Source organism: Sorex fumeus, unplaced genomic scaffold (genome assembly GCF_029834395.1).
Source record: "Sorex fumeus unplaced genomic scaffold, SorFum_2.1 ptg000037l, whole genome shotgun sequence".
In the NCBI taxonomy this organism is placed as follows: domain Eukaryota; kingdom Metazoa; phylum Chordata; class Mammalia; order Eulipotyphla; family Soricidae; genus Sorex; species Sorex fumeus.
The window spans coordinates 25,272,933-25,345,021 of record NW_026606094.1 but is presented as its reverse complement, the minus strand read 5'-3'; positions in this window follow the sequence as shown (position 1 = coordinate 25,345,021).

The window sequence follows — 72,089 nt, the reverse complement described above, 5'->3', positions numbered from 1 at the left end:
CCAGCTCAGCTTGGGGGACAAAGAGGAAGAGCCAAATTCAACATTTTCAGAAGATCAGATGTTATGGCCAAGTAGGAATTATACCAGTGATGCAAGGGTTATTAGCATATGCATTTCAATTAATAATATGCAGCATAAACAAAAAGATAAACCATATTTTTAGAAAAAGCTTTTAGTGATATTCAGTATCTATTTCTGATAAAAGCTCTCAATATAAAAGGGATAGAAGGAACATAGCTGAACATAGTAATACCTTATAGAACAAAGCCAATGTTAACTTTGTACTTTTTATATTTTTTAGCAATGCATATTTTTAATACAAAAAGTTTTCTGTAGGGTTTTATAAAAAAATTCCAGTAGTGTCTACTTCCTTTCACCATCATCCCAGTGTCCCTCCATCCCATCTCCCTAGGTTCTCCTCTATGGGGAGCTTTCAGCCTGAAACCAGTCCTCAGTTTCTGTTTCCTTTGTGCACCTATTCTTCCCCTTTCATGTTTCCTTATAGAACACTTATGAGTGAGACTATTTTGTATATGTTCCTCCCCCTCTGACCAACTTCAATTAGCATAATACTCCCCAGATTCATCCAAGTAGCTGAAAATTGCATGATTTCATCATTTCTCTCTTTTTAAAATTATTTTTTATTTTTATCATATCACGTTTCACTCAAATGAGAGAACGAATCCGGAGTTCTGACATCCGTCGACGATCAAGGATCAGGGACGCTGTCTCATTTGCCAAGGTGTCGAAAATCAGATGGGCTGGTCACGTAATGAGATTTCAAGACGACCGTTGGACTAGAGCTGTTACTGATTGGATTCCACGGGATGTCAAAAGACCGCGTGGCCGCCCACCTACCAGATGGTCAGACTTCTTCGTCAAGATCATGAATGATCAGTTTGAGGCCCTTCATGTTCCCAGAGCGAAGAGATGCCATTGGGCTACACTAGCACGCGACAGGGACAAATGGAGACGTTACTGGCGCCCGCTCGAGCAAATCGACGACTAATGGGAAGTTAAGTGATTAAGTGATCCCTTTTTTATTTAATAAATCACCATGGAGTACAGTTACAGACTTATAAACTTTCCTACTTACATTTCAGTCATACAATGATCAAGTACCCATCCCTTCACCAGTGCCCATTCTTTACCATCAATGATCCCGGTAACCCTCCCACCACTCCCACCCCATCCCCACCCGATTTCATCATTTCTTTATCCTAGTAACACTCCATTATATATACAGCATTGTTTCTTTTTTATTTTTTCATTTTTATTTTTTTATTGACTCTCCAAAAACTCAGTGCTACAGTGCTATTGAATCACCATGAGATACAGTTACAAAGTTTTCCTGTTTTAGTAATACAATGATCAAACACCCACCATCCATCAGTGTACATCTTCCACCACCAATGTTCCCAGTATCACCCCCATACCACCACTTCCTCTGCCTCTGTGGCAGAGAATCTCCCCCATACTCTTTTTTGTATTGCTTGTTATGAATAGCATAAGATGTGTGGCCTCTCATGGCTGCACGCTCCTGGAATTCTAAGATTTTAGATAATTAGGGTCTGAAGAAATTTCAGCAGCGAGCTGCTCAGTTCAGAGATTCTTTTGTGGGTCTCTGGATCATGGCCATTAAGGAGTTTAAGTAACAGCTGGAGGCAGTTTGTGGGCATGACTTCCATGGTCCCATGGGGACAGGTGGATGGAGGGGGGTTGAAAGGGACTGGCCCATACTATCCCTCAAGGCCTGGAATTTTCCGTCACTGAACCTGTGTACCTGCACTTCTCATTGGGTTCTGGAAGTTGACGACTGTAGGGTTTTTAGGGGGTAGGTGGAGGGATGATGCCTGCATATCCCTGTAGGAGGCAACCCAGTGAAGTTGACCTGGCTTAAAGTCCAGAGGCATCTTTGCAGCCAGATGCTAGGTTCAGAGATTATGTTGTGTGTCTCTGGATCAGCACCATTGTTTCTTTATCCAGTAATCTATTCTTGGATATTTACAGCAAATTTCATTCTTAATAGCAGAAAACTAAAAGCTTTTCCTCTAAGGTCAGGTAATAACACAAAGATGTCCACTCTCACCACTGCTATTCAACATATTGTTGAAAGACAGCCAGAGAAAATATACAAGAAAAGTAAACAAAAAGGGTTCAAGTTGAAAAAGGAATAAAACTAACACTGCTTTAAGATATGATTTACACGTTAAAAAATTCAACACTCCGACTCACAAATAAATCTCTCAGAAGAGAGCAAACCAGAGCAACACACCTCAGAGATGACTCCAAATCCCAGCAGCAGGCTTTCTTGTCCGTGGCAACCTGGAGGGTGGCAGGTGAGTTTCTTTTTCCCACACCAACAGAGTCCGGCAACCACCAGAACTCAGTTGTTGCCTTGCTCATGACTGATCTCCACAGGCTCGGACAAGCCTCACCCATGAGAGAATCTGCTAAAAAAATCAGGTAAGTGGGTTTTGTAACTGAAATCTCAAGGCTCGAATGGAATCCGGAATGGGCAACCTTCCCCTATCTCCCTGTGCTTCCAGTAGCCTGGCAGACATGCCAGGAACTGCCTCTGGTACTATGTAAGCTCATGAAAGACCATGATCCAGAGAGTCATAAATAAATCTCTCTGAAGAGAGCAACTGAGAGTGACACACCAAATAGATGCCTCCAGATCCCAAATTCATCATCCAGTTAAAAATATTAATTAACCTCAGCTGAATAACTGTATTTAAAATTTTATAATTTCTGGAGCAGATGGCTGCATTAATGGCCACATGACATCTCATACTCTACACCACTAATGTACCAAGAGTAGCACACCACATTTGATGGGGTGTGAAGTAGAAGGCAACCAATCTTGAGGAGAAAAAAATATATACGTATATGTATATATGTGTATATATATGTATATACACACACACACACACACAAGGCTCAATATTTAACATGATAGCGATCTCTTATGGAAGGGATTAATGTTCTCCAGGGTGAAATACAACAATCTTCACACATTTTCCTTTAAGGAAACTTTTAAAGATAATTTTTAGCAGATTATTCATACAATGAATGCAAAATAAATTATTTAGGTACTGTTTGGGGACAAGGCTTGGGGGTCTGGGTGGAAACATTCAAATTATGGTGGGAAGGTGTAATGGTGGTTTGATTGGTATTGGAATATTAAATGTAATAAATTATTGTGAACAACTTTATAAAATAAAAATAAAATATTTTAGGTATAAATTTCTCCCTGCCACAGAGGCAGGGTGGGATGAGGGCTTGGGGGATGGGAGAGATACTGGGATCTGTGGTGATGGACGTGCTCTGGTGGAGGAGTGGGTATTTGATCATCATAAAATTGAAACCCAAGCACAAAATATGTAAGTCTACAACTGTACCTCATGGTGTCTCACTAATAAAAATTAAAAAATAAATAAATAAAATGTTTTAAGTTAAAAAATCAAATAATCTGCTAAGAATTGTAAAATGAGTGTAAAGTGACAGACTACAAAACAGATAACCCAACAAAGCTGAACGTCTCCGGGTACTCTCTCCTCATTCAACAAGGTACAGCCTGCCTCGAAGGCTTGGGACTCTCTCTGGGCATGCGCAGCTAGCTCAATCCCCTAGAACAGTCAGTTTTCTCCCTTGATCTGCACGGGACGGGAACTGAGGCCCACCTCTCAGCAACAAAGCTGAACGTCTCCGGGTACTCTCTCCTCATTCAACCAGGTATAGCCCACCTCCAGGGCTTGGGACTCTCTCTGGGAATGTGCAGCTAGCTCGATCCCCTAGAACAGCCAGTTTTCTCCCATGATCTGTGCGGGACGGGAAGTGAGGCCCACCTCTCAGCAACAAAGCTGAAAGTCTCTGAGTACTCTCTCCTCATTCAACCAGGTACAGCCCGGCACCCAGCGCCAGGGACCCTTTCCGGAGCCACGGCCACTAATGCGGCCGCAAAATATTCTCCCACTACATATGCCATAGGAACCATAAGCTACCCGATTAGATGGAACCTTCTCTAGGTTAGCTCAGCCACTAGAAACACATAGCCAATAACTCATAAGCCTATCTCAACAAACACTGCATATCAAGCAGAATAGTAACAGTGAACGTGAAGGACTAAACCACACTTGTCACAATGGTAAAGCAATGCAAAAGCCCACCAAACTTTCTTATTGAAGAGTCTAGCGCAGAAGACTCCAACACCACTGTAGTGTCAGACAACCTCTCTGACAAGGAATTCAGAAGGGAGCTACTTAGGATGCTTAGGGAACTAAAAGAAACAATGGAAAGCAATGCCAATAAAAGACAAGAGGATTTGAAGGCAGAAATGAGGAAAATGCAATCGGAAATGTCAGACCTGAAAAACCTGGTAGGCGAATTGAAAAACTCAGTGGAAAGCCTCAGCAGCAGAGTAACAGCTGCTGAGAACAGAATCAGTGAGCTCGAAGATGAAGTTCAGAGACTCTCCAGAAAAGAGCAGAAAATGGAAAAGAGACTCACAATTCGGGAACAGATGGCAAGAGAAGATCGTGATGAAGCCAAGAGGGGTAACATAAGAATTATTGGAGTCCCAGAGGGACAGGAAGAAAACCTTGATGAAGAAGAAACTGTCAAAGACATCATTGCTACAATGTTTCCAGAGCTGAAGAAAACTTGTGACCATATTCAGGAGGCCCGAAGGGTACCAGCAAGAAGAAATCCGAATAAAAATACCCCAAGACACATCCTGATCAAAATGACCAAAACCTTAGACAGAGACAAAATTCTGAAAGCAGCAAGATCGAAGAAAGAAATCTCTTACAAAGGAGCATCCTTAAAATTCACAGCTGATTTTTCTGATGAAACCCTTATGGCCCGAAAACAGTGGTGGGACATAGTGAAAAAACTCAATGAAGTAAATGCCTCTCCAAAAATACTTTACCCAGCAAGACTCTCATTAATAATAGAAGGAACAACACACAGTTTCACAGACAGAAAACAGCTCAGGAACTTCATAGACTCAAAACCATGGTTACAAGAACAACTAAATGGGCTAATTTAAGGCAAGACAGACCCCTCAAATACACCAAATTTCAACAGAACAATGGGACAAAATCCCATAACAATAATCTCTCTCAATGTCAATGGGCTAAACACACCAATTAAAAGACATAGAGTGGCAGGATGGATTAGAAAATTGAACCCAACATTCTGCTGCCTGCAAGAAACACATCTCAATAGTCAAAGCAAACACAGACTCAGAGTCAAAGGCTGGAAAACAATCCTACAGGCAAACAGCTCCTATAAAAAAGCTGGGGTAGCCATCCTAATATCAGATCACATCGATTTCAGAGTGAATAAGGTCATAAGAGACAGTGAAGGCCATTTCTTATTGATCAAAGGATCTGTACAACAGGAAGAATTTACAATAGTAAATGTATATGCACCTAATGAAAGACCAGCAAAGTACTTAAAACAACTACTCATAGATTTGGAGAAAGACATCAATAGCAACACAATACTAGTGGGAGACTTCAACACCGCTTAATCACCTCTTGATAGATCAACCAGATTCAAGCTTAGCAAGGACATACTTCTGAGGGAAACAATTGAAGAAAGGGACTTAGTAGATATATACAGGATGCTTCATCCTCAAAAAGCTGAATACACACTCTTCTCAAACATACATGGAACATTCTCCAAGATAGACCACATGCTGAGCCACAAAACATGCCTCCATAAAATTAAGAAGATAGAGATTGTATCAACAATCTTCTCAGACCATAATGCGCTGAAATTAGAAGTAAATCACACACAAAAACAGAAAGCTTAATCAAACACTTGGAAATTAAACAGTGCGCTATTGAACAACGAGTGCCTTAGAAAGGAAATCAAAGAGGAAATCAAAAGATTCCTAGAAATGAATGAAAATGAGGACACGAGTTACCAAAACTTATGGGACACAGCAAAAGCTGTGTTAAGAGGAAAGTTTATAGCTCTACAATCATTCCTCAGGAAGGAGGAGCAAGCACACATAAATAACCTAACCTCGCAACTTAAGAGCTTGGAGAAGGACCAACAAAAGGAGCACAACCTGAACAGGAGAAAGGAAATAATAAAACTCAGAGCAGAGATTAACGAGATGGAAACCCAAAAAACAATCTGAAAGATCAATGAAGCCAAGAGCTGGTTCTTCGAGAAAATTAACAAGATCGATAAGCCTCTAGCAAAACTCACAAAGAAAGGGAGAGAGAAAACCCTAATAAACCGAATCAGAAATGAAAAGGGGGTCATTACAACAGAAACTACAGAAATTCAAAGGATCCGCAGGGAGTACTTTGAGAAGCTTTATGCCACGGAACATCAAAACCTCGAGGAAATGGATAAATTCCTAGTCTCCGACAGACTCCCAAGGCTGAACCAAGAAGACCTGGAATACCTGAACAGAACTATCACCATCAAGGAAATTGAACTGGTAATAAAACGTCTCCCCAAGCACAAAGTCCTGGCCCGGATGGATTCACTAGTGAATTCTTTCAAATCTTTAAAGAGAACTTACTCCCAATACTCTTTAAGCTTTTCCATGAAATTGAAATAACAAAAACACTTCCGAACAGTTTCTACAAAGCAAATATCACACTGATAACAAAAGCAGACAGAGATACCACAAAGAAAGAGAATTACAGGCCGATATCCCTGATGAAAACAGATGCAAAGATCCTCAACAAACTACTAGCAAATAGAATCCAACTACTCATCAAAAAGATCATACACCATGACGAAGTAGGATTCATCCCAGGGATACAAGGATGGTTTAACCTTTGGAAATCAATCAACAGAATCCATCATATCAACAAAAGAAAAGATATAAAGCATATGATCATATCAATAGATGCAGAGAGATTCAGCCAAAGAGAAGGACAACATGGAGGGCGGGACCCGCAGATCCCGAAGGAAAAAAAAAAAAAACAGGTTCCAAAAAGAGCCGAGATCATCGGGAAGCCCCAGATGGGGTAGGTTTCGCATCCCGCCTCCCCCAGATGGAACCCCGGTGACCAGAAGCCTCTACAACCACAGCTCGAGTATGCAGGAACTAGGACTTTTCCTCAAATCTCCCGGGACTACACATCCCAGGTAACCTCTGATTCCGGAAGTCACACCCACAGCCCGCCCCCCAGCGCCATATTTACAGCATTCAGCCAAAGAGAAGGACAACATGGAGGGCGGGACCCGCAGATCCCGAAGGAAAAAAAAAAACAGGTTCCAAAAAGAGCCGAGATCATCGGGAAGCCCCAGATGGGGTAGGTTTCGCATCCCGCCTCCCCCAGATGGAACCCCGGTGACATCTCTCTACATACAAAGTGATCCATATATACAAAGTAAACCACCCAACATTTCTCTCTGAAAATCATAGTTAAGTTTGGAGCACGGCCACAGCCCCAGATACACAAGGACTTAATGCATAACCCAGCAGCTTGGAGCAGAAAAGTGAACGGACTATGCGTTAATCCAGGCCATCATGTCTGCCCGGAGGGGAAAGGGTGTTGCCCCATTCGCCCTCTCCTCTCTGGAAAGAAAGATGGCGGCCACATGGGAGCCTTGTGGACAGCAGGCATGAGCCGGGGGAGTGGGGGCGACTAAAACCTCATGGGAAGGGGGGCGTTCCGGTCCGTCCTTCACACCCTACCGAGGTCACCAGTTGCCCCCCACGAGCGGCTCTCCAGCACGGCCACAGCCCCAGAAGCACAAGGACTTAATGCAGAACCCAGCAGCTTGGAGCAGAAAAGTGAAAGGACTATGCGTTAATCCAGGCCATCAAGTCTGCCAGAGGGGAAAGGGGGTTGCCCCATTCGCCCTCTCTTCTCTGGAAAGAAGGATGGCAGCCGCATGGGAGCCTTGTGGACAGCAGGTATGAAGCGGGGGTATGGGGGCGACTAAAACCTCATGGGAAGGGGGGCGTTCCGGTCCGTCCTTCACGCCCTACCGAGGTCACCAGTTGCCCCCCGCGAGCGGTTCTTCAGCACGGCCACGGCCCCAGAAGCAGAAGGACTTAATGCAGAACCCAGCAGCTTGGAGCAGAAAAGTGAATGGACTATGCGTTAATCCAGGCCATCTTGGCTGCCCGGAGGGGAAAGGGTGTTCGTCCCTTCCACCTTCCTCCCTCTGGAAAGAAAGATGGCGGCCACATGGGAGCCTTGTGGACAGCAGGTATGAGCCGGGGCTGTGGGGGCAACTAAAACCTCATGGGAAGGGGGGCGTTCCGGTCCGTCCTTCACGCCCTACCGAGGTCACCAGTTGCCCCCCACAAGCGGTTCTCCAGCACGGCCACAGCCCCAGAAGCACAAGGACTTAATGCAGAACCCGGCAGCTTGGAGCAGAAAAGTGAACGGACTATGCGTTAATCCAGGCCATCAAGTCTGTCGGAGGGGAAAGGGTGTTGCCCCATTCGCCCTCTCCTCTCTGGAAAGAAAGATGGCGGCTGCATGGGAGCCTTGTGGACAGCAGGTATGAGCCGGGGTAGTGGGGGCGACTAAAACCTCATGGGAAGGGGGGCGTTCCGGTCCGTCCTTCACGTCCTACTGAGGTCACCAGTTGCCCCCCGCGAGCGGCACTCCAGCACGGCCAAGGCCCCAGAAACACAAGGACTTAATGCAGAACCCGACAGCTTGGAGCAGAAAAGTGAACGGACTATGCGTTGATCCAGGCCATCAGGTCTGTCCGGAGGGGAAAGGGTGTTGCCCCATTCGCCGTCTCCTCTCTGGAAAGAAAGATGACGGCCACATGGGAGCCTTGTAGACAGCAGGCATGAGCCGGGGGAGTGGGGGCGACTAAAACCTCATGGGAAGGGGGACGTTCCGGTTCGTCCTTCACGTCCTACTGAGGTCACCAGTTGCCCCCCGCGAGCAGCTCTCCAGCATGGCCACAGCCCCATAAGCACAAGGACTTAATGCAGAACCCGGCAGCTTGGAGCAGAAAAGTGAACGGACTATGCGTTGATCCAGGCCATCAGGTCTGTCCGGAGGGGAAAGGGTGTTGCCCCAGTCGCCTTCTCCTCTCTGGAAAGAAAGATGGCGGCCGCATGGGAGCCTTGTGGACAGCAGGTATGAGCCGGGGGTGTGGGGGCGACTAAAACCTCATGGGAAGGGGGGCGTTTTGGTCCGCCCTTCACGCCCTACCGAGGTCACCAGTTGCCCCCCTATGAGCGGCTCTCCAGCACGGCCACAGCCCCAGAAGCACAAGGACTTAATGCAGAACCCAGCAGCTTGGAGCAGAAAAGTGAAAGGACTATGCGTTAATCCAGGCCATCATGTCTGCCCAGAGGGGAAAGGGTGTTGGTCCCTTCCGCCCTCCTCCCTCTGGAAAGAAAGATGGCGGCCACATGGGAGCCTTGTGGACAGCAGGTATGAGCCGGGGATGTGGGGGCGACTAAAACCTCATGGGAAGGGGGGCGTTCCGGTCCGTCCTTCACGCCCTACCGAGGTCACCAGTTGCCCCCCGTGAGCGGCTCTCCAGCACGGCCACGGCCCCAGAAGCACAAGGACTTAATGCAGAACCCGGCAGCTTGGAGCAGAAAAGTGAATGGACTATGCGTTAATCCAGGCCATCAGGTCTGTCCAGAGGGGAAAGGGTGTTGCCCCAGTCGCCTTCTCCTCTCTGGAAAGAAAGATGGCGGCCGCATGGGAGCCTTGTGGACAGCAGGTATGAGCCGGGGTAGTGGGGGCGACTAAAACCTCATGGGAAGGGGGGCGTTTCGGTCCGCCCTTCACGCCCTACCGAGGTCACCAGTTGCCCCCCGCGAGTGGCTCTCCAGCATGGCCACAGCCCCAGAAGCACAAGGACTTAATGCAGAACCCGGCAGCTTGGAGCAGAAAAGTGAATGGACTATGCATTAATCCAGGCCATCAGGTGTCCAGAGGGGAAAGGGTGTTGCCCCAGTCGCCTTCTCCTCTCTGGAAAGAAAGATGCCGGCCGCATGGGAGCCTTGTGGACAGCAGGTATGAGCCGGGGTAGTGGGGGCGACTAAAACCTCATGGGAAGGGGGGCGTTTCGGTCCGCCCTTCACGCCCTACTGAGGCCACCAGTTGCCCCCCACTAGCGGCTCTGCAGCACGGCCACGTCTCCAGTGCACAGAAACCAATTTCTTAACTATCTGACTTTCAGTAGAAATACTTCCAGGTTCAATAAGTAAAATAGCAGAAATCCAAAACCAACATTTAATTCTTGAACCCAGCTGTAGAAAGCAAATCACTTCACAATGCTTTTTCAGCATGTCTGATTTGAGGGGGGGGGTAAACTCTAAATAATAGTGGTGAATCTTTTATTGAAACAATGAATCTAATCAAAGCAGATAGAGTGTTAACTAGAATTCATCTGCCCCACAGGGACTGGGAGGGGTGGGGGGTGGGGTTTTATTGGGGTTCTTCATGGTAAAAAATAAGTTTTGGTAAAGGGAAATGCGTTTGATATTTGCATGACTGAGACCTAAACCTGAAAGCTTTGTAACCTTTCCCACGGTGATTCAATAAAGAAAAAAAAAATTTAAAAAAATAGATGCAGAGAAAGCATTTTACAAGATCCAGCACCCCTTTTTGATGAAAACCCTAGCCAAAATGGGTATAGAGGGGACTTTTCTCAACATAGTTAGAGCCATCTATCACAAGCCCACAGCAAGCATCATCCTCAATGCGGAAAAACTGAGAGCCTTCCCTCTAAGATCAGGGACGATACAAGGATGCCCACTCTCTCCACTGCTGTTCAATATAGTACTGGAAGTACTTGCAATAGCGATTAGGCAAGAAAAAGATATTAAGGGCATTCAGTTAGGAAAGGAAGAAATCAAGCTCTCACTATTCGCAGATGATATGATACTCTACTTAGAGAACCCAATAACCTCGACCAAAAAACTCCTAGAAACAATATACTAGTTTAGTAAAGTTGCAGGCTATAAAATCAATACCCAAAAGTCCATGGCTTTTCTATATGCAAACAGTGAGAGAGAGGAAAGCTACATGAAAAAACAATCCCGTTCACAATTGTGCCCCAGAAAATCAAGTACCTAGGAATCAGCTTATCTAAGGAAGTAAAGGACCTGTACAAAGAAAACTACAAAACACTACTTCAGGAAATAAAAGAGGACATGAGGAAATGGAAAGATATCCCCTCTCATGGGTCGGGAGACTTAACATTGTTAAAATGGCAATACTTCCCAAAGCATTGTATAAATTCAATGCAATCCCTATAAGAATACCCACGACATTCTTCAAAGAAATGGAGCAAACACTCCTGAAATTTATATGGAACAATAAGCCCCCACGAATAGCTAAAGCAATTCTTGGGAAAAAGACAATGGGAGGAATCAACCTCCCGAACTTCAAACTGTACTACAAAGCAGTAATAATTAAAACAGCATGGTACTGGAACAAAGGCAGAACTGCAGACCAATGGAACAGGGTTGAATACACTGACATCTCCCCTCAATCATATGATCATCTAATCTTTGATAAAGATGCAAGAAATGTGAAGTGGAGTAAGGAAATCCTCTTTAACAAATTGTGCTGGCATCATTGGATGGCTACATGCAAAAAAAATGGGCTCAGAACTCTGCCTAACCCCATGTACAAAGTAAAATCAAAATGGATTAAATACCTCAACATCAGAACAGAAACCATAAGGTACATTGAAGACAAAGTTGGCAAAACCCTCCATGACATTGAAGCTAATGGTATCTTCAAAGATGCCACGCCACTGGCCGAGCAAGTGAAAACAGAGATAGATAAATGGGACTATCTTAAACTAAGAAGCTTCTGCACCTCCAAAGAAACAGTGACCAAAATACAAAGACAGTCTACAGAATGGGAAAGGATATTCGCCGAATACACATCTGACAGGGGGTTGATATCAAGGATATACAAAGTACTGGTTGAACTCCACAAGAAGAGAACATCCAACCCCATCAAAAAATGGGGCAATTAAATGAACAGAAACTTTCTCAAAGAAGAAATCCGAATGGCAAAAAAACACACGAGAAAATGCTCTACATCATTAATCATCAGGGAGATGCAGATCAAAACCACAATGAGATACTATCTCACATCTCAGAGACTGGCCCACATTCAAAAGAACAAAAGCAACCAATGCTGGCACGGATGTGGTAAGGGAAACTCCTTCACTGTTGGTGGTTATGCCAACTGGTTCAGCTCTTCTGGAAAACAGTATGGACGATTCTCAAAAAATTAGAAATTGAGCTCCCATTTGACCCAGCAATACCACTTCTGGGAATATATCCCAGAGAGGAAAAATGTATAGTCGAATTGACATCTGCACTTATTTGTTCATTGCAGCACTTTTTGCAATAGCCAGAAACTGGAAGAAACCTGAGTGCCCAAGAATAGATAACTGGTTAAAGAAACTTGGTACATCTACACAATGGAGTACTATGTAGCTGTTAGAAAAGATGAAGTCATGAAATTTACATACAAGTGGTACAACATGGAAAGTATCATGCTAAGCGAAATGAGTCAGAAAGAGAGGGATAGACATAGAAAGATTGCATTCATCTGGGGGATATAAAGTAACAAAATATGAGATTAATACCCAAGAATAGCTGAAATCAACACCAGGAGGATTACTCCATAGCTTAGAGGCCAGCCGGGCATTCTAGGGGAAAGGGCAGCTCAGATGGAGAAGGGAGCACCAAATAAAAGATGTTTGGAGGATTCTCCCAGGAGGGGAGATGCATGTTGAAAGTAGACTCTGGACTGAACATGTTTGCCACTCAAAGCCTCTTTTGCAGACCACAATACCCGAAAGGAGAGAGAGAATAAAAGGGAATGCCCTGCCACAGAGGCAGGGTGAGATGGGGGGGGGGATGGGGTGGGAGGGATATTATCCATGGTGGTGGAAAGTAGACACTGGTGGAAGGATGGGTATTTGATCATTGTATAATCGAAACCCAAGCACAAAAAATTTGTAAATCTACAACTGTACCTCATGGTGTTTCACTAATAAAAAAAAAAAACAGATAACCCCATTTTTTTGTATGTCTGTCTGCAAACAACAAACTTGGAAAAGAAGAAAATCAGGCAAATATTACCATACCACCAAATAGAATTTAGTTGGGAACCATTAAAAACTGTTAAAATGATCAACTTAAAATCATTATACAGATTCAATGTAATCCCTGTCAAAATTCCAATGGAATTTCCAAAGAATTTCTTGGAATTTCCTTGGAATTCCAATGGAATTTCCAATGAAACAAGCATTACTAAAAAATGTGTAAATCATAAAACAAACTGAATAGCTAAAGCAACTCTGACAAAAAAGAAGGCTGTGGAGGCCTCACAGGTCCTAATTTATTATACAGTGATAGTAAACAACACTATGGTATTAGAATAAAAGCAGATAAACCGACCAATGAAATACTTTTGAGAACCCAGAAATAAACTCTAAACTATCCTGTTAATTTTTGACAAAGGAGAAAAATATAATTCAAATGGAGAAAAGACAGTGTCCACTAAATGGCTTTGGGAAAACTGAATAGCCATTATGAATGAAAGAAAGAAATCAAAAAGAATGAAACTGGACCACAGTCTTGCCCCATTCACAAAAGTTAACTCAAAATGGAAACACTGGGGTGTTAAACCAGAAACTATAAAATACACTGAAGAAAACCGGCAAAACACTCCATGATATGGTTTTCAGGTTGTCTATAGAGTTTCAACTCTATCAGTAAGGAAAATAAAGGCAAAAATTAATGGGATTTTTAGTATACTAGAAAGCTTCTTTCAACAGTATGGCAGGTGGCATTAAGTAGAAGATCTGAGCAATAGAATGACAGAAGATGAGAAAAAGATAAAGAGTTCCAAATGAGTTGCAGGAAACCTCTATAAAAACAACGGAAGATGGAAAAAACATCTGAGAAGAAATGGATATACACCAGAGATTTATGGGATGAGTTTGAGGGAAACAATACAAAGTATCATCAGAGTCTCAGGAAAACAAGAAGGCAAGTCCAAAGAAGATCTACCAGTCAGGAAATCATAAATAAGAATTTCCCAGAAAGAGTGCAGAAACCAAGATCTAAGAGGTCTGATGGGTCCTAGCAAAAATAGACTCACACAAAAAATTCCAAGGCACATTGCAATAAGAATGTCAAACACCAAAGACATAAATGGAATATTGGAAGCAACAAGATCAAGAAAGGAACTTACACAAACAGAAAAGCCCCAAAGATTCAGATCTATCAAATGAGACTCTATGTCCCAGACTATAACTATGATGGATATAGTTTTTAAAATTAAGTGAACTCACACCTGATATCCTGATAGAGAATACTCTATCCAGCTAAGTTATCACTCATATTTGAAAGACTTATACAGAGATTTATGGCAGCAGCTCAGAAAATTCAAAATCTTGAAACCAGTTTTGCAAGAAGCATTAAAGGAGCTTTTAAAAAAGACCTTTTTTTAGTTGAGTAAACGTGAGATATACAGTTACAAAGCTGTTCATGATCAGGTTTCAGTATACAATGACCAAACTCCCATCCTTCCACCAGTGTCCAACCCCCACCACCAAAGACCCCCAATTTCCTTTCCAACACCCTATTCTTCCCCAGCCTACCTCTATGCTCTATGGCTCTATGGCAGGCACTTTCCTTCTCTGTCTCTCTCTGTCTCTATCTCTTTCCCTGTCTCTCTCTTTCCATGTCTCTCTCCTTCTCTTTCTAACCTTCTAGGCACTATGGTCTGCAACACAGTTATTGAGTGGTTATCACGTTTTTTCCTTTACCTACATTCAGCTCACAAGCAGTTCTTACCTAGAGTGATCATTTCCAATTATCTTTGTCATAATGGCCTCTTCTCAATCCTAATTGTCTTTCCCCCCAGCACTTGAGGCAGGCTTTCAAACATAAATAAATCCTCCTTGCTCTTGTTTCTACTGTCCTTGGGTATTAGTATCATATTATGCTTTTTTAATATTCCACAAATGAGTGTAATCATTCTGTCTGCCCTTCTCCTTCTGATTCATTTCACTCAGCATAATACTCTCCATGTCTATTCATTTATAAGCAAATTTCATAACTTCATATTTTCTAACTGCTGCATAGTATTCCATTGTGTAGATATACCATAGTTTCTTTAACCAGATGTCTGTTCTCAGGCACTTGGGTACTTTCCAGATTCTGGCCATTGTGAACAGTGCAGCGATAAACATAGCGCAGGTGGCATTTTTGCGTTGTGTGTTTGCCCCCTCCAAGTATATTCCCAGAAATGGTATTGCAGGGTCATATGAAAGTTCAATTTCTAGCTTTTTGAGGAATGCCCAAATTGTTCTCCAGAAAGGTTTAACCAGTCTGCTTTCCCACTAGAAATGGAGAGTCGTTATCCCCATATCCGTGCCAGTAGTAAATGCTCTTTTTTTAATGTGTACCAGCCTCTATGGTGTGAAATGATATCTCATTGTTGTTTTGATTTGCATATCCCTGATGATTACCATGTAGAGCATTTTTATGTGTCTTTTGGCCACATGTATTTCTTCTTTGAGGAATCTTCTGTTCATTTCCTTTCCCCACTTTCTGATAGGGTTGGATTTTTTTGGTTGTAAAATTTTACCAGTGCTTCATATATCTTTGACATTAACCCCTTATCATATTAATAATAACCCCTTATCCAATCTGTGGGCTGTCTTTGTATCATCGTCAATGTTTCTCTGAGGTGCGAAAACTTCTGCGTTTAATGTAGTCCCATTTGTTTATCTTTGCGTCCACTTGCTTGGCCAGTGGTGTTTCATCTTTGAAGATGCCTTTAGCTTCAATACCATGGAAAGTTATGGCCACATTTTCCTCCATGAACTTTATGGATTCAGGTCTGATATTGAGGTCTTTAATCCATTTTGATCTGCCTTTTGTGCCTGGTGTTAGAAAGAGGTCTGAGTTGGTTTTTTTTTTTTTTTTTTGGCATGCAGCTGTTCAGTTTTCCCAGCACCATTTGTTCAAGTAGCTTTCCATACTCCACTTTATATTTCTTGCTTCTTTATCAAGGATTAGATGACCATATATTTGAGGGTTTTTTTCAGGATATTACATTTTGTTCTATTGATCTGAGGGTCTGTCTTTATTCCATTACCTAGCTGTTTTAATTACTATCACTTTGTAGTAGAGCATGAGATTGGGGAATGTGATGCCTCCCATCTTCTTTTTACCAAGGATTGCTTTAGCAATTTTTCAAGGGTTTGTTGCTCCATATGAATTTCAGGAGTCTTTGATATATTTCTTTGAAAAATGCCATGGGTATCCTTAAAGAAACAGCACTGAATGTGTATATCTGTATAATGCTTTGGGGAGTATTGTCATTTTGATAACGTTAATCCTCCCAATCCATGAGCAGGGGATGTGTTTCCATTTTCTTGTATCCTCTTTTATTTCTTGGAGCAGTGTTTTGTAGTTTTCATTGTATAATCTTTGTGTAATCTTCAATTTGCTTAACATCTTTAGTTATACCGATTAAAGGAGTATTATTTTTAATTTTTATTAGTGAAACACCATGAGGTACAATTGTAGACTTACAAATTTCTGTGCTTGGGTTTCAGTTATACAATGATCGAATACCCATCCTTCCACTAGTGCCCATTCTCCACCACCACCAGTCCCAGTATCCCTCCCACCCCCCTTCCCCCCATCCCACCCTACCACTGTGGCAGGGCATTCTCCTCCATCATCTCTCTCCTTTTGAGTGCTGTGGTTTGCAAAAGAGACATCCAGTCTCAATCTTGTTCGAACTATAGTCTACTCTCATCATGCATTTCCCATCCTGAGAGGAACCTCCCAACACCTAAAGGAGTATTTTTTAAGAGACAAGAAACTTCGCCATTGGATATGGTATTTACTTATGGTGCTTATGTTTTCCCTCTACTAGATTATGAAACACCTAATTACCTCTGGCTTGCTAAGGAATTTTACACATTTTCAATAGTGAAATAAGTTCATCAAATAGTGAATGTTCTGCCTTTAAAACAAGTGGTACTACATGGAAAGTATCATGCTAAGCGAAATGAGTCAGAAAGAGAGGGATAGACATAGAAAGATTGCATTCATCTGGGGAACATAAAGTAACAAAATAGGAGACTAACACCCAAGAATAGCCGAGATAAATACCAGGAGGTTTACTCCATGGCTTGGAGGCCATCTTCACACTCTAGGGGTAAAGGCAGCCCAGATGTAGAAAGGAGCACCAAATGGAGGGTATTGGAAGGATCCCACCATGATGGAAGAAGCAGGCTGAGACTAGACTCTAGACCAAACATGTTGCCACTCGATGCCTCTTTTGCAGGCCACAGCACCCAAAGGAGAGAGAGAACAAAAGGGAGTGCCATGCCACAGAAGCAGGGTGGAGTGGGGGGATAAGGGGGGTGGGAGGGGCACTGGGATCAGTGGTGGTGGAAAATGGGAACTGGTGGAGGGATGGGTACTCGATCATTGCACAACGGAAACCCAAGCACAAAAATTTGTAAGTCTACAACTGTACCTCATGGTGTTTCACTAATAAAAAAAAAATTTTAAAAAGTGATTTTTTTCACACCTATAGAAATTTTTTGTTTTGTTTTGTTTGGGGTTGGTTTGGTTTGGGGAGCCAAACTCAGCAGTGTTCAGAACTCATTCATAGATCCGTGTTCAGGAATCACTTGTAGTGGAAATAAGGAATGGCAAAGATTGAATCAGGGTTAGCCACTTGTAAGGCAAGGATCCTACCAGAAGTCAGTATTCCCTTTTTAGGATGAAACACATATTTATAGTTGTATAAGCCTATTCAAATTCTTCCTTAAATTTTCTTAATACTCCTCTCCTTACTCTTACTAAATTGTATGTTTATAGAATTTACCTTTTTAATGTAAAATTTTAAATGTATTAGTATAGAATAATTTATACCATTAAATTAAAAACAATTGTGCCTATAATAAAAAAAGATACAGCTTTTGAAAAATATTTTTTAAAAATTAATATTAATTTTCAGGAGCTTGTCTTTACAGTCTCTGGGTCTAGGCCATTGATGGGATTACACGGTGCCAGGGGCAGTTGTAACGCTTAGCTACTGGAAGATGGGGGATCTGGGTGGAGAAGGCCCAGTCCTGATCCGAGAAGCCTTGGAGATCTCAGCCCTGGGTCCCTCATACCTGGATTTCTCTGCTGGTTCCTAACAACAAAGTCTCCAATGGAGACGTTACTGGGCCTGCTCGAGCAAATCGATGATCAACGGGAGGGCCTTTATTTTACTTTACTTCCTTCATGAGTGAGGTTTATCCGAGTGTGTGGAGAATGGTCTTAAGCATTGTCTAGTTCTCCTCTCGGAGAACCCGCCAGGCTACCAAGAGTATCCTGCCAACACAGCAGAGTCTGGCAAGCTCCCTGTGGCATATTCAATATGCCAAAACCCAGTAACAATGATGGGTCTCATTCCTCTGACCCTGAAAGAGCCTCCAATATGGCACTTGCTAAAATCTCAGGGCTAGGACGAATGGAGACATTACTGGTGCCTGATCGAGGAAATCAATGAACAATGGGATGACAGTGACAGTGAACATTAATTTAAAATTTTTTGGAATTTAAGGAAGTTTAACTATTCATCTATAGGTGTGTGCTACCACAATATTTTTTTAAATTTTCATATGTGGGATATAAAAAAACATATTAAGGGAATAGGAAATGGCCAAAATCATCAGAATTGAGATTCTGCTTATAGAATTGAACTTACATAAGTGGGATAGCGGCTAAGAAGAGTTCTTAGGGCACTGGTGGAGTAAACCAGGCATTCTGAAGATGGGTGGGCTGTTGGAATGATGTATGCATGAATGTTGTTATGAAAAGTACAATTAACAGCAATGTAAATCCAGGTACCTCAATAGAAATGGTAAAAAATTACTTCACTCTTCAGAGATTATTTAGCATTAAAACTAAAAGACATCTTACTGAATTGTAAAAATTCTCATACCAGACATTTGACAAAAAGCTGATATTTAATGAATTCACAAAATTCAGCAACAGTCAACCTCAACAAAAACTGAGCAGAAGAACTGAATAGATACTTGGCCACTGAAGTCCTACATATGGCCAATGGGCACTTGGAAAAATTCTCATTTTCGTTGATTATCAAGGAAATGCAAATAAAAAATGATAATAAAACATCATCTCAGAGCAGAGAGAATGCCATATCTCAAAGAAACCAGAAACAGGAAGTGCTGGAGGGCATATAGAGAGAAATGAATCTTTATATACTGTTTGGTGAAAATGTAAATAGGCCCAGTCTCTCTGGGGAACAGTATGGAGTTTTCTCAGAAATTCAAATTAGAGCTGCCATATGATCCAGCAGTTCCACTGGTAGATTTATTCCCCAAGAACACAAAAACAATTTGAAAAGATATATGGGCACATCATGTTCATTGTAATACTATTTACAATCATCAGTATTTGGAAACAACCCAATAGAGAGGAATGAATAAAGAAAATGTGTGTGTATTTCTCTGTGTGTGTGTGTGTGTATGAAAACCGTTTCACTACATTAATCATTGCTAACACATGGTCATCACACCCTGTTTTAAGTAATAAATAACAAAATTTTAAAAAGAAAAACTTCACAGAATGGTCGCATCCCACACTTCTGTAAAAAAGCCAGGGAGGGGTAGAAAATCTGGGACAATTATGTAGTGAAATGCAGCATATATGTGTAAATGCACACGCACACATGCGCGCGCGCACACACACACACACACACACACACACAAATACCAGTCAAGAACTAGGAAAAATGAAATCTTGGGCCAGGGATGTGACTCAGGCAGAGACCATGTCTTGCATGAACGAGGCCCTGGATTATATAGCCTCAGCACCAAAATATTATTTTTTGTTTCAAAAAAAAAGTAATTGAAGGAAGTCAGGCTAAGTGAGATTATCAAAAGAAAGATTGATTTTTGGGTTACCTTATTCAAATATTTTATATAAAGGAAAAAACAGAAATAGATAATGTCCAAAAATAATAAACCCTGAGAAGTAAGTGTTTATTTTGCTTCTGACCACAGAAGTAAGGCAAGAAGGTAGAGAGACAATGAATAATAATAGTGAGATATTGGTACTTTGTGGTAGTCCTGGTGTGGTAATATTATACTCTTAAAACATATAAATGTTACAGCCTTATAAACCAATGTTACCTCAATAAAATAAGATAAAAAATTACTTTAAGATAACTGCAATTTTTTCCCTCTTTGTATGCATACCTGCTGCAATTTGATTTTATGGTTCTATTTCCTCTTCCCCCTAGATTTGACTGGCTTGTGACTTGCCTTGCTTTGGTACAGAATGTGATGAAAATAATGGTGTGCTGGTTCTGAGCTCAGGTCTCTAGAGACCTTGCATATTTCCATCCCTCTCTGGAATCCTGCCACCAATATGTAAACAAACCAAAGCTAGCCTGCTAGATAATAAAAGGCATGTGGCCTGTTCATCCATTGATTCAGCTAACAGCCAACCCATAGATATGTGATCCCATTCAAAATAAGACCTAGTTGAAAGTTTAATTATACTAGCTATATTCTACCTTTAATTAGACAATTTCAATTATTTCTATGTTTCAAAAAGTTCAAAGGGGAAAGTAAGTTCTCTTATTTTCTTGATACATCGATTAAGGTTGAGTTGAAAACATCAGTCCAGGGCCAGGAGATAGTATGGTATTACGGCATATGCCTAGCACATGCACCACCAGGAATCAATTCCTGGTCCCACGTGATCCCTCAAGTATTGCTGGAGGCCCCCAGCACCATCAGTGTGGTCCAAGTATCTCCAGAACTCAGGGCCTGCGCAGCATCACATTTTTGGGCCCTTGCATTGACCCACTGGTCTATTTGGTTGAGCATCGCTGCTGGGGCTCACTGGTCTCCTAAATGTCACTTAGGAGTGGATCCCCCACCTTAGAAAAGAAAGAGCATTGATCCACTTATAAAAATTGGTGAGTATCATACTTAGTGGCAAATAGGAATCATTTTTTAAAGAAAATAGTGGCATTATAGTTGCATGCTAATTAAACTTCTTGCTAACTTAAGCTGTTTCTATTGAAGAGAATGTGAATTATTTTAAAGCTCATTTACAAAATCAACAAGATGCTTTGTTAAGTCTAAATCTAAACTAATAACAAAATAGCAGAATCAAATGGGTAGCTATTATAATTCATATTTATAAATTTTTAGAATAAGTTTCATCTACGAGAGACAGAAATTACCATATGACATCAGTTTAAACAGAAATGAAGTTTATTTCTCTTACATAAATATCCACTAAAAAAATTGGAACTTGATGCTTCATAGTGTCAGAGGTCCAGCCTTCTATCTGATTTCATTGCCATGAATGACCTTAACCCCATAGAAGCATGAACATTCCAAGCAGAAAAATAAATGAAGAGGAAAAAACTAGTACAGGGCCCTGGGTATTGTTGTTTGCAAGAAATAGATATATATGTTAAGAGTGAGAGTGTGTATGTCTTTGTCTTCATCAACAGTTCCTGGCCTGCAACTCCTAGAAGCTTTGGATTTTTCCAATTGTTTAAAATTTGTTAAAGAAATGATTATTTGGGGGCAGGGAGGAGGGGCACCCAATGAGGGCCTCAGAAAACAGCCATATGATTAGAAGGTTGGATATTCAAGTCTCAGTCCACCCCTGCCTTTGGGAGGGAGGGGAAAAAGGGGTGAAGGTTGAATTAATTGCTAATTTAATTGTTCAATGGTCAATGAGTTAATCAATCATGTTTATGTAATGAAATCTAGATAAACTTTATTTATTTGGGCTGGTGAGGTGCATACCAGTGGTGCTCAGGGGCTATTCCTAGCTTTCTGCTCAGGAGTGAATCCTGGCTGTGTTCAGGGGACCACATTCTCAGGGGAAAATATGTGTCAGGGATTGAACCGGGGTTTGGTGGAAGTAGCCGCCTGCAAGCCAAATGCCTTACCTCCTATTGTAGCTCCGCAGATTTGACAAGCATAGTACAGATTTTTTGCAAACTTGACCTTATGCATTTCTTCCATTTGACTATTCCCGAGTTACAACTCTCTGTAATAAATTGATGGTCTTGTGAGTTATTAAGTCTTTTGTACATCATTATGGCAAAGTAATAAAACAAGTAGAGTGTCCTGTTACCTCTGACTTCCAGGATCAGAAACACAAGTAATCTCTGCTTGCAATGGTTTTCTGATGTCTGAGGATGGGATGGTGGGAAATTGCTTTGTAGCTTGTTGGTCAAGAAGCCCAGATAACCATGCAGAGCTTTGACCTGAGCCTCCTAAGGGGAGGGCTGTCTTGGAATATTGAGTTTGCAGCATGTGAAATTTGCTAGTTCTGGAAAGAGAGTGTCATAACTAAGTTGAACTCCTGTAGGTGAGAATTGCTTATTGGTATGAGGACACCTACTCACACACTCCTTTCTGGAAACTCAAAGCAGATTCTCATACCCAAACTGCACCCTTCCTCTCTCCCCCACCCACCCCTCCAAATATACATATATATATATACTATATATATATATATATATATACACACACACACACACACACACACACACCAGGAAGCAATACTAATGTCTCTGTCTTCCTACCCTCTTAATCACCAGCCACCAGTAGGTGGAAAGAAGATTCAGAAAGGGAAATGTTTTTGAGAGGCCATGTGCACAGCTAAAACTGAGTATGAAACTTCAGAGGAAAACAATAGTCTCTGCCACAAAATGCTTAATATCAGATAATACATTTCTATAACTCATTAGTTACTGAATCCTTAATTTTCAAATGACTTGGGTTCCCAATTGAGTTGGGTTCCCAATCCCGTTAATTTATTAGCAATTTCTCATAGAAAGCAATTCCTCATAGAAAGAATGCTATTTCTTATGTTTTTTCCCAGACCAATAAACAAAACATATTATATCCTAAAACACTTGAAATATTTCTACTTTATATCTGTATTTAATACCTCATCCCATTATTTCCAGAGGAAAATACATTTCCAATGATTGTATCTTGTCGGAAAAGTAGGAAGGGAGCTTCTGGACCAGCCCAGGGTAAAGAGAGTTCTGTTGGCTAAGAGAGTGCATGACATTTGCATGAAAGAAATAGTCTAATAATCATTCTCAAAAGGGTATGACTTGGGAAACTGCTATCTCAGAGGAAGAGCAATTAAGACCAAACTAAATTCCACTTCAGTCTTTTCATATTCTATTTGTTAAAGGACCTTGTTTTCCTGAAGGCCTTATGGTCCTAAGCTGTAAGTAAGATATAAGAAGTTAGATATAATATCAAGGTATCCTGAGGCCCAAGACAGTTCTTTCTTTGATTTTATTCTTGCCCCAGTTACAGGGTACCAAAATACATCTTTGGGAACATTCAACCTCACAAAAGGCCAATCTTTAAGTTGATGACAGGAGTCCCTGACGCTGAATGTGTGTGTATGTGTGTCTGTCCACATATATGTGAGTGAATATGAGAATGAGAGAGAGCTAGAAACAGAAACCAAGAAATAGATAATAGAGCAAGACAAAAAAAACAAAACTTGGAAATTCATTGCAGCTTGGAAATTCATTGTTATTTTATAGACAACTAAATTGTTGAGCTCATAGACCATAAGGCATTTCTAGCAATTAGACTTTTGGAATGAGCAAGTTTGGTGTATGTGTTGCTTGCCACTCCCATCAATCAGTTCACTGTTTCTGACAGCTGTCTTTCCTGATTACTCTGAGAGACTGGCCACATTGAGAGCTATTGATTAATGCATTTGTTTTCTCAGCCTTGGAAGCCTTCTCACTAGGCTGCACGGGGTGTTGATTTAAAAAACCACTTCATATTTCCAAGATCTCTGAAAATTCATATTAAGCAGCATAGACTACATGGAGAAGAAAAATAAAGGTTTCCAGGGGCTAGTTTTAAGTAGGCTTGACTTCTGTATGGTTAACACTTTAGAAATGTGCTTTGCTCACGGGTGGAAGGATTGCTTTTTAACTTACTTTCCAATAGAGAAAGGCCAGCTGGATTTTGTTTCTTTTTTTTACAAGACTCAGTGTGTGTGTGTGTGTGTGTGTGTGTGTGTGTGTGTGTGTGTGTGTTTTAAAGGATTGGATTTTCTACTCAGCTTCAATCACCAAAGGTTCAGAACTTTCCTGTTGATAATTACTCTTTCAACTGTGTTTCATTAAATTGGTGGTCAGCATGACAAATTTTTATTCTGACTGTCAAGAGGCTGGAATAATGCATATACTACCACTAGATTCTAAGAAAGGAAGCAATTTGCACAAATCCAGGATTAGTAATTTATGAAGAAGGCCTAGAGCAACTGATATGCACAGCGTGAGATCCAGACTGCTTCTAGAACAGTTAAACCCGTCTTCTCTTACAGTAATCAATAAACATTAAGACCATGTCTAAGATATTTCTGAACATCCCCCTTTTCCCCTGGACTACAGTCCCAATTCTGTCTTTAGATTCTGGTGCCTAAGCCTCCCTGACTGCTAAATATTTAGGGATATTTAAAATAATATTTTCTGTTCAGTAGAATGATCATCTCCTTGCATAACAGTTCTCAAACCAATATAATAGGGTAGTCGATTTGTGCCCTGGGTGAGAAGGTGGCATGATGATATCTGACAATATAGCCAATGTGGCAGTCATCAGTCTGAATGAATGTTATCTGGTGTCTTAGCTCCATATAGACTGTAGAACAGCAGACCTGTCACGATGGGGAAGATTTCCTCTGGTAATCAGTCTCCAGGTTAAAGGATTTCTCCCTTGTTCCCATATTTCTTAAAAATAGGGAATAGATGTTTCATGGCCTGGGGCTCTTTATCTAAGAGGATTCTTCCTTCCCTCTTCTAAAAGTTTTGAGTGACAATCTTTTTTTTTTTTTTTTTTTTTTTTATTTATTTATTGAATCACTGTGGGAAAGGTTACAAAGCTTTCAGGTTTATGTCTCAGTCATGCAAATATCAAACACATTTCCCTTTACCAATACTTATTTTTTCCCATGAAGAACCCCAATAAAACCCCACCCCCCACCCCTCCCCGTCCCTGTGAGGCAGATGAATTCTAGTTAACACTCTATCCGCTTTGATTAGATTGTTTCAATAAAAGATTCACCACTATTATTTAGAGTTTACCCCCCCCCCCCCCCAAATCAGACATGCTGAAAAAGCATTGTGAAGTGATTTGCTTTCTCCAGCTGGGTTCAAGAATTAAATGTTGGTTTTGGATTTCTGCTATTTTACTTATTGACCCTGGAAGTATTTCTACTGAAAGTCAGATAGTTAAGAAATTGGTTTCTGTGTTCTGGAGTCGTGGCCGTGCTGGAGAGCCGCTCGTGGGGGGCAACTGGTGGCCTCGGTAGGGCGTGAAGGGCGGAGCGAAACACCCCCCTTCCCATGAGGTTTTAGTCGCCCCCACACTCCCGGCTCATACCTGCTGTCCACAAGGCTCCCATGTGGCCGCCATCTTTCTTTCCAGAGAGGAGAGGGCGAATGGGGCAACACCCTTTCCCCTCCGGCAGACTTGATGGGCTGGATCAACGCATAGTCCATTCACTTTTCTGCTCCAAGCTGCTGGGTTCTGCATTAAGTCCTTGTGCTTCTGGGGCCATGGCCGTGCTGGAGAGCCGCTCGAGGGGGGCAACTGGTGACCTCGGTAGGGCGTGAAGGACGGACCGGAACGCCCCCCGACCCATGAGGTTTTAGTCGCCCCCACTCCCCCGGCTCATACCTGCTGTCCACAAGGCTCCCATGTGGCCGCCATCTTTCTTTCCAGAGAGGAGAGGGCGAATGGGGCAACACCCTTTCCCCTCCGGCAGACTTGATGGCCTGGATCAATGCATAGTCCGTTCACTTTTCTGCTCCAAGCTGCTGGGTTCTGCATTAAGTCCTTGTGCTTCTGGGGCCGTGGCTGTGCTGGAGAGCCGCTCGTGGGGGGCAACTGGTGACCTCGGTAGGGCGTGAAGGACGGACCGGAACGCCCCCCTTCCCATGAAGTTTTAGTCGCCCCCACACCCCCGGCTCATACCTGCTGTCCACAAGGCTCCCATGTGGCCGCCATCTTTCTTTCCAGAGGGAGGAGGGCGGAAGGGAGCAACACCCTTTCCCCTCTGGGCAGAAATGATTGCCTGGATTAACGCATAGTCCTTTCACTTTTCTGCTCCAAGCTGCTGGGTTCTGCATTAAGCCCTTGTGCTTCTGGGGCTGTGGCCGTGCTGGAGAGCCGCTCGTGGGGGGCAACTGGTGACCTCGGTAGGGCGTGAAGGACGGACCGGAACGCCCCCCTTCCCATGAGGTTTTAGTCGCCCCCACACCCCCGGCTCATACCTGTTTAAGACTCAGTGAGGCTAAGAATCTATTTGTAGATTCCAAAAATTCATTATTTGCACAATGCACCTCAATTCCAAAAGGAGTCTCAAGACCTGTCAATTCTATCTTCTAAAAAGTCCCAACCAGTCCGGCCTCTATCTCTGCTACTTCTGAGGCCAGGCACCCATTGAATTTCTCACACCTAATACTAGGTTGGACTTCTCATATCTAGTTCCCCAGACACACATATTTCTAACCCATTCTGCACACATCACAGGGTAGGTCTTCTAAGCACAATTAAGATCGATTTACCTCAGGGCCTTAAACATTTATTTATTTATTTATTTATTTATTGCTTTTTGGGTCACACCCAGCAATGCTCAGGGCTTACTCCTGGCTCTGCACTCAGGAATTACTCATGGCGGTGCTTGGGGGGACCATATGGGATGCTGGGAATCGAACCCAGGTCAGACGCATGCAAGGAAAACACCCTACCCGCTGTGCTATTGCTCCAGCCCCAAGGGTCTTAAATATTTAAATGTTTCTCTATAAGATGACAAAAGCCAACCTCTGTAATATTTCTACACTTTGGATATACTCCCACAATATATCCAATTTTCCAAAGGCGCATATTCTAGCCAAGCCAAAAGACTTAAAGCTCAGAGAAGACTTGAATAAATGGAAAAATATTCTGTGCCAGTGCATTGAAAGAATGTTGTTGAAATATCTGTACTACTCAAATAATTTACAGGCTAAATTTAAGAATTTAACATTTAAAGAAGAGGCAGAATTTTCTGACCCTGCACCAAGCTGTCTTCACCAGGGCACCTTGGAAGGGGGTAAGTTGAGTCTTCCTCCCCTCCCCAAGCAGACCTCAAGCAGCCAAAACCCTCCAGAACACAAATGTCGCCATGCTCAAGACCACTTTTGCCATGCTCAGACAGCCTCACCCAAGAGGGGACGAGCCTCACTCAAGAAGGGATGAACCTCACTGGAGAGTGGACTGGCAGGAAAACCCAGGTTCACAGGAACCCATGACTGAGAACTTCAAGTCCGCTTGGATTGGGACTGGGCCTCCTCCTCCCAGCTCCTCAGTTTTCCAGTAGCTTGGCAGTCACACCCACAAACTGCCTCCAGTGTCATATAATCTCCTGATCTGCCAAGACACAGAGACTATAAACTAAAGCTCCTGAAAGAGAGTGCCACAAAATCTCTGGAGCGCACGGTTGCAAATGCAGCCTCACAACTTCTTATACTCAACCTCACTTACTTATCAAAAGTATCACACATTTGTTTGGTTTCTACTTGCTTGTATTCTCTTATATGTGGGCTTAAATGGCTCCAGAATGAAATACAACAACCCTCACATACTTACCTCTTATTGTGGTGGGAAGGCACTCAGGGGTGGGATTGGTGTTTGAATATTATCTGTAATGGACTATTGTGAAGTACTTTTATGAAAATAAAATATAAAAAAACATTTTAAGAAGAAACAGTACAATAGACATAAAACTTACCTGGAATTACAAAAGACCCCAAATAGTCCAAACAGTCTTACAAACAAATTTGGAGGAATCATTCCTTCTGATAAAAAACTTTATGACAAATTATGTACCTAAATAACAGTATGGTACTGACAGAAATGCACACAAGTAAATAAGATAGAACAGAGAAAATCCCAAATAGACTCACACAATTATGATCAATTAATGTATTGTGTTCGGGCCGGAGCCATAGCATAGCCGGTAGGGCGTTCGCCTTGCACCTGGACAACCTGGGTTAGATTCCTCCACCCCGCTTGAGAGCCGGGCAAGCTATTCCGTCCGCATGGCAAAGTGTGGCAAGCTACTTATGATATATATGATATGCCAAAAATAGTAACAAGTCTCAAAGTGGACACGGTACTGGTGCCCACTCGAACAAATTGATGAACAAAGGGAAGATAGCGCTACAGTGCTAGTGTATTGTGAAAGAATATGGATATATTGTGAAGGAGAAGGGCTGGAGCGATAGCACAGCGGTAGGCCATTTACTTTGCACCCAGCCAGCCCGGCTGAGCCGGGTTCGATTCTTCCACTCCTTTCTGAGAGCCCGGCAAGTTACCGAGAGTATCTTGTTCTCATGTCAAAGCCTGGCAAGCTACCTGTGAGGTATTCAATATGCCAAACACAGAAACAAGAAGTCTCAACATGGAGACGTTACTGGGCCCGCTGGAGCAAATCAATGAACAACGGGAGGACCGTGACCATGACCATGATGAAGAAGGGACAGTCTCCTCAGTAAACTGGGCATTCATAAGCAAAACATGAAACTGGATCACCATCTTATAACAAACACACAAAAATTAAGCTAAAGTGAATTGAATACTTGAATGTATGAGCTAAAGCTATAAAAGTTCTAGAACAAAATATTACGAGAAACTCTTTGATAATAAAATCCAAAGGGTTGCCAATACTTTTGTATTGGCAACCTTTTGGATTTGTCACCGCACACACACAAAAACCAAGTGGTTCAAATTTAATTGGACATTAAACTGAAAAACTTCCTCACAGTACAGGAAACAATCAACAAAATGAAAAGGCAACCTACTTAATGGAAAAATATTTTAAATTCATATATCATAAAGGGTGAACATACAAAAATATAAAGAGTTCTACAATCTAAAAGCTAAAAATGCATTCTTGCTTATGGGTAGGGGATCTGAATAAATATTTTCCTAAAAAGATAGAGAGATGTCTAATAGGTCCATAAAAGATGCTTTCTATCACTAATCAATCAGGGAAATGCAAATTAAATTCACAGTAGTAAATAACCTCACGTTTTCTAGGATGAATATGATAAAATAGACAAGATTTAAAAGTGCTATAGAGGAAGAGAGGTTAAAAATAAAACGAAGTATCCAGCACATAATACTAAAATTTTTTATCTTTTAGTATATGATGGACCAGGTATTGCTGGATATTTTTAGAAATGAAATGAAAACATCAACAAAATATATATGCATCCTACAGAATTATTTACACTAGCCACAACAGGGAAGCAAACTAAGTGCCTATAGACTCCTGAATGGATAAAGAAAATGTGGTGTGTGCTTTCATAACACATGGGTGGGAATATTATTCAGTCCTAAAAAAGGAGATTCTACTATTTACAGCATGAATGAAACATGAAGCTAATTAAAAGTAATATAAATCAGAGAGAGAGAAAAATAAGTACTGCTTGGAATCTTTGTATCTATAACACACCCACGCCAAAATAAACAAGAGCCAAACTTAGATATGGATAACAGATGGGTAGTTACTAGAGGCTGGATAGGACTGGGTGAAAGAGATGAAAAAGTCACATGGTACCAGCTTCCAATTACCACTGTTATGTGATATAGACTGTGGCAATTCTAGCTGATAATACTGCATCACATATTAGAAAGTTGCTAAGATTAGATCTTCAACTTTTTCATCACAAGAAAGAATGCGTACCTTTGTATGTTTACTTACTATGATGGTTTCTTCACAACATATACAAGTATTATGTAGCAGGCACAGTTCTTCCTTTTGTCTAAGATTTCATGAGTTGCTTCCTCAGTCTAGAAGTTGGGTTATAAGTCTTTCTTTATGTCTCCCAACACTTGACTCTCCAATTTCAGAATCCCATCAAAGGACTTTGGAGACCATCCTTACCCTGTAAGGCACCCTGTCTCATAATACCCTACCCCACACAGCAGTGAAACACCAGAGAATGATACCCTGTAGTCATTTGGGAGGTGCTCAGATTGAATAATAGAATGAGGCCTAAGGGCTGTAGGAGGGCACTTATGAGCCAACCTCGGGCAAGTTACTTAGTCTCTAGTAGGTATATGATATTATTTGTATGTCAAATACTATATATGTATTTCATATATGTATACAAATATATTTGTATAAACATATCATATGTTCCAGTGTATGATATTATTTGTGTAAGTCAAAAATAGTAAATGTCAGAAATTTCTAACAGTTCAACTCACTATAAGAGAAACACTCCCTGTTTTATGAAATGAAATGAAGCATCATGAAGTGATATAGTACTTCAGTTAGAGCTTGGGTTACATATATTAATGACTTTGAGTTCAGGCTCTGACAATGAGCTTTATGTGAACCTGGACAAGTTAGTTGAACTTCTGGGGCCTCAGTTCCCGCATTTATAAAGTTGGGGCTGGGGCAGGGGGTGTGACTCAGCAGTAGAGAATTTGCCGTGTGTGTGTGTGTGTGTGTGTGTGTGTGTGTGTGATTCTGGGCTTGTATTCAGGTATTTTATATAATAAAACCTTCGTTAACAATGCTTACTTCACAGACAGATTATGAGAATTAAATGATTTATACCAGACTAAGTTGAAGGTGAACACTCTAAAAGGTAGTTATTGTGAGATCAAATACAAGCATATAAGTGGCTCAATTCTATAATATTCTAATTTTAACTACCCTTTGTAGCTTAACAATGCAGGTGATTTGCACTCTGATTAGTTTGTTGATGAACACCAACTTTATTTAGATCTTAAATGTGCTTGAATTTTTTCCTTCTCTGTTTCAAAGCCTCCACTGCCATCAAAGTAGGCACTGGGGTGGGATATAGCACCACACTGTTTCCTTCTCTTTCTTTCCCTCCTTACCACAGGATTAAGTTATAAGATGACCATGCTTTTCCATGTGTTATGTCCTGGCTTGGCCTCTGTGTTTACAAGGGCACATGCAATCCAGGTCTGGGTTCCGTAAGTCACCATCTCATTCTTACCAGTACTATAAAGAAAGAGCAATCTGGAAAGTTCAGGAGGGCCCAGCAACACAAGCACTCAGATGACATCCCCATTTTACTGTGCCCCCTCTCCTGGTCCTTTACCATAAATCCACTTATTTCATACACAAGACTCTTCTCAGATAATGGCCTGGTGATGTCCAGATCTCGTCTGATTTGAGAGCATTTTCCAAAATAAGGTGTGGTTTTTTTTGTTATTGTTGCTGTTGTTGTTTATTTTTCAGAGATTTTACAATGAAACTCCCTCCAGAAAGAGGCACATTCCAGGAGGTGATCCAGAGTCCTAACAGAGGAACTACAGTGCCAGTTCTACTGATCTTGTCCTATGTGTGTGCATGCACTCATATGCGCACGCGCAACACACACACACACACACACACACACACACACACACACACACACTGGGTTTTTTCTGACTCTGAAGATGATGAATAGGAGTGGGGGTGGCTCCACAGAATAACCTGAGGGTCTTTAAGTCTGTGTAACCCCTCTGCCTTAGCCCTGTAGTTAGGCCTTCCTTCCTCCTGGCTATCTTCTCTGCTTCATGAGTTAATCCTAGCCAAAGCAAGAAAACTTCAGGAGACTGTGCAAACAACCCTCTCATTCATGCAGTTTTATCTTTGTGTGGGTCCTGATGTGAGAACTAATTTCCCATGGTTACAGTGAACACACCCTATCTGTGTTCCAATTCCTGATACTGTGGTTCTAGAGGCGAAGGTCTACTTAGTTCCCACCAGCCCTCACAAAGACTATGGCTTCATCTTAAAAGTTGACCAGAATTGGGGCCACAAATATAGTACAGGGGATAAGGTACTTGTGTTGTATGAGGCCAACCCCGGTCTGCTTACAACATTGCATGTTGTTCCATACAGTCCCTTGAGCACTACCAGGAATGACCCCTGAGCACCAAGTCATGAATAGTCCGTGAGCTCTGAATGCTGTGTCATAAACCGTTCCCCACCACCCAGAAAAATAAAAACTAATCAGTACTGAACACAACAATGTATGACATGGTACAGGACTGGGGACCTGGCATTCACTGCTGAAAAAGAAGTTAGTGATTATAAGCGAGAGACCATGGAAAAGAGAAAAGGAAAGAAAAGGGAAAAAAAACCACCTGTCCAGAAACAAGGAACAGAGAGAAGACAAGAAGTGGGAATAAGTTTTCCAGCATTGGAAATTCTTTTCTTAGCCCTTCTACCATGAAGAATTTGAAGGGGTTGACCACAGCTTGATTTTACTCACTTGTCTTATCAATGGAATCCTAGGATTTTGAAAGCAACAACAAAAGGAAATAAAGCCATACTAGGCATCCCTGGCCATACATTTTAATTTTAACCCAGATGTTCGCCTGCAAGGTAGCAAGGACACTTATTACTGCCTTCAAAAGAATCTTGCTTACTTCCACACACTTGTTTCTTTTATAACTGAGTCAAAATGTCTATATTGGGACCCTGTGTCTTTGGTCTAGTCTGGACATCGTGGCTGTAACTTCTCAATCTGGAAATGGTGACCCTGGAGCTGTTTCTGCCAAGTCTTCCCAGCAACTGATGGGCCAGTTTTCTGAGTCTGTTTAGAAAGCATATTCTACCTATTAACATGTAAATTCATATTTTCATAAAGGACCCCTTATCTTTATTTCTCCTGTCAGGATACCTTTCTGTAAACACTGAATTTCTTATCTCTGCCTTTAGAAATACATTGAGAGATAGATATGCCAAAAATAATAGCAGCGACTATTATTTACCAAGAATTTCTTATCTGGCAGGCATTACAGCTATTATATTACATTTTATTTGCAACCTGTATGTGTAATCTCTAAACTGCTACTGGGAAATATGACAGAAGAGCTATTCTGGAAAGTGTCCTACTATAAAATACCTAGAAATGATTACATATAGCAAGCAGGCTTATAACTGCAAACTTGAGCTGGTGAGAAGGGGAAAAAATCTTCGGAAAATAAAAGCAGCAAAGATCGTGATGAAAGCCATGGTGGTGAGCAAGCTTTAGACTTTTCACACCCTTGTGTGCCTGCCTGGTCTTATTAACGAAGGGGTTTGGATTTTAACAGTGAATTGGGAATGAAAGACTAAGCTTTCAGCTCATTATAGGTGGAAAGTTAGAATTAAATACATCTATTAGAGAAGCAGTACTAGAAAACAAAAATAATGATATAAATATTGATGTTGAGATCACTAGATCACTTGACATCTCGTTACTCATTGATTTGCTCGAGCGGGTGCCAGTAACGTCTCCATGAGACACTGTCATATGCTAGCGTAGCCCAATAGCATCTGCTCACTCCAGGAACACAAAGATCCTCAAATCAATCGTTCAGGGTCTTGACAAAGAAGTCTGACCATCTCGTAGTTGGGTGACCATGAGATCTTTTGACATCCTATGGAATCCAGTCTGTAACAGCTCTAGTCCAGTGGTTGTCTACAAATTGCATTACGTATCCAGCCCATCTGATTTTCGATGCCTTGGCAAACGAGAAAGCATCTCTGATTCTTGATCGTCGACGGAGGTTGGAACTCCGGATTCTTTCTCGCACTTTAGTAAAGTGATACTCCAAGCATAGCTCTTTCAATTCCTCTTTGGGAAAACCAAATAGCGTTCTCATCCTCGTAGAGCCCAGGTCTCTGAGGCGTATGTTAATGCAGGAAAAATAGTGGAATTGAAGAGATGTGCACAGAGCTGGAGGTTCTTCATCCTCTTAGCTATTTCTTTGACACTCTTGAAGGTGTTCCAAGGTGCTCTCTTCCTCCTGTGCAACTCAGATGCCAGGTGATTCGTCATGTTGACTTCTCGACATATAACTGTTGCATTCGGAGATGTTCGTTCCATTGAGAGTGAATGGAACGTCAGGAATGAGACCGTTTCTCATAAACATTGCCTTTGTGAGATTCAACTATAGTCTGACCTTTTCACACTCATGGTCAAATTCGGCCAGCATTTGTGCTGCTTGGATAATCTTTGGTGTTATTAGAACAATGTCATCAGCAAAGCAGAGGTAGTGTAGTTGCCGACCGTCTATCTTCACTCCCATTCCTTTGCATTCCAGTCATCACATGCCGTTCTTGGGGGTGGCACTAAAGAGTTTCAGTAAAATGCTACCACCCTGCCAAACCCCTCTTTTGACATGGATAATCACTTCCTTATAGAATGGTGAGATCCTGGTAGTGAATCTGTAATACAGCTCATGGAGGATCCTGATGTATTGAGTTTGAACGCCCTGTTTGGCTAGAGCTTCGATGACCACTTTCAACAGAATCAAAGGTCTTCTTTAAATCAATGAATGTTAGACAGAGTGGCATCTTGAACTTCTGAGAAACCTCAATGAGCTTGGCTACCATGTGGATATGGTCAATCATGCTGAATCCTTTTTGGAACTCAGCTTGGTCGCATGGTTGTCCTTCATCTAGTGTTCTGTCAACCTATTCAGAATGACTCTTGTGAACAATTTGTAGACGACAGACAACAGGCAGATCAGGCAATAGTTGCCAATGTTGTGGATGTCTCCCTTCTTGTACAGTACAACAGTCCTGCTGGTTTTCCATTGGGACGGAAACTTGCATTCAGATAGGTAGCATGTGAAGAGCCGAGCCAGTGTATTGATGAGTACTGATGGCAGGTTCTTTAGGTGTTCGGGTCTGACCCTGTCTGGGCCAGGTGCTTTTTGCTTCTTTACTGATGAAATGGTATGTCAGATTTTGGAAGGAAGAATGTTGGAAATGACATATCCATCCTGTGGAATTTGGTATGTGGACAGGTGGACGTGGCTATCGAAGAGATCTGAGTAGAAGTCATGGTTAATCTTCTCCATTGCCCTTCTGGAATATGTGATAGATTCATCAGGACGTTGGAGGGCAGTCATCTTGGTCTTGTAATTGGCAAAGGACAGGCGGACATTGTGAATGCTTTCCCCAGCTTCTGCTGCATCTGCCAGCACTACTGCTCTTCTCTCATTGGGGTATTCCTTGATCCCTTCTCTGCACCGCTTTGCAAGCTTGCACATTCACTTGTGGTTGCCTGAGGCTTGTGCCAAGCCATGTTGGCAAATGAGCTCAAGAGTTTTCAAAGATGGGTGTCTTTTTATACCTCTCTCTCTCTCAGCGTTCCTCACACAATGGAGGTGCTGAACCAGTTGATCGTATTCTTCATCAATGTTGTCAACGACTGCATCTTCCCATGTTCCCGCAACAGTGCCAAAGAGTTGGTGGTCATTATGGGAGTTCTCTTCTTAAGCTTTGCAGCCTTTCTCCCTGCTCTGTGAAGTAGAATTTTGCACAAAGGAGACGGTGGTCTGATCCTATTTGGAATTTTGGGACAACAGCGACATTGATCAGGCAAAATCATCGATTGAATATGATGTGGTCAATTTCATTGTGGAACGATCCACCAGGAGACTCCCATGTCCAATGTTTAGATTCGGCCTTTTGGAACTGTTAGTTACTATGGATGGTGTTGGTCGACATTATGAACTCAGACAGTCTCTCACCCTGTTCATTCCATTCTAGTCCTTGTGTCCCAAATGCTGAAAAATTATATAAATAAACACAAGTGAAGTTTAAAGGAAGTAGAAAAGAAGTTACAAAGACCAGAAATAAACCGCAAGGAACCTTTTAATCTGGAGACTTTGAAGATATACAACTTCTGTAAAATGGACTAGAAACAATTGTGCACACTAGTAGAGACTACAATAAGACTTGCCTGTCTTGGCTTTCCTCTGGATTGAGAACCCAAAATTTCCAGGAATTCAGAAACATAGGCCTCCTCTGCAATAGGATGCAGCAAATAACAAGCAAATAAATAAGCCTGAAAGGATACCCAGGCCGGCAAGTATCCTAGAACTACATTTTTCAGTTAGGGACTCTGTGCACCCCCTTTGAGGCCACAAGAGAAAATTGTGTAAAATGGGAGGTTACCGCATAAGACTAGACATCCAACTTGTAGGAGAGCTAGGGGACCACATGATTGTAACAAGGTCACAGGGGACCAGTCAGGAAAAGACTAAGAAACACTGATAAAGCCCTTCCACACTAATCAAAGCAAAAAAAAATCTAAGCAAAGGCAAGAAAAGACCTCTGACATAAGACTATACCCACATGACATGTATCCACTAGTGATCTGCAGAGTAGGCTGAAAGGCCAGTCACCCCATCAGTCACACCACACCATCCTCGAGTCCAAATCCACATCTATCTTTGAGGGCATTGACTGTACAAGTGGGTTGGAAACAACTGAATCAGTGTCATCTGGAACTTGTGAGAAATGCAAATGACTGGGTTGCCGTTCAGACCCACTGATCACTGAATCATGACCCCTGGGTTGGAGCCAGCAACGTGCCCACTGAGCTCACCATCTCATTTTGATGTGTTCAGCTAGAGGCTTTTATACCCATTTTTCCTTCTCAAGAACTGCCACCAAGGAAAGTGTTTCAGAGAGCCCCAAGGAGACTGGGAATTATTGTTTTAGATCTTTAATCTGATACCTACTAAGCCTTATGAAGGAAGATTTTGGGGATCTAAATGGGATCTTTTATAAAAAAAGATTTTTTATAATATAAAAACATTTTATATAAAATTTTTTATATATAAAATTTTTTTATATAAAACCAAGCTCCCGGAAGAGAACAAGGCAGAGTCTCCTGCCCCCGCTCCTGGCTGTCCTCATCGGGGCCCCTTGGAGGAGGGCGGGTTGAGTTTTCTTTTCCGCCCCAAGCAGAGCCCCAACATCTGAAGACCTCCAGGACTCAGCCAAAGCCATGCTGAGACCACTCTTGACACGCTTGGATGAGGAACGGGCAGAGGAACCCAGGTGTGCGGGACCCGGGGCTGAGATCTCTAAGCCTGCTCAGTTTGGGACTAGGCTTCCTCCAACCAGCTCCCCCACCTTCCAGTAGCTAGACAGTTACAGCCACCAACTGCCATGTAACCCCATCAAGAGCCATCCAGAGACTACAAAACCAAGCTCCCAGAAGAGAACAAGGCAGAGTCTCCTGCTCCTGTGTCTGGCTTCCCTCACCAGAGGAGGGCGGGTTGAGTTTCCCTCTCTGCCTCGAGCAGATCCCCGACAGCTGAAGACCTCCAGGACCCAGCCAAAGCCATGCCGAGACCACTCTCCACATGCTTGGATGAGGAACCGGCAGAGGAACCCAGTTGTGCGGGACCTGGGGCTGAGATCTCCAAACCTGCTTGGTTCGGGACTGGACCTCCTCTACCCAGATTCCCCACCTTCCAGTAGCTAGACAGTTACACCCACCAACTGCCATGTAACCCTATCAACAGTCATCCAGAGACTATAAAACCAAGCTCCCAGGACCTCTTATTCTCTACTTCTCACTCTCCGAGAACCCGGCAGGCTACTGAGAGTATCATACCCGCATATATGGCTGACTGGGAACATCTGTAAAGGTGTTTAGAGGCTGCCCCCAAAGCCTCCATCCATCTCGGAGAGCCCGGCAAGCTACCAAGAGTATCCCGCCCGCATGGCGGAGCCTGACAAGCTACCATGGCGTCCTCGATATGTCAAAAACAGTAACAATGAATGGTCCTCATTCCCCTGACTCTGAAGGAGCCCCCAATATGTCATTGGGCTACATTGCATGTGACAGGGACTAATGGAGATGTTACTGGGCCCACTCAAGCGAATTGAAGAACAACAGGTGATAGTGATAGTGAAATGGAATCTTTAATTTCAAAGCTTTGGCATCTAAATGAGTTGATCTTTTCACGTTTTATATAATAAAATAGTAGATCCTTTAAACAAGCAGAATTTCAGCTAAAAAATGAAATCCTCTCACATGATTATTTATCATCTATTTATGTAATAATTAGCATATGACTGAGATACCAATTACTTTAACATGAATAGAGAAGCTATTTACATAAATTATAATGCTAATAATCTATTTTTAGTCTAGAATTTGGATGTATGGGCTGCACTGTTGCTTGGGGAGAAAAAACTATTACCTCCTAAATAGAATGAACATTTTCTCTGTTGTTTTCAATATGTGAATACTATTTTTTCCCATAATAATATCATGCTTAGGACATAATTAAATCATCCTGCTACCTCCTGGTCTCACGTTCTGAATTATTCTCATAATAATTCATAACATTTATTTCAACTTCATGCAGCTTTGAAAGAGTGACAGTTTTCATTAAAAACAGGAACAGAATCTACATCATTTTTAATTTTATTTTGCAACATCGGAAAATTTGTTCCATTTTCCAGACATTTTGCAATAATGATCTTTAAGCAGAATTTTAAAAAATTTGAGATAGAGCTCCTTCAAACTAGAGTTTATTTGACCAGTTCTATGAGTCTAAAATTTAAGTGGCTGGTTTATTTTTATTATTCAAGTGATAAAAACCATTGTGCCAATAGTGCAAAAAAAGTCTTGTCTAATTTCTAGATTTCGTTGATCACAATGGTCTTTTGTACCCTCTGCTTCCATTTCTTCTATTCAGCACAGAGACAGGTTCTATAGGCTCTACTAGTATCTAAAGATACTAGTAAAGTAACTTTGAGAACTGCATTGGTAGAGGAGGTCTTTTTAGGCATGTAATCTGCTCTGCCAAAACAACATTTGCAGGCTGAACTGGTTTCAACTTGAATTTCTTCACCCTACACCTCCCGATTTTCCATAACACCCAGAAACATCTGTTGTCTTTTCTGATGCCAGGAATCCTGGGAAATTCTGGCCTGTGTCATTCTATCTCAGTGGGGAGAATAATGAGTCATTATTGAGAATAGTTTTCCCTGTACTACCAGAATCATACACAACACACATACATCACCCTCATCAATTTTAGAATCTTTTTCATTTTCTTTTCCATACCCAACTGCATCAACATATTCATTCCTAATGGGTCATAAACATGAACACTATCATCTCAAATAACAATCCTATTTTCTGTATGATATATTGGAAAAAGAAAATAGCTCTGAGATCAAGTTGAAAATCTTTCAAATTGTAGCTATGGCTCTATGAATATGTGGGCAGGTTTCTTATCAGTAAATAATAAAGTAAATGTTTTTCCTCACATGAGTGTTTGCAAAGATTCACAGAGGGAAAGTATGTGAAACATCTCACAGAGTAGTGACTCATATTAGGTGCTCAATAAATGTTGGCAATTTTTGTCTGTTGTAGATATTCAATAGACTTAGAACAAGTGACTGATGAATACTCGAATGAACAAAAGGGACTAGATATTCTTTTTTTAAATTGAATCACTGTGAGATACAGTTACAAAGCTTTCACGTTTGAGTTTCAGTCATTCAATGATCGAACACCCATCTCTCCACCATTGCTCATTTTCCACCACCAATGTCCCCAGTATCCCCTGCCACACCATCCCACTGCCCCTCCCTCTATGACAGACATTTTCCCCTATACTTTCTACTTTGGGGCATTATGGTTTGAAATACAGATATTGAGAGGCTATCACACTTTCAGCACACATCTCCCATTTGGAACTATCCTCCAACCATCTTTGACTAGTGATCCCTTCTCTATCCCAGCTGTCTTCTCTCCCAGCTCATGAGGCAGACTGCCAACCTGAAGCAATATTCCTGGTGCTGTCTCTACTGTCCTTGGGAGTCCGTCTCATGTTGTGTTATTTTATATTCCACAGATGAGTGCAATCATTCTATATATGTCCCTTGGGACTAGGTATTCTTAAGGAAAATTTTATCTAGTCTAGAAGCCTTATAATAGTTGCTGTTAGTGGAAAACACTTTCTTTAATTATGCAAACTGCCAATACTAAAAGAAGGGGGGAAAGGGCATTTCAAAAGAATTGGGTGTCATGGTATTTAGTTCACCTCATAGCACCTTAGGTCACCTTTCTACCAAGACTTTAAAAAGGAGAATTTTTAAAAAATTTTTGAAAAATGCAAATCCAGGCTATATATATATATATATATATATATATATATATATATTATTTTTAATTTTTTTTTGCTTTTTGGGTAATACCCAGCGATGCTTAGGGGTTACTCCTGGCTCTGCACTCAGGAATTACTCCAGGCAGTAGTTGGGGGACCATATGGGATGCTGGAGATTTAACCTAGGTCTGCTATGTGCAAGGCAAACACCCTACCCACTGCACTATCACTCCGGCCCCCAGGCTATATTTTTAAAACAAAACTTTATTGTCTTTTATTTTAGCGCTACATATTTTTATTACTAGTATTTTCTCTTTATGGTTGCATCTTCTAACACATTTTTGTACATAGGAATGCTGCCTTTGTGGATAAATTTTCTTAAAAATTATTCAAGCGTTTTTTCCTCATGGAATTTTTCAAGTACATAGTTCCTTTGGATACAAATAATTTTTGTCTTCTATAAGACCTTTATCTTTATTTTGTCTTTTACTTTTTATGGCTGGTGTGTGTGGGGAGAAGGGGGGAGCAGTTTGGGCCTACCCGAGGTGCTCATGGCTTACTTCTCACTCTGCATTCAAGGATCACTCCTGGCAAGTAAGATTTCAATTGGTAGAGAGAAGTGGACACTGATGAAGGGATTGATGTTAGAACATTGTATGCCTCAAACGTAATAATTAATAACTTTGCACTCTGTAATTCATGGTGATTAAAAATAAATATAATAAAATATTTTTTAAAGCAGAGGGTATATGGGGTGTTGAGGATTAAACCTGGGTCAGATTCATGCAAGGCTAGCACGCTACCCACTATATTATCTCTACACCCGTTTCATGTTTTAGTATGTGCATAAGAGGTTATAAAAGAATGGCATATAAAAATGGTTCTGGTATACATTATTGTTTAGCTTTTTTTTTGAGTTATGGATACTCACTCCTGGCAGTGCTTGGAGGACCACAAAGATTGAATTCAGCTCTTAAATCCTTAAACTTAAGCTTTTTCTCTGGCGTTTCTATTCATTATTAATGTTAAAATCCTTTCTAGATCAGGCAATCTCTACATTTTTTTGTGGAGTGTGAACCCCCTGAGAATTATAATTCAATCATTTTGGAGGTGGTCCAAAGCACTGGGTAATTTTTTTAAGTTCTTCAAGTGATTCTTATGTTCTGAGAATTAAGACCCTCAGTTCTAGATAATTTAACATGGAGTATGATATTGGCTGGCTATTTTATATGAATATTCCTTATCAAGTTCAGAAAGGTTTTGCTGTTCTTAGATGTTCAAATCTAAAAATCCTTTGTCTATCTTTTAAATTTAGAAAATCTTTATAATATCTTTTGAGAAAATAGCATCATAATCATTACAAAAATTCATTACACATATTCTTATTGTATATATTAAAGTTATGAATAAAATATCCTTGAATTTCTAGGTTAAACTCAACTTGGCCATGATGGATACTTTTTTGTTTTATTGAGTTCAATTTGCATTTGTAACTTAGAATGAGATCTTTTCATATATTCTTGGTCTTGCCTTAGTAATAATAACAGTAATGATAGCATTACATTTTAGGGATGTTTCCTATGTGATAGACTCTTTATATGACATTTAAATTAATTTCTATAACTTATACACATGAACTAAAGAACAGAAAGATAAATAGTGAATCTACAACATAATTTGAAAAAAAGCAGCAAACAGGTAGCTTAGTGCTAGAAGATAAAGTCTAGGCCACAATGTCATGCTGACTTCTGGGGCTAGCCTAGCACAACTCTGTGAAACTGATTAACGAGCAAGGTCCTTAAGTTTTGGTATCTTCTGTTGACTTATCAGTAAAAGAGAGTCATAGTTACATCTCCCACCTAAGATTATTAGGAGAACTACATGATATAATACTTATAACCACGCCTTCCACTGACTACAAACTATTTTAGATAAGTCCCAACCAGGTCATCATGTTCCCAGATCACGCCTTTTGTCTCTTTGGTCTCAAGTTTATGCCCACTGAAAGAAAATGTCTTGCCTGTCTTTTATTCATCCTTTTTTTTCTCTTTCTACCCGCCCCTTGCTTCTCTTTCTAAAATCAGTTTCATTTAGATTTTGTCCCAAACCAATAATTTTCCATTTTATTGGCATAAGTACATAATACATTTTAAAATAATAAAACCTTCTATTTTGCTAATATGTTTTACCTAATTTATATTTAAACTTCCTTCCTACAAAAATGTTTTTATGCTATTGATTTCATTTTAGCTATTTTAAAAGTAGATCTTGTATATATATTTTATTGCTATTCATTTTCTATATTAAAAATTCATGTCTGATTTTTGGGAGGCCTCCCAAAATTCCCAAATGGTGTGCAGGGAATCTCGGGGACCACTCCCCGTATGCTCATTCAAGCAGGTCAAAAGGTGCAAGGCTACAATGTGTGGGTAGAGCACTTCTTGGGCCCTAGGGATGCTCTGGGGCCCCAGGACCACATCAGGTGATGTTCAGGGAACTCAGCAAGGAGGGGATATCCCCAGATCCTCATTTCTGATTTTTATGTGCACCTTCTTTTACCTACTTTTAATTCAGTTACTTTAAATAACAGCGTTAAACATGACAATCTTGTCCGTGTAGAGGTCTGAGCACTTTCAACATTTCTGAATTGGCACTACTCCTTATTAACTTATGTTTCGGGGTGTTATGCAAACACTTTCATCACAGCCTTTTTCTCAGTCACATTCCTGCCCTTTCTGTGCACCTTCTCAGGCTATTCTCTGGGGTCTCTCTTCCCAAGGTATTTGTTTGAGTCACTCTCTTGTCTTCCAACACACCATAAAAAATAATTTCAGGGTAAGAGCCTGCTGGGTCCAACATAGTTACCTAATTGCAAAATTGCATATTATATATTATACCACCAAGTTCTGACTTACTGGTGCTAGGCAAATTCTTTTTTTTTTTCTGCCACCATGGTTACCATGCTATCTATCCACAGATCATACAGTAATGGCAAGACCTGTGCTAGACCTGTGTGCTAATAATGGCCCAATCTGTGGATATATGCAATCACTGACTAATCAGGTTTCAAGGTCAAAGATGAACTAAATGAAGCAATTTGGACCCAAGCCTACCAATGGATCTATCTATAATTTCTTTTTCAGCTGCCTTGTAAGTTGTTTTAACAGGAAGTTTATTGTACTGGTCCAGAAAACAATCTCTAGAGTAGAGCTATTCTAAGATATAAACTACATACATAACCTGTGACCTTTTTTAGATATGGTATCAAAAGCCCTTCTTTAAATCAATGAACGTTAGACAGAGTGGCATCTTGAACTCCTGAGAAACCGCAATGAGCTCGGCTACCATGTGGATGTGGTCAATTGTGCTGAATCCTTTTCGAAACCCAGCTTGCTCGCATGGTGGTCCTTCATCTAGTGTTCTGCTAATTCTATTCAGGATGACTCGAGTGAACAGCTTGTTCACTTGACAGAAAACAGGCAGGTCAGGCGATAGTTGCCAATGCTGTGGATGTCTCCCTTCTTGTACAGTACAACAGTCCTGCTGGTTTTCCATTGGGACAAAACCTTGAATTCAGAAGGGTAGCATGTGAAGAGCCGAGCCACTGTATTGATGAGTACTGATGGCAGATTCTTCAGGTGTTCGGTCTGACCTTGTCTGGGATGGGAACTGTTCGCTTGTTTACTGACAAAATGGCATGTTGGATTTCAGAAGGGAGAACGTTGGGAATGATATGTCATCTTACAGAATTTGGTATGTAAACAAGTGGACATGGCTATCAAAGAGATCTGAGTAGATGTCATGAATAATCTTCTCCATCGCCCTTCTGGAAGAAGTGATAGATCCATCAGGATGTTGGAGAGTAGTCATCTTGGTCTTGTAGTTGGCAAAGAACAGGCAGGTGTTGTGAATGCTTTTCCCAGCTTCTGGCATATCTGCCAGCACTGCTGCTCTTCTCTCTTTGAGGTCTTCCTTGATCCCTTCTCTGCACTGCTTTGCAAGCTTGGACTTTTACTTGCAGTTGCCTGAGGCTCACGCCAAGCCATGTTAGTGAATGAGCTCGAGAGTTTTCAAAGACAGGCGTCTTTTTGTGGCTATCTCTCTTTTGGTGCTCCTCACACAATCATGGAGGTGCTGAACCAGTCGATCGTATTCCTCGTCAATGTTGTCAACAATGGCATCTTCCCATGTTGCCACAATAGTGCCAAAGAGCTCCCAGTTGGTGGTCGTTCTGGGAGTTCTCTTTTTAAACTTTGCAGCCCTTTCTCCCCTCTCTGTGAAGTAGAATTTTGCACGAAGGAGACGCTGGTCTGATCCCATTTGGAATTTTGAGACAACAGCGACATTGGTCAGGCAAACCTGTCGATTGAATATGATGTGGTCAATTTCATTGTGGAACCATCCACTGGGAGACTCCCGTACTCAACACTTAGATTCAGCCTTTTGGAACTGTGAGTTACCATGGATGTTCTTGGTTAACATGATAAACTTAGACAGTCTCTCACCCTGTTTGTTCCATTCTAGGCCATGGTCCCAATGTGGAGTTATTTGGCTGATCTTCTCAGTCCTATATTGGCATTAAAATCACCAACAATGATCTTGTAGAAGGTGTGGTCTTTTTTATAGAACTTCTCCAGCTCCATGTAGAACGTCTCAATTTCTTCTTCATTGTAATTGGATGTTGGTGCATAGACAATGAAGATAGAAACTGCTGGCAGTGAACCACATCTATTCCAGTGTAATCTTCCGATTTGGGCTGTTAGGATGTTGCTCATTTGCCAAGACATCAAAACTTGGTCAACGCTCAAGGCTGAGTTGTGTTGAAAAGGACACCAACACCACCGACACCTCTGTTGTCGCATGTTCTGAGGAACACTTATTCTCCAGTGTCAGAAATGGCACGATGTGGTTGATATCTTCTCATCTCAGTCAGACCAGTGATGTCGTACTCGATGTTTCGCGCTTGCACTATCAGGTCCTCGATGGATGCATCTGTTGCCAGTGTACATGCATTGAATGTATAGACAGTCATTTTAGTCTTTCTCTATTTTGGCACCCTAGTTTGGCCTTGAGATTTTATCAGCCTCTCCTTCCTCATCCTTCTTAATGCTGCTGTATTGGTGGCTCTTTCAGGGCAGGGAAATGAGACCCATTGTATTTACTGTTTTTGGCATAGCAAATATGTCATGGATAGCTTTCCAGGCTCTGCCATGTGGGCAGGATACTCTCAGTAGCTTGCCAGGCTCTCTGAGAGGGATAGAGGCTTTTGGGGTGGCCTCTAATCATCCTTGCAGATGTTCCTCTGGTTAAAACCATATTTAAACCCCATCAAATATAGTGCATTAATCTTGGAAAATGGGTATTAAATGTCTTATGATGTGACGCACTGTCCAGAAAGCGGCCTGTAGCGTGGCGGCGGCTGGGTAGTGGAGGTAGTGGAGGTAGTGAAGGTCGGTCGCTGAGGTATTTATCTGGTACTGGCAGGGTGGGGCTTCTGGGTGTGATCCCTGGCTCACTGGAGATTGGTAGAAGCTGGCAGAGCAGGGCAGGGTGAGGCTTCTGGGTTTGATCCCTGGGTTGCTGGAGATTGGTGGGAGCAGGCAGAGGATCTCTGTTTATGGGTCCCGTTGAGCCTGGAGTAAAAGGTCACAAACTTCCACATACCTGGTTCTGTGGGGCTTCACTCATGCGTGAGTCTCAGCCTGAGTGTCCGGAAAGTAGCCTGGAGCGAGGGGGCCGCTGGGTAGTGGAGGTAGTGGCGGGCGGCCTTTGATTCTGTTGAGGCTGAAGCAGTCATCGAAGCCCTAGCCAAACAGGGGGTTCAAACTCAATACATCAGGATCATCCGTGAGCTGTATTACGGATTCATTACCAGGATCTCACCATTCTACAAGGAAGTGATCATTGACATCAAGAGAGGGGTTTGGCAGGGTGATACCATTTCACCGAAACTCTTAAGTGCCACCCTCAAGAATGTCATGCGACAACTGGAATTGGAAAGAATGGGAGTGAAGATAGATGACCGGCAACTATACCACCTCTGCTTTGCTGATGACATCGTTCTAATAACAACAGACATTAGCCAAGCAGCACAAACGCTGACTGACTTCGACTCTGAGTGGAAAGGTCAGACTGAAACTGAATCTCATGAAGACAATGTTTATGAGAAACGGACTCATTCCTGATGTTACATTTGCTCTCAACAGAATGAACATCTCCAAATGCAACATTTATTTGCACCTAGGTCGAGAAGTCAACATGAAGAATGACCTGAAACCTGAGTTGCGCAGGAGGAAGAGAGCAGTTTGGAATGCCTTCAAGAGCATCAAAGAAATAGCTAAGAGGATGAAGAACCTCCGGCTCCAGGCACATCTCTTCGATTCCGCCATTCTTCTTGTATCAACATACGCCTCAGAGACCTGGGTCCTATGAAAACAGGATGAGAAACTATTTGGTCCTCCCAAAGAGGAATCGAAAGAGCTATGCCTAGAGTATCACACTTCACTCAAGTGAGAGAAAGAATCTGGAATTCTGACCTCCACTGACTATCAAGAATCAGGGATGCTGTCTCATTTGCCAAGGCATCGAAAATCAGATGGGCTAGACACATAAAGCAATTTGAAGACAACCGCTGGACTGAACCGTTACCGACTGGATTCCACGAGACATCAAAATATCACGTGGCTGCCTACCTATGAGATGGTCAGACCCTGAATGAATGGTTTGAGGCTCTTCGTGTTTCTGGACTGAGCAGACACCATTGGGCTACTCTAGAATGCGACAGGGATGAATGAAGATGTTACTGGCCCTCGCTCGAGCAACTCGATGAGTAATGGGATGTCAAGTGATCAAGTGATCAAGTGGGATCAAAAGACAAGTTTCTGTAACTTCTGTGGGGGGCACACCCAGGGATATTAAAAGGGTACCCTAGACTCTGCACTCAAGAATTCCTCCTGGTGGGACCAAGAGGAACATAGGGGATGGTAGGGATAAAATCCATGTCAAGTGAGTTCAAGGCAAACAGCCTACTTGCTGTAGTAGAGCTTTGACCCCAAGTTTCTTTAGTACTTCCGTGTCTGTTGAATTACACCCCAGTGGTGCTTAGGGGGCTGCTCCTGGCAGCACATGGGGGAACCTCTGGTGCCCAGGATTGATATGTATGCAGAGCTCCAGCTTCAGCCCTGCAGCTATCTTCCTAACCATCCTATATTATGCTTTGTTTTCTCCTAGGTAAAATGGGGATTATATCATAGTGTGAGAATTAAATTAATAAATATATGTAAATTACTTACTAAATTCTTGACAAATGCTCCTTAAGTATTAAAAAGGCCATTGGTTGTTTTTTATTTTTTATTAATACACCATGAGGTACAGTAACAAAAATCTCATGTTTGAACTTTGATTACACAGTCAAAAACCCATCTCTTCCACTAACAAAATCCCCAGATTTTCCCCCACCCCATTCTACACCTCCCCCTGCCTTTATGACAGACAATTTGCAAAATATTCTTTCTCTACTTTAGTTACCTTCGGTATTTTGAGACAAGTCCTACCACCCACATACCTGCTGAAAATGCAATGCTAGACAATGCGTTTTGTATTGCTTGTTATGGATATAATATAATACCATGAGAGTGGCTGTGAGCTCAAGGAATTACCAGTTTTTAATAATTAGGGTCCGAAGAAATCACTGCAGCAAGTTGTTTAGGTCCGAGATTCATCTGTGTGTCTGGATCGTGGCCACGTGGGAGCTTAAGTAGATGGTGGGTGAATGTGATATCATCTCGGTGTCCCATCGGGTGGGGGTGGGGGGACGGCCCACTCCTCTCCTGTCCCGAGAGACTTGGGATTTGCCATCACTGGGAACTCGTACCTGGTGCTTCTTGCTCTTCTAGAAAATAGCGCCCACTGGGGCTCTTAGAGGGCCTGCAGAGGGACAACACCCACCCACCCCCCTCTGGAGCAGCCCAGTGGAGAAGGCCTTTTGCAAAGTCCTGGGCCATCTCTGCTGCAAGTTTCTCAGGTCCAAGATTCATCTGTGTGTCAGGCCATTCATTTTTAATTTTAGTAAATAGTGATATAACATTTATTACAGAGTCTCCTGCCCCCGTGCCTGGCTGTCCTCACCAAGGCCTCTTGGGGTGGGGGGGTTGTTTCCCTCCTCTCTACCCAGCAGAGCCCTAGCAGATGAGAACCTCCGGAGCCAGTCACGGCAATGCTGGGACCACTCTCCACGTGTCCGGATGGGCCTCATGCATGAAAGAACTGGCAGAGGAACCCAGGCATGCGGGTCCCGGGGCTGAGATCTCCAAACCTGCTTGGATTGGGTCTGGGCCTTCTCCACCCAGACCCCCCATCTTCCGGTAGGTAGGCGTCACACCCACCAGCTGCTGCCAGCACCAGGTTGGTCCCATCAATGGCCAAGATGCAGAGACTATAAAATCCAGCTTCCGGAAGCGTGCAGCTGCATTCATGGCTGTGCGACATCTTACTATCTTATTTTTCCTTTGGAGAACCTGGCAGGCTACCAAAAGTATCCTGCCCACACAGTAGAGTCTGGCAAACTTCCCGTGTCATACTCAATATGCCAAATACCAGTAACAATGATGGGTCTCATTCTCCTAACCCTGAAAGAACATTGAATATGGCTCTTTTAAAATCTCAGGGCTAGGAAGAAGGAGATGTTACTGGTGCCTGCTCGAGGCAATCGACGAACAGGATGATCGTGATTGTGATCATGTATAACATTGTGTTGAAGCATTCTGTATGTATTAAAAATCTTCCAGAGGGGCTGGAGCAATAGTACAGTAGAAAGGGTGATTGCCTTGTGTGCGACCAACCCAGGGTTCAAATGCCGGTCTCCCCTAAGTCTGCCAGGAGTAAGCCCCGAGGATAGAGTCAGGAGTAGGCCCTGAACACTATAGAGTATGATCCAAAGAAAAACAAAACCAGAAAAAAATCTTTCAGAAAAATATATCATAGTTCATTATAGTCTTTTATAACATTGGTTCAAGAGACAAAGTCCACTGAAATAACCCTATGTTGAAAACTGGCAGGGACAGTTGGTAAGACCTTATCAGAACATTAAAATAGTTCACCTATTATTTTTTCTTGAAAATTTTATTTTCCCCTCATACAAAATTATAGTTTCACTTTTACAAAAATATATCTATATTTTATACAAAGTTGCATATATAGCATTAATAGTAAATTCTGTAACACCATGCCATACAAGTGAGAGACTGTCTGAGTTCATCATGTCTACCAAGACCATTCATGGTAACTCACAGTTCCAGAAGGCAGAATCTAAACGTTGGACATGGGAGTCTCCCGGAGGACGATTCCACAACGAAATAGACCACATCATATTCAATCGACGGTTTTGCCTGACCGATGTCGCAGTTGTCCCAAAATTCCGAACGGGATCGGACCACCGTCTCCTTCGTGCAAAATTCTACTTCACAGAGCGGGGAGAAAGGGCTGCAAAGTTTAAAAAGAGAACTCCCAGAACAACCACCAACTGGGAGCTCTTTGGCACTATTGTGGCAACATGGGAAGATACCGTCATTGACAACACTGATGAAGAATATGATCGACTGGTTCAGCACCTCCATGATTGTGTGAGGAGCACCAAAAGAGAGATAGCCACAAAAAGACGCCTGTCTTTGAAAACTCTCGAGCTCATTCGCTAACATGACTTGGCGTGAGCCTCAGGCAACTGCAAGTAAAAGTCCAAGCTTGCAAAGCAGTGCAGAGAAGGGATCAAGGAAGACCTCAAAGAGAGAAGAGCAGAAGTGCTGGTAGATGTGGCAGAAGCCAGGAAAAGTATTCGTAACGCCCGCCTGTCCTTCGCCAACTACAAGACCAAAATGACTGCCCTCCAACGTCCTGATGGATCCATCACATCCTCCAGAACGGCAATGGAGAAGATTATCCATGACTTCTACTCAAATCTCTTCGATAGCCATGTCCACTTGCCGACATATCAAATTCCACAGGATGGATATGTCGTTCCCAATGTTCTCCCTTCCGAAATCCGACACGCCATTTCGTCAGTAAAGAAATGAACAGCACCCGGCCCAGACAAGGTCAGACCTGAACACCTGAAGAACCTGCTGTCAGTACTCATCAATACACTGGCTCGGTTCTTCACACGCTACCTGTCTGAATGCAAGGTTCTGTCCCAATGGAAAACCAACAGGAACATACTACTGTTCAAGAAGGGAGACATCCATGACATTGGCAACTATCACCCGATCTGCCTATTGTCTGTCATCTACAAGTTGTTCACTCGAGTCATCCTAAATAGGATTGGCAGAACCCTAGATGAAGGACAACCATGCGAGCAAGCCGGATTCAGCAAAGGATTCAGCACCATCGACCATATCCACACGATAACCAAGCTCATCGAGGTTTCTCGGGAGTTCCAGATGCTGCTCTGTTTAACGTTCATTGATTTAAAGAAGGCCTTTGATTCCGTTGAGATGGAAGCGGTCATTGAAGCCCTAGCCAATCAGGGCATTCAAGCCCAATACATCAAGATCCTCCGTGAGCTGTATTGCAGATTCACTACCAGGATCTCACCCATTCTACAAAAAAGTAATCATTGATGTCAAGAGAGGGATTCGGCAAGGTGATACCATTTCACGGAAACTCTTCAGTGCCACCCTGTAGAACATCATGCGACGACTGGAATGGGAAGGAATGGGAGTGTAGATAGATGGTCGGCAACTACACCACCTCCGCTTTGCTGATGACATTGTTTTAATAACACCAAACATCGACCAAGCGGCACAAATGCTGGCCGACTTTGACCGTGAGTGTGGAAAGGTTGGACTACAGCTGAATCTTACGAAGACAATGTTTATGAGAAACAGCCTCGTTCCTGATGCCCCATTCACTCTCAACAGAATGATCATCTCCGAATGCAACAGCTATGTGTACCTAGGTCGAGGAGTCAACATGACAAATGACCTGGCACCGAGCTGCACAGGCGGAAGAGAGTGGCTTGGAACGCCTTCTAGAACATCGAGGAAATAGCTAAGAGGACAAAGAACCTCTGGCTCCGGGCACATCTCTTTGATTCCACTGTTCTTCCTGCATTAACATATGCCTCAGAGACCTGGGCCCTATGTAAACAGGATGAGAATGCTATTTGGGTCTCCCAAAGAGGAATTGAAAGAGCTATGCTTGGAATATCACGTTTCACTCAAATGAGAGAAAGAATCCGGAGTTCGGACATCCGTCGACGATCGAGAATCAGGGACGTTGTCTCATTTGCCAAGGTGTCAAAAATCAGATGGGCTGGCCACATAATGAGATTTAAAGATGACTGCTGGACTAGAGCTGTTACCAACTGGATACTACGGGATGTCAAAAGACTGTGTGGTCGCCCACCTACCAGATGGTCAGACTTCTTCATCAAGATCATGAACGATCGGTTTGAGGCTCTTTATGTTCCCAGAGAGAACAGATGCCATTGAGCTACACTAGCACGTGACAGGGACGAATGGAGACATTACTGGTGCCCGCTAGAGCAAATCAACAACTAACGGGAAGTTAACTGATTATCACTTAAGTGATTAAGTGATACCATACAAGTATATACAATAAAATTAAAATATTTACAATAAAAATTTTATAACTTTATGAGTAGCATCATTACTATTATTTGAACAAGTGATTTGCTTATAAATGTCCACTGTAATATATGCTAAATTGGTATAAACAATCGAGTATAGTACTGGATTTCTTATAGTGATTCATTCATCTACATTAGTCATAACTTGCTTTTAAATATACTTTATTATCTGGTATGACTTGCCCAATTTATAATGATTTCTTTCTGGATACTTTTTCCTGGCAAGCTTCAATTTTAATATTTATACAAAAGAATAAAAATCAGCCACTCAATACAATGAATAGCTTTTCATTTATATTCAAACACTTTTTCTTTTCAAATGTCTCTCAAAAGAGTTTTAGAATTTTCTGAAGGTCTTTATATAGCTCTGGCCCATTTCTTAAAGTCATAAGACAAACAAAAATTTAAGAAAATAATTGTACAACAGTACTACCAGTACTTCTGCTTTTGTCTCTTTGAGGTCTTCCTTGATCGCATCTCTGCACTGCTTTGCGAGCTCGGACGTTAGCTTGTGGTTGCCTGAGGCATGTGCCAAACCACGCTGGCGAATTAGCTCAAGAGTTTTCAAAGATAGGCGATTTTTTGTGGATATCTCTCTCTTGGCATTCCTCACACATTCATGGAGGTGCTGAACCAGTCGATCGTATTCCTCGTCAATGTTGTCAACAATGGCATCTTCCCATGTTGCCACAATAGTACCAAAGAGTTCCCAGTTGGTGGTCATTCTGGGAGTTCTCTTTTTGAACTTTGCAGCCCTTTCTCCCCGCTCTGTGAAGTAGAATTTTGCACGAAGGAGACGGTGGTCCGATCCCGTTCGAAATTTTGGGACAACAGCGACATCGGTCAGGCAAAACCGTCGATTGAATATGATGTGGTCTATTTCGTTGTGGAATTGTCCACCGGGAGACTCCCATGTCCATCGTTTAGATTCTGCCTTCTGGAACTGTGAGTTACCATGAATGGTCTTGGTCGACATGATGAACTCAGACAGTCTCTCACCCTGTTCGTTCCATTCTAGGCCATGGGTCCCAATGTGAAGTTCTTCAGCTGATCTTCTCGGTCCTATCTTGGCATTAAAATCACCCACAATGATCTTGTAGAAGGTGTGGTCTTCTTTATAGAACTTCTCTAGCTCCATGTAGAACTTCTCGATTTCTCTTTCATCATAATGAGATGTTGGTGCGTAGACAACGAAGATAGAAACTGCAGGCAGTGAGCCACATCTATTCAAATGTAAACGTCCGATTCTGGTTGTTAGGCATTCGAATGAATCAATGCTCTTGGCCAAGTTTGTGTTGACAAGGACACCGATGCCACCAGCACCTCTTTTATCGCATGTTCTGAGGAACAATTCTTCTCCAGTGTCGAAAACAGCATGGTGAGATTCGTGCCTTCTTGTCTCGGTAAGACCAATGATGTCGTACTTGATCATTCGCGCTTGTACCATCAGGTCCTCGATGGATGCATCTGATGCTAGCGTACGTGCATTGAAAGTACAGATGATCAGTTTTGTCTTCCTTCGTTGTGGCAGCCTAGGTCAGCCTTGAGATTTTGTCGGCCTCTCCTTTCTCATCCTTCTCAGTGCTGCCATGTTGGTGAAGCCTTCAGGGTCAGGTGAATGAGACCAGTTGTAGTTACTGGTTTTGGGATATCGAATATACAACGGATAGCTTGCCAGGCTCTTCCGTGCGGGCGGAATACTCTCGGTAGCTTGCCAGTCTTTCCGAGAGGGATAGAGGCTTTTGGGGCGACCTCTAATCACCCTTGTAGGTGTTACCATATTTGAACCCTATCAACTACGGTAAGACAATTCCGGAAGATGGGTATTTAGTGTCTTATGATGTGTCCGGAAAGCATCCTGGAGTGCGGCAACGGCTGGGTAGTGGAAGTAGTGTCCTCAAAGAGAGAAGAGTAGAAGTACTGGTAGATGTGGCAGAAGCCAGGAAAAGTATTCGTAAAGCCTGCCTGTCCTTCGCCAACTACAAGACCAAGATGACTGCCCTCCAACGTCCTGATGGATCCATCACATCCTCCAGAACGGCAATGGAGAAGATTATCCATGACTTCTACTCAAATCTCTTTGATAGCCATGTCCACTTGCCGACATACCAAATTCCACAGGATGGATATGTTGTTCCCAACGTTCTCCCTTCCGAAATCCGACACGCCATTTCGTCAGTAAAGAAATGAACAGCACCCGGCCCAGACAAAGTCAGACCTGAACACCTGAAGAACCTGCCGTCAGTACTCATCAATACACTGGCTCGGCTCTTCACTCGCTACCTGTCTGAATGCAAGGTTCTGTCCCAATGGAAAACCAACAGGACCATACTACTGTTCAAGAAGGGAGACATCCATGACATTGGCAACTATCGCCCGATCTGCCTATTGTCTGTCATCTACAAGTTGTTCACTCGAGTCATCCTAAATAGGATTGGTAGAACACTAGATGAAGGACAACCATGCGAGCAAGCCGGGTTCTGCAAAGGATTCAGCACCATCGACCATATCCACACGATAACCAAGCTCATCGAGGTTTCTCGGGAGTTCCAGGTGCCGCTCTGTTTAACATTCATTGATTTAAAGAAGGCCTTTGATTCCGTTGAGACGGAAGCGGTCATTGAAGCCCTAGCCAATCAGGGCATTCAAGCCCAATACATCAAGATCCTCTGTGAGCTGTATTGCAGATTCACTACCAGGATCTCACCCATTCTACGAAGAAGTGATCGTTGATGTCAAGAGAGGGGTGTGGCAGGGTGATACCATTTCACCGAAACTCTGCAGTGCCACCCTGTAGAACATCATGCGACGACTGGAATGGGAAGGAGTGGGAGTGAAGATAGATGGTCGGCAACTACACCACCTCCGCTTTGCTGATGACATTGTTTTAATAACACCAAACATCAGCCAAGCAGCACAAATGCTGGCCGACTTTGACCGTGAGTGTGGTAAGGTAAGACTACAGCTGAATCTTATGAAGACAATGTTTATGAGAAACAGCCTCGTTCCTGACGCCCCATTCGCTCTTAACGGAACGACCATCTCCAAATGCAACAGCTATGTGTACCTAGGTCGAGAGGTCAACATGACAAATGACCTGGCACCCGAGCTGCACAGGAGGAAGAGAGCGGCTTGGAACGCCTACAAGAACATCGAAGAAATAGCTAAGAGGACGAAGAACCTCCATCTCTGGGCACATCTCTTTGATTCCACTGTTCTTCCTGCATTAACATATGCCTCAGAGACCTGGGGCCCTACGCAAACAAGATGAGAACGCTATTCAGGTCTCCCAAAGAAGAATTGAAAGAGCTATGCTTGGAATATCACGTCTCGCTCAAATGAGAGAAAGAATCCAGAGTTCTGACATCCGTCGACGATCGAGAATCAGGGACGTTGTCTCATTTGCCAAGGTGTCAAAAATCAGATGGGCTGGTCACGTAATGAGATTTAAAGACAACCGCTGGACTAGAGCTGTTTCCGACTGGATTCCATGGGATGTCAAAAGACTGCGTGGCCGCCCACCTACCAGATGGTCAGACTTCTTCGTCAAGATCATGAACAATCGGTTTGAGGCCCTTCATGTTCCCGGAGCGAACAGATGCCATTGGGCTACACTAGCACGCGACAGGGACAAATGGAGACGTTACTGGCGCCCGCTCGAGCAACTCGACGACTAAAGGGAAGTTAAGTGATTAAGTGATTAAGTGAATTGTACAACAAAGAGTGACAAAAGGCTACTTTCTAAAATACATTTAAGAGCTTTAAATTATAAATATACAAAACAAAATTAAGCTCTGTAGAATGAATAAAGGATAAACATAGTGGAACATAAACACAAATGGAATAAAATATAAAAGGATGTTCAATCTTAGAATGTGATTTATAAGAAAAATAAAACACGACTCACCATCAAACAAAATCTTTGCTACTTCACAGAATTGATAAAAGGAGGACATTTTCAGGTGCTGAATATTAAATTCAATGATCATTTATTTAAAGATAAATATTCTTCACTCAAGAATTAAATATGATAATAGTAATGTAAATAGTTTATATTTATTATTTGTTGTATAGGCTAGATATTCGTCTATGTTTCTTAAATATTTTTATTTATCCACTCCTTAACAACCAATGAAGTAATTTCTATTTTTAGAAATATGAGAAAGAGGGTTTCACCCCTGGTCTGCGCGGGACGGGCACGGAGGCCCAGCTCTGGGCAACCAAGCGAACGGCTCCTATTCCAACCAGGTACAGCCCGCCCCCAAGGGTCTGGGACCCTCTGTGCGCATGCCCAGCTAGCTCCACCTCCTAGAAAGCTGGTTTCACCCCTGGTCTGCACGGGACGGGCACGGAGGCCCAGTTCTGGGCAACCAAGCAAACGGCTCCTATTCCAACCAGGTACAGCCCGCCCCCAAAGGCCTGGGACCCTCTTTGCGCATGTCCAGCTAGCTCCACCTCCTAGACAGCCAGTTTCACCCCTGGTCTGCGCGGGACGGGCACGGAGGCCCAGCTCTGGGCAACCAAGCGAACGGCTCCTATTCCAACCAGGTACAGCCCGCCCCCAAGGGTCTGGGACCCTCTGTGCGCATGCCCAGCTAGCTCCACCTCCTAGAAAGCTGGTTTCACCCCTGGTCTGCACGGGACGGGCACGGAGGCCCAGCTCTGGGCAACCAAGCAAACGGCTCCTATTCCAACCAGGTACAGCCCGCCCCCAAAGGCCTGGGACCCTCTTTGCGCATGTCCAGCTAGCTCCACCTCCTAGACAGCCAGTTTCACCCCTGGTCTGCGCGGGACGGGCACGGAGGCCCAGCTCTGGGCAACCAAGCGAACGGCTCCTATTCCAACCAGGTAAAGCCCGCCCCCAAAGGCCTGGGACCCTCTGTGCGCATGCCCAGCTAGCTCCACCTCCTAGAAAGCCGGTTTCACCCCTGGTCTGCGCGGGACGGGCACGGAGGCCCAGTTCTGGGCAACCAAGCAAACGGCTCCTATTCCAACCAGGTACAGCCCGCCCCCAAGGGCCTCGGATCCTCTCTGCGCATGCACAGCTAGCTCCATCAATGTTCCCAGCTCCTCGCTCAGTGCCAGGGACTCTTTCCGGAGCCGTGGCCGCTAACGCGGCCGCGAAATATTTTCCCACTACATATGCCATAGGAACCAAAAGCTACCTTCTTCGATGGAAACTTCTCTAGTTTAACTCAGTCACTAGAAACACAGTAGCCAATAACTCATAAGCCTATCTTAACTCACACCGCATATCAAGCAGAATAGTAACAGTGAATGTTAAGGACTAAACCACAGTTTTCACAATGGTAAAGCAACGCAAAAGCCCACCAAACTTTCTTATTGAAGAGTCTAGCCCAGATGACACCAACAGTACTGCAGTGTTAGACAACCTCTCTGACAAGGAATTCAGGAGGGAGCTACATAGGATGCTTAGGGAACTAAAAGAAACAATGGAAAGCAATGTCAATAGAAGACAAGAGGATTTGAAGGCAGAAATGAGGAAAATGCAATCAGAAATGTCAGACCTGAAAAATCTCGTAGGCGAATTGAAAAACTCAGTGGAAGGCCTCAGCAGCAGAGTAACAGCTGCTGAGAAACAGAATCAGTGAGCTCGAAGATGAAGTTCAGAGACTCTCCAGAAAAGAGCAGAAAATGGAAAAGAGACTCACAATTCGGGAACAGATGGCAAGAGAAGATCGTGATGAAGCCAAGAGGGGTAACATAAGAATTATTGGAGTCCCAGAGGGACAGGAAGAAAACCTTGATGAAGAAGAAACTGTCAAAGACATCATTGCTACAACGTTTCCAGAGCTGAAGAAAACTTGTGACCATATTCAGGAGGCCCGAAGGATACCAGCAAGAAGAAATCCGAATAAAAATACCCCAAGACACATCCTGATCAAAATGACCAAAACCTTAGATAGAGACAAAATTCTGAAAGCAGCAAGATCGAAGAAAGAGCAAAGGAGCATCCTTCCAAAGGAGCATCCTTAAAATTCACAGCTGATTTTTCTGATGAACCCCTCATGGCCCGAAAACAGTGGTGGGACATAGTGAAAAAACTCAATGAAATAAATACCTCTCCAAAAATACTTTACCCAGCAAGACTCTCATTAATAATAGAAGGAACAACACACAGTTTCACAGACAGACAACAGCTCAGGAACTTCATAGACTCAAAACCATGGTTACAAGAACAACTAAATGGGCTACTTTAAGGCAAGAAAGGCCCCTCAAATACACCAAATTTCAACAGAACAATGGGACAAAATCCCATAACAATAATCTCTCTCAATGTCAATGGGTTAAACACACCAATTAAAAGACATAGAGTGGCAGGGTGGATTAGAAAATTGAACCCAACATTCTGCTGCCTGCAAGAAACACATCTCAATAGTCAAAGCAAACATAGACTCAGAGTCAAAGGCTGGAAAACAATCCTACAGGCAAACAGCTCCCATAAAAAAGCTGGGGTAGCCATCCTAATATCAGACCACATCGATTTCAGAGTGAGGAAGGTCATAAGAGACAGTGAAGGTCATTTCTTATTGATCAAAGGATCTGTACAACAGGAAGAACTTACAATAATAAATGTATATGCACCTAATGAGAGACCAGCAAAGTACTTAAAACAACTACTCATAGATTTGGAAAAAGACATCAACAGCAAGACAATACTAGTGGGAGACTTCAACACTGCTTTGTCACCTCTTGATAGATCAACCAGACTCAAGCTTAGCAAGGACATACTTCATCTGAGGGAAACAATGGAAGAAAGGGACTTAGTAGATATATACAGGACACTTCATCCACAAAAAGCTGAATACACATTCTTCTCAATCGTACATGGAACATTCTCCAAGATAGACCACATACTGAGCCACAAAACATGCCTCCAAAAAATTAAGAAGATAGAGATTGTATCCACAATCTTCTCAGACCATAATGCGCTGAAATTAGAAGTAAATCACATACAAAAACAGAAAACTAAATCAAACACCTGGAAATTAAACAGTGCTCTACTGAACAACGAGTGGCTTAGACAGGAAATCAAAGAGGAAATCAAAAGATTCCTAGAAACGAATGAAAATGAGGACACGAGTTACCAAAACTTATGGGACACAGCAAAAGCTGTGTTAAGAGGAAAGTTTATAGCTCTACAGGCATTCCTCAGGAAGGAGGAGCGAGCACACATAAGTAACCTAACCTCACAGCTTAAGAGCTTGGAGAAGGACCAAAAAAAGGAGCACAACCCGAACAGGAGAAAGGAAATAATAAAACTCGGAGCAGAGATTAACGAGATGGAAACCCGAAAAACAATCTGAAAGATCAATGAAGCCAAGAGCTGGTTCTTCGAGAAAATTAACAAGATTGATAAGCCTCTAGAAAAACTCACAAAGAAAGGGAGAGAGAAAACCCTAATAAACCGAATCAGAAATGAAAAGGGGGTCATTACAACATAAACTACAGAAATTCAAAGGATCCTCAGGGAGTACTTTGAGAAACTGTATGCCACGGAACATCAAAACCTCGAGGAAATGGATAAATTCCTAGACTCCTACAGACTCCCAAGGCTGAACCAAGAAGACCTGGAATACCTGAACAGACCTATCACCATCAAGGAAATTGAAATGGTAATAAAAAGTCTCCCCAAGCACAAAAGTCCTGGTCCGGATGGATTCACTAGTGAATTCTTCCAATTCTTTAAAGGACTTACTCCCAATCCTCTTTAAGCTTTTCCACGAAATTGAAATATTAAAAACACTTCCAAACAGTTTCTACGAAGCAAATATCACACTGATACCAAAAGCAGACAGAGATACCACAAAGAAAGAGAATTACAGGCCGATATCCCTGATGAACACAGATGCAAAGATCCTCAACAAACTACTAGCAAATAGAATCCAACTACTCATCAAAAAGATCATACACCATGACCAAGTAGGATTCATCCCAGGGATGCAAGGATGGTTCAACATTTGGAAATCAATCAATATAATCCATCATATCAACAAAAGAAAAGATAAAAAGCATATGATTATATCAATAGATGCAGAGAAAGCATTTGACAAGATCCAGCACCCCTTTATTATGAAAACCCTAGCCAAAATGGGTATAGAGGGGACCTTCCTCAACATAATTAAAACCATCTACCTCAAGCCTACAGCAAGCATCATCCTCAATGGGGAAAAACTGAGAGCCTTCCCCCTAAGGTCAGGGACGAGTCAAGGATGCCCACTCTCTCCACTGCTGTTCAATATAGTACTGGAAGTACTTGCAATAGCGATTAGGCAAGAAAAAGATATTAAGGGCATTCAGGTAGGAAAGGAAGAAATCAAGCTCTCACTATTCTCAGATGATATGATACTATACTTAGAGAATCCAATAACCTCCACCAAAAAAACTCCTAGAAACAATAGACTCATATAGTAAAGTTGCAGGCTATAAAATCAATACCCAAAAGTCCATGGCATTCCTATATGCCAACAGTGAGAGAGAAGAAAACAACATGAAAAAACAATCCCGTTCACAATTGTGCCCCAGAAAATCAAGTACTTAGGAATCAGCTTAACTAAGGAAGTAAAGGACCTGTAAAAAGAAAACTACAAACCGCTACTTCAGGAAATAAAAGAGGACATGAGGAAATGGAAAGATATCCCCTGCTCATGGGTCGGGAGACTTAACATTGTCAAAATGGCAATACTACCGAAAGCATTGTATAAATTCAATGCAATCCCTATAAGAATACCCACGACATTCTTCAAAGAAATGGAGCAAACACTCCTGAAATTTATATGGATCAATAAGCCCCCACGAATAGCTAAAGCAATTCTTGGGAAAAAGACAATGGGAGGAATCAACCTCCCGAACTTCAAACTGTACTACAAAGCAGTAATAATTAAAACAGCATGGTACTGGAACAAAGGCAGAACTGCAGACCAATGGAACAGGGTTGAATACACTGACATCTCCCCTCAATCATATGATCATCTAATCTTTGATAAAGGTGCAAGTAATTTGAAGTGGAGTAAGGAAAGCTTCTTTAACAAATTGTACTGGCATCACTGGATGGCTACATGCAAAAAAATGGGCTCAGAACTCTGCCTAACACCGTGTACAAAAGTAAGATCAAAATGGATTAAAGACCTCAACATCAGAACAGAAACCATAAGGTACATTGAAGACAAAGTTGGCAAAACCCTCCATGACATTGAAGCTAATGGTATCTTCAAAGATGCCACGCCACTGGCCGAGCAAGTGAAAACAGAGATAGATAAATGGGACTATCTTAAACTAAGAAGCTTCTGCACCTCCAAAGAAACAGTGACCAAAATACAAAGACAGTCTACAGAATGGGAAAGGATATTCGCCGAATACACATCTGATAAGGGGTTGATATCAAGGATATACAAAATACTGGTTAAACTCCACAAGAAGAGAACATCCAACCCCATCAAAAAATGGGGCAATGAAATGAACAGAAACTTTCTCAAAGAAGAAATCCGAATGGCAAAAAAGCACATGAGAAAATGCTCTACATCATTAATCATCAGGGAGATGCAGATCAAAACCACAATGAGATACCATCTCACACCTCAGAGACTGGCCCACATTCAAAAGAACAAAAGCAACCGATGCTGGCGCGGATGTGGCGAGAAAGGGACACTCCTTCACTGTTGGTGGGAATGTCGACTGGTTCAGCCCTTCTGGAAAACAGTATGGACGATTCTCAAAAAATTAGAAATTGAGCTCCCATTTGACCCAGCAATACCACTCCTGGGAATATATCCCAGAGAGGCAAAAATGTATAGTCGAAGTGACATCTGCACTTGTTTGTTCATTGCAGCACTCTTTACAATAGCCAGAAACTGGAAGAAACCTGAATGCCCACGAACAGATGACTGGTTAAAGAAACTTTGGTACATCTACACAATGGAGTACTATGTAGCTCTTAGAAAAGATGAAGTCATGAAATTCACATAAAAGTGGTACAACATGGAAAGTATCATGCTAAGCGAAATGAGTCAGAAAGAGAGGGATAGACATAGAAAGATTGCATTCATCTGGGGGATATAAAGTAACAAAATATGAGATTAATACCCAAGAATAGCTGAGATCAACACCAGGAGGATTACTCCATAGCTTAGTGGCCAGTCGGGCATTCTAGAGGATAGGGAAGCTCAGATAGATAAGGGAACACCAAATAAAGGGTGTTTGGAGGACCCTCCCAGGAGAGGAGATGCATGTCGAAAGTGGACTATGGACTGAACATGTTTGCCACTCAATGCCTCTTTTGCAGACCACAACACCCAATAGGAGAGAGAGAACACAGGGGATTGCCCTGCCACAGAGGCAGGGGGGTATGGGGCTATGGGGGTGGGGGGGATATTATCCATGGTGGTGGAAAATGGGCACTGGTGGAGGGATGGGTATCTGATCATTGTATAATCAAACCCAAGCACAAAAAATTGTAAATCTACAACTGTACCTCATGGTGTTTCACTAATAAAAAAAAAAATTTTAAAAATTTAAAAAAAAAGAAATATGAGAAAGATTAAAGAACTTGTTCAGGATTATATGGTTGAATTAAAACTTAGTCTAAATTTTTCAGATAAAAAGGCCAAATTTGACAATATCCATAAATTTCAAAATGTTCGTATCTATTATTCAAACCTATGTGTTAGGATTAGGTTTGACAACACAGCACAAAAATGAAGATCATTTATGATTTAAAGAGAGTCTAAGTGTCCTTCTCTCCCCAGTAAACTGAAGACTTTAAATTAAGGCTGATAGGACATCTCTTTTGCAGAAAAAGCTCATGATTCTGGTTCCTCATCAAGCAAAGGGCATGGACCTGGAACTCCTGGTCCAAAATCACATGTGAATTACAGGAAGGAATGAATAATAAACAAAAGGCTCACATCAGCTGTTTCTCAAAGAAGTTTCCTGAAGCTGCCAAGAGACACTTCCTCTTTCATAGCGTTAGTTGCAAGGGATCCTGGGAAATGTAGTCTGATCGGTCATAGGCACAGCTAAGCATTGGCAGGAACTCAGAGAAAGGGCAGAAACAGTGACTTCTCCTTCCTACTGCCCCCACAATTCCAGTTCTAAGAAAATTTCCAATAGATGGGTAGCATATTTGTGCAAAATCGTTCTATATGGTCATTTTACATTTTTCTTTTCAGAAATATTTTTGACCCTGTGCTATGGGCCTGTCACCTGGGAGCTGACATTTTCCTACCTCCAACCATGACAAACTGCATACTGCATCACCGGGTTCCTTTGTCCATTTTTCTTCCTTGTGCATTCAGAGGAGGTGCCAGCAGGTATTAGAGAGCAAGAGGAGGAGACATAGTTTATTTACTCTGATGATTGCAATTTTGTCACTGACTGTATTCATCTCTGGCAAAATTCCTGTTAGGTTGTCTTCATACTTGGGCTATGAGCTCACAAGCTTCTGTGGGCCCCTGCCCGTGTCCCTTCATGTGTAGGAAAGGAGATATTTTCTCACTGATACCAGTTCCTGAGCACTTGATCATTTACTATTGGGTTCATTAGCCCTGCTAGTACATGTCACTAGTCCCTCCATTAAACTCTGTTCCCTTTACTTTTGGATATACCATCTGTTTCCTCAGTACCCTGGTTAATATTGCTACATAAGAGGATTTTTACTGTAGCATTGCATGTGAACTAGTATTAAAGTAGAAACAAGTTAAATGTTCATCAATAGGAACTGATTAAACACATATAGTATGGACATAATAGGAATATTATGCAGCAGTTAAAAGTTCTGTTTTGGACTGGAGCAATAGTAAAGCCAGTGGGACATGTGCTTTGCACACAGCTGACCCAAGTTTGATCCTCGGCATCCCATATGGTCCCCCAAGCACCACCAAGAGTAATTCCTGAGTGCAGAGCCACGAGTAACCCCTGAGCATCGCCAAGTGTGACCCCTCCCCAAAAATTCTGCTTTATTATACTATACATTTTAAATTTTAAAAGGATTAGATTATGTTATATGTTCTTATCACAGTTATATAGAAAGGTCTCTATAAGCTAAAGAGGAAAGTCTTGATGATAGACTATACTATTATTACTATGTTTTAAGATATTGATATAAATACACACATTTAAATTTGAATACATATATACATGTATATAAAGTAGTAGCTCTGTTCTATTATTGTTCCATGCCTTTTTATACTAGGAGGTTTGGGGGTTAAAACTTAAAAATGATCATAGTTGTTACCTCTGTGGAAGTATAAGGAATAAAGAAGACAAGGAATAAGGAAAAAAGTTTTACTAAGTATACTTGTACACTATATCAACTTTTACCATGTGCACATTATCTAAAACTTAGGGAAATATTATTTTTCATGGGAAACATATGGGGAAGCACAGGAATAGGAACAAAAGTGTTATTTTTATATCCCAGTGCTGTGATTTGATTTCAGTTTCTTCTCCCAATTGGTGTTCATTTATCTTCTCTTTCCCATATAGGGTAACTTAGGACCCAGCCTCCTTTCTAAGAAAGTGCTGAAACTCTCCCTTCTAAAGCTACTATGGTCCCCACTGCAGTCCTGACCTGTGGTCACTCTTCACACTGCACTTGACTCTGTTATGATCCAGAATCTTCTCATATTTACAGATTACCTTTCAGGGTCTTGTCCCTTTAAAAATTAAACTGATTTCTGCAAAAAGATCTTTCTGGTTTTGCTTACAGTTCTTGGAACATGATGAATTCTCCTAGAATTGGCCAAAGTACCTCTTGATTAAATTTAAAAGCTGTTTCACTCTGTATTGAATTCAAAAGCACATGGTTCCTTGGGGAGGATTTTGTTTACACTCAATTCTTTCTTTCACTGTTGACAGTATGAATGTATCAAATACCTGATCTACTCCAAAGCTGTAGGAGGTTCTAGAAATTCAGAAATGATTGAATAAGAGAGGAATAGAGGGAGACAGAGATAGACAGAGAGAGATGAAATCTTCTGAAGTAGGTAAATTATCAGAGGCATCAATAGGAATAAATATGATTTGGAGTCTGGGAATAGCAAGACAGTGGTGGATTGTAACTAAGGAGTAAAATGCACAACTGAACTGTCACCTTCAGAGTGTAAGATAGGTGGGTGGTGACACAAAATGGTGAGCAGAGATGCTCTGGGCAAGCAAGTTCAGTAGAATTCTGGAAAGAGTCAGGGATATAATTCAGTGGTACAGCATATATATTATGTGTTTGGGGCTATGTGTTGGATTTCCAGCACTGAAATTAATAAAGTCTGCTAAGGGGGCAAGTTGGGGTTGGGAGGGAAACTGGGGACATTGGTGGAGAAAAGTTAACACTGATGGTGTTGGAAGACTAAATGCTTGAAACAATTGTATTATAAGCAACTCCTTAAACCACAATGCTTTAATTTTTATAAAAAAATTTTAAAAATGAAACAAAAGTCTGTGAAGGAATACTAAAATGGGGAGTCAATCTATTGAAGGTCTCATTGGTGTTTTCATTGTTCTGGAGAGAATACTAAGGAAAATGATAAGAGAGAATGAGTTGAGGAAGCAAAGATGGTTTAGTGGCAAAAGAATCTGCTTTGCAGGTGTAACAACATATTTCCATCTCCAATGCCACCAATGTGTGCCTGAGGATGGATCTGGCAGTTATGCTGTTTAGGATGCCCAGCGCTGCTGTAAAAGTCACTTTTCACTTTCACTTTCCTCCCGTTGTTCATCGATTTTCTCGAGCGGGCCCAGTAACGTCTTCACTGTGACACTTTGTTGTTACTGTGTGTGGCATATCGAATATGTCACGGGGAGCTTGCCAGGCTTTGGGGTGTGGGCGAGATACTCTCGGTAGCCGGGCTCTCCGAGAGGGGCGCGGAGGAATCGAACTCGGGTCAGCCATGTTGGCTGCGTGCAAGGCAAACACCCTATCCGCTGTGCTATCGCTCCAGCCCATTATCATAATTATATGTTAAATATTTTAAAACTTATGTTCCCATTAACTAATGGTCCCTACCACCCCTAGAAGAAAATTAAATTATAAGAAAGTTTTTATAATTATTTCAGTGGCAAGCCTTTAAATTTTTTATCATTATTTTTATTTTTTGCTTTTTGGGTCATATCTGGCAAAGTACAGGGGTTTACTCCTGGCTGTGCACTCAGAAATTACCCCTGGCGGTGGTCAGGGGACCATATGGGATGCTGGGAATTGAACCCGGATGGGCCACATGCAAGGCAAATGCCCTACTCGCTGTGCTATTGCTCCAGCCCATGGCAAGCCTTTTTAACTGTAAACAAAATTTGGCTTGCTCTTCAAGCCCTTGAACACATATGTATCCCTCTCTCTTGCTTGCTTGCTTTTTCAATCTACTGTTCTCTCTTGAACACCTATTCCTTTCATTGTCATAAATGTTGTAAAAGTATGCAGTCTTTTTCATTGTGGTGAGTACCACAATTAAAAATGTGCAAGCATCACAGGTAAGTGGGCAATATCTGGTGGGTATATATGTAAATAACACAACTAAGTGTATGACTCCTGGTGTGAGGCACAACTAGAATGTGTGAGAGTGGCAAGCAAATTGTGCACTATCTAATCATCAAGGGAAGGGGAAATTTTTTAAAAGGAAAAGAGCCTATTATGCTATCACAGTTATTATTCAAGAAAGAAAAGAATAGCTAAATGCTTGTTGTTTGAGTCTGTTTTACAATGCATTCATATTCAAATAGAACATCTGAAGCTAACATTTTGCAGCAGAGAAGTTTCTTTCTCAAGGAAGCTAATCAAATGAGAGATAAGATGACAGACAGAGGAAGAGCTTCACTAACAAGGCAGCAGGTGGAAGATGGTGGACTCACATCCTAAAAGTAGTCATCTTGCACATGGTCACCCAAAGAAATTTATAAAGGATAAAAGGTAATCACATATTTTAGATATATCTCAATATCTAAATACACAAAGCCATACTGAGAAATAAGAAATGTGGAGGCATCTTATTAACTAACTTGAAACGGCTATAAAGCTGTAGTGATCAAAACAGCATGATACTGGAATAAGGATGAACTCTCTGATCTAAATATACAAAGAACTAAATGTACAAAGACAAGCCCCCGTTTTAGGGTCAACTAATTTTTGACATAGGAGTTGGTTACAGTAAGTAAAGGCAGCCTCTTCAACTAATGGTTTTGGGAAAACTGGATAAGCTTATGCAAAATAATGAAATTGGATCCATATCTCACACCTTACACGAAAGTCAGTTCAAAGTAGACCAAAGACTCAGAATCCATAAAGTACATTAAGAAAAACTTCAGCAGAAGTCTTCATGATTTGGACCTCAAATTCAATGTTATGATTACATTGGCAATGGCAACAGGATAAAAAAATGTAACTACTTAAAATAAAATAACTTCTATGGAAAAAGAAACACGAACTAAAGCTAAAAGACATTGACTGAATGGGAGAAAATATTTGCACTCAACATATCAGATAAAGCTTTGGGAGAAAATGTTTGCACTCAGCATATCTGATAAAACTTTAATATCCAAGATATATAAAGAACCCACAAAGATCAACAACACAAAACCAAAGAGCCCTGTTAAAAAGTGTGGAGAGAAAATGAATAGGCGCATCTCTGAAGAAGACAGATGAATGTCAATAAGTACATTAAAAATGTTCATCATCACTTAGTATTGGGAAATACAAATCAAACAACAATGAGATAGCATCTCACATGAGTGAGAATGATGCATAAAAAAATGGAACAATCTGTGTTGGCAGAGATGTGGTGAAAAAGGAACTCTAATTTGCTACTGGTGGAAATATAGAAAACAGTGCAGAGATTTCTCAGAAAAGTAGAAATACAGTTGCCATATGACCCCCAAATTCAACTCCTATGTATCCCTCACCACCATACACAAAAAATTCATTCCAAAGAACATAGGTATGCCTCTATTCATTGAAGCACTTAGCACAATTACTAGGTTAAAGAATCAACCTAGGAGTCCAACAACAGATGAACAGATGGGTAGATATTTAAGGTGTTTTGTGTATATATATATATATATAAATATATATATATAATATACATATATATGGATACATGGGCTGGAGAGATAGCACAGCGTGTAGGGTGTTTGCCTTGCAAGCGGCCAACATGGCTGACCCAGTTCGATTTCCCCGCCCCTCTCGGAGAGCCGGGAAAGCTACCGAGAGTATCTCGTCCGCACAGCAAATCCTGGCAAGCTACCCGTGACGTATTCAATATGCCAAACACAGTAACAACAAGTCTCAAAAAATGGAGGCATTACTGGGGCCCGCTTGAGAAAATTGGTAAACAATGGGAGAACAGTGACAGTGATAAATATATATATATATTATATATATACACACACACACAATGCAATACTATGTAGCTTCAAGAAAGAATAAAATCTGACACAGTTTACTGCAACTTGCATGGAATTGGGGTATCATGTTAAGCAAATTAAGCCAGAAGAAAAAGGATAAATACTGGATGAACTCATTTATATGAGGTATATAGAATAACAGGACAAGGGAATACAGAGTGTCAACGGTGTGATGCCTAGATTATCCTGATCCTTAGATTATAAAATTTAGAACAGGGATGGAAAGAAACTGAGTGTGTGTGGCTGTGTGGGGGGAGGGTTACAGAGGATGAGTTTAAAAATAAAAAGGCAGATGGGAGGTAACAGGGGCAGGAAGTAGCGGCCTTGGACACAGTGGCAGTAGAGAGCTGTGGTGTGTCTAATTCTGAACCATAAAACCAACAAAACAGAAAGCATAAATTAATTCTCTTTACCTGCCTGCCTGCTTCAGGAGGATTTTAAGAGTGATGAGATATTTTTAGAATCAGAAAGAAGATGGAAGATGAAGATCATTTAGCAAAAGAAAAGACTGTTTCAGCTGTTAGAAAAGATGAAGTCATGAAATTTACAAACAAGTGGTTTTACATGGAAAGTATCATACTAAGTGAAATGAGCCAGAAAGAGAGGGACAGAAAGACTGCACTCATCTGTGGAATATAAAGTAACAGAATGGGAGACGAACACCCAAGAATAGTTGAGATTAGTACTGGAGGTGTGCCCCATGGCTTGGAAGCTGGCAGCACATGCTGGGGGGAAAGGAAGCTCAGATAGAGAAGGGAACACCAAGTAAAGGATGTTTAGAGGATTTGCTCATGATGCGAGGTGCGTGCTGAAAGTAGACTATAGATTGAACATGATGGCCACTCAATACCTCTATTGCAAACCACAACACCCCAAAGGAAAGAGAGAGCAAAAGGAATTCCCTGCCACAAAGACGGGTGGGGGGATAGGTGGGGTGGGAGAGCTACTTGGATCATTGGTAGTGGAGAATGGGCACTGGTGGAGGGATGGGTACTTGATCATTGTATAACTGAAACCCAAGTATGAAAGTTTGTAAGTCTACAACTGTACCTCATGGTGTTTCACTAAGAAAAAAAAAAAGACTGTTTCAGGCAAAGCCATTTTCCCCTAAGGAAAATCTAGGGGTTTTTTTTTGTTTGGCTTCTAGGGTCATTCCTGGTGATGCTCAATAGTTATTCCAGGTTCTGCATTCAGAAATTACTCCTGCCATACCATATGGAAGTCCAGGGATCGAACCTGGGTAAGCCACATGCAAAGCAAACAAATGCCCTACTCACTGTACTATGGCTCCAGCCCCAAACCTAGGGGTTTTAATAGTTTAGATTACCTGCTACTGGGACAGGTGTGGATTGCATTCCTGGTTGAGTCTGCAGTTAAATTAGTTATTAAATATTGGTATGGCGATGTAGCACAAATGATTCCATTTTAAACCTGTTGCCTGCCTTCTGGCTATCTCAACTCCCCGTCCTATAAGTTATCTCTCTTTTCCCTGCCCTCATGTCTCTTTCCCATCCCAATATTATTGCACTATCACTTACTTGTTCTCTAAGAATGAATTGAAACAAAACCCCATCCAAGAAGTCCCTTATGACACTTTATTTCCTTTCGATGACGGCTGAATTATAGGTGATATGCAAAGCTTTGACCATTTTTCTATCATTATCTCTTAATGCACGGTCACGGTCCTCCCGTTGTTCACCGATTTGCTCGAGCGGGACCAGTAACGTCTCCATCGTGAGACTTGTTGTTACTGTGTTTGGCATATTGAATACGTCATGGTTAGCTTGCCAGGCTCTGCTGTGCAGGCGAGATACTCTCGGTAGCTTGCCAGGCTCTCCGAGAGGGGTGGAGGAATTGAACTTGGGTCGGCCATGTTGGCCGCTTGTAAGGCAAAGGCCCTACCGCTGTGCTATCGCTCCAGCCCATTGAAGAATAATTTAATTTCATCTCTATTTTCCCTATATGATTTTGAGCTCCCTGTGGATAAGGTTTACATTTTCATCTCCATTATTCCTAACATAGTAACCCAAAGTATAGAATGTAATAGACTCACAGTGGATTCAGTGAATGAAAGAGTAAATGTTGAATGGGAGAACGACTATTTCTTGCTCTTTGACCATGATGGATGTGTTAGATTGTATTGAACATTGTGGTTACTAAGTAAGTTTTTAAGGGATCTACAAGTTCTACCTATGATGTAGGATTCATTTACCATGAGAGAGATTAGGAAGACAGAATGGAGAAAATGACTGGGATTTGTAATAGTGACTAGCATAGATGGAGCTGACCAGTCCCACTTGAAGACCATCAAAAATTACCATGAGAAAATTTGACATTGGTGACTGTTAAAATGATAGTGGTAGTGACCCCAATGACCATGTGGTTCTTCTAAGTAGGTCAGTAGAGAGAGGAAGAGATAATAAGATTCATCCAAGGTTCATGGCCAGCAAGGTAGATTCACCAGAGGACTCAGTAGCACTGTAGCACTGTTCTCCCGTTGTTCATAGATTTGCTCAAGTGGGCACCAGTAACGTCTCCATTGTGAGACTTGTTGTTACTGTTTTTGGCATATCGAATACATCACGAAGAGCTTGCCATGCTCTGCCATGCGGGCGGAATACTCTCAGTAACTTGCCAGGCTCTCCAAGAGGGACGGAGGAATTGAACCCACATGCAAGGCAAACACCCTACCCACTGTGCTATTGCTCCAGTCCAGAGAACTCAGTATGTAACACAAAGTGACAAATTGAGTAGTAGACTGGACTTCCCTCTACCAGACTGAAAATAGAAAAGGGTTAAACAGAGGGTGCCTTGTCAGGTAAAGCTCTTTGAGAGACTCACAGGGCAATTTTAACACTCCAGAAATATTTGTGTAGGCAAAGACAAAATTTGATGTGAAGTTTAGACTCTACAAGCTGAAGGGACGTGAAGATTAAGGGAGTCAGAAAAACTTTCAGGACTCTGATATTACCCCATATAGAGGCAAGAATAAGGTAAGAGATAATGGGAACAGAGTCTTAGAGAGTTCACTGAAAATGGGTGATGTCCAGGGATTAAGAAGATAAAATGAGAAAGATGGAGGCAAGATTTTCAAGGAAGGATGGAAAGAAATTTTGCATGGAATTTGGAAGGCAATACTTTGGTGGTGATAATGGGGAGACAGTAGAATGTTAATAAGCTTTCACTTAGTTCTTAAAGAGTTTTTCTTACTGGAACAAACTCTCCAACCTGTCAGAATTAGAAAGCATTTATCTTTACTATGTTTTGGCATCTTAACTCTTCTTTTCAGAACAACTCTAAATTTAAGTCCCCAGTCTCATGATCTTATTTGGATTTTATGCGGGCATCACTCCATGTTCTCAGAATACTATGATACTTTCTCATCAAAACTAATCTGCCCTGGTGTTTTTTTTTTCATTCCTTAATGTGACTCATATGAACAACTCTACTAGAAGTAAGCTCAGTTTATGTCTAGATAATAATGGAGTAACATGCCATTCTACCCAAAGTTATATTTTTATCTTGGAAGAATCTTACAGAAATAGAACAGCATAACTTAAGTCACATATAAAGCCATAAAACAAGGAGACTTGTTAGTCAACCTCAAAATGCAATAGCAGTGTGTTTTCTAGCCCCACATGAGCAAGTAGTCCCAAAATAGTGCTACAACTTATTTTATTAGTCAGTGAAACAATGATAGCTGGGTATAGCAATATTTTCAATTGTTGGGAAGAAGGGTTAAATAGAATAACAGTGTAATAAATCTAAAAATATTCATGCAGGACATCTGAGCTCCCAGGAATTCTGATTAAGGAAAGTGTAGTCTATAGAATAGAAAAAATGGCTCTGCCCTCTTTATTCTCTACTTGTATCTAAATACCATAAAAGCTGTTTGATATCAACTTATTAAAATAACTTGCACTGTAGCACTGTCCTCCCATTGTTCATAGATTTGCTCGAGCAGGCCCCAGTAACGTCTCCATTGTGAGACTTGTTGCTACTGTTTTTGGCATATAGAATATGCCACGGG